The sequence below is a fragment of the Rhodamnia argentea genome, chromosome 9 (genome assembly GCF_020921035.1).
Source record: "Rhodamnia argentea isolate NSW1041297 chromosome 9, ASM2092103v1, whole genome shotgun sequence".
Lineage (NCBI taxonomy): Eukaryota > Viridiplantae > Streptophyta > Magnoliopsida > Myrtales > Myrtaceae > Rhodamnia > Rhodamnia argentea.
The window spans coordinates 6,478,214-6,549,646 of record NC_063158.1 but is presented as its reverse complement, the minus strand read 5'-3'; the positions used below and the strand labels follow the sequence as shown (position 1 = coordinate 6,549,646).

The 71,433-nt window shown below is 39.6% G+C and overlaps 5 protein-coding genes and 1 pseudogene across 8 annotated transcripts; 1 reads left to right on the top strand and 5 right to left on the bottom strand.

The window, feature by feature from the left end:
- Window positions 1-5,858: 5,858 nt before the first annotated feature.
- On the bottom strand, window positions 5,859-7,762 carry LOC115748597 (annotated as a pseudogene).
- Window positions 7,763-12,252: 4,490 nt separating this feature from the next.
- LOC115748543 (hydroquinone glucosyltransferase) lies at window positions 12,253-13,888 on the bottom strand. Its single transcript, XM_030685051.2, has one exon. It carries the CDS (start codon window positions 13,812-13,814, stop codon window positions 12,387-12,389), a length of 1,428 nt encoding a protein of 475 aa, XP_030540911.1. The 5' UTR covers window positions 13,815-13,888; the 3' UTR covers window positions 12,253-12,386.
- An 11,449-nt stretch (window positions 13,889-25,337) lies between these two features.
- LOC115748596 lies at window positions 25,338-26,348 on the bottom strand. Its single transcript, XM_030685122.2, has one exon. It carries the CDS (start codon window positions 26,193-26,195, stop codon window positions 25,776-25,778), a length of 420 nt encoding a protein of 139 aa, XP_030540982.2. The 5' UTR covers window positions 26,196-26,348; the 3' UTR covers window positions 25,338-25,775.
- A 495-nt stretch (window positions 26,349-26,843) lies between these two features.
- On the bottom strand, window positions 26,844-30,668 carry LOC115748542 (jasmonoyl--L-amino acid synthetase JAR4-like). Of its 3 annotated transcripts, none has more exons than XM_030685047.2 (5): window positions 30,505-30,668; window positions 29,143-29,451; window positions 28,950-29,051; window positions 27,866-28,653; window positions 26,844-27,519 (listed from the first exon to the last, which is right to left on the bottom strand). In XM_030685047.2, the coding sequence occupies exons 2-5, from the start codon at window positions 29,433-29,435 to the stop codon at window positions 26,981-26,983; spliced, it is 1,722 nt and encodes a 573-aa protein (XP_030540907.1). In that variant the 5' UTR covers window positions 29,436-29,451; window positions 30,505-30,668; the 3' UTR covers window positions 26,844-26,980. The 3 variants fall into 3 exon arrangements, with proteins under 3 accessions (XP_030540907.1, XP_030540908.1, XP_030540906.1); XM_030685048.2 differs by lacking the exon at window positions 30,505-30,668 and adding an exon at window positions 29,756-30,151; XM_030685046.2 differs by lacking the exon at window positions 30,505-30,668 and adding an exon at window positions 29,765-30,150.
- Window positions 30,669-52,334: 21,666 nt separating this feature from the next.
- LOC115748633 (mitochondrial adenine nucleotide transporter ADNT1-like) lies at window positions 52,335-57,280 on the top strand. 2 transcript variants are annotated; one of them, XM_030685185.2, is made up of 8 exons: window positions 52,335-52,682; window positions 53,828-53,876; window positions 53,963-54,126; window positions 54,395-54,432; window positions 55,375-55,484; window positions 55,683-55,796; window positions 56,301-56,642; window positions 56,815-57,280. In XM_030685185.2, the coding sequence occupies exons 1-8, from the start codon at window positions 52,525-52,527 to the stop codon at window positions 56,896-56,898; spliced, it is 1,059 nt and encodes a 352-aa protein (XP_030541045.1). In that variant the 5' UTR covers window positions 52,335-52,524; the 3' UTR covers window positions 56,899-57,280. The 2 variants fall into 2 exon arrangements, with proteins under 2 accessions (XP_030541045.1, XP_030541044.1); XM_030685184.2 differs by having other exon boundaries at window positions 55,372-55,484.
- A 135-nt stretch (window positions 57,281-57,415) lies between these two features.
- Window positions 57,416-60,641, bottom strand: LOC115748632 (mitogen-activated protein kinase kinase kinase 7-like). The gene is made up of 2 exons (XM_030685183.2): window positions 58,342-60,641; window positions 57,416-57,790 (listed from the first exon to the last, which is right to left on the bottom strand). The coding sequence occupies exons 1-2, from the start codon at window positions 60,236-60,238 to the stop codon at window positions 57,654-57,656; spliced, it is 2,034 nt and encodes a 677-aa protein (XP_030541043.1). The 5' UTR covers window positions 60,239-60,641; the 3' UTR covers window positions 57,416-57,653.
- Between the last annotated feature and the right edge of the window lie 10,792 nt (window positions 60,642-71,433).

The following is a 71,433-nucleotide window of genomic DNA, read 5'->3' as shown; positions in this document are numbered from 1 at the left end:
CGCGTGGCATGTGGATGGAGAGGAGCTCGTCAAGGGTCGTCAGCGGCTGCGAATGGAGGAGAGGGAGGAAGGCTTTGGATGGAGGAGAGCTAGCCGGTGGTCGTCGGCGTTTGTAAAAATGGAGGAGACGGAGGAAGAGAGAGTTTGTAATTCGTAACTTCTTCAAGCCTTTGCCGATGAGGAACGATCACGCAGAGACGTCCAAAAAGAGATCGGCACGACAAGTGGACTAATATGTCACGTCGGGAGACATGTACATGAGTCCCGACTCATGAGTGGATTTCATACTTGGTATAAGTTGAGCTCATTTCCTTGGACTATGTGATTGAGTACATCGAAGCCCGATAATATATATGCGCACTGTGACATACTTACCCTAAAATTTTGTTTGCTTCCCAACGTCCATGTAGGCAAATTTTTAAGGATATTTATTGACGGAACTTTGACGAAGGGTAAATGTGTCACTCAAATACAAGTTTGAAATTTTCGATGTCACAAAAAAAAGTTTAGGCTAAATATGTCACGGTGGACATAGTTTGGGGTTCTTTGTGACTTTTGCCCAAATATTTATATCATAAGATATCCTAAGATTTGACTCGATTAGTTCTCACGAGCGTACACTCATCGGGCTTGATTAGATAAGTTATCCATTTATTAGAATTTTAATTACGATCGTCATATGAGTTAAATGAATATCGAACATATACTAAAAATATATAATATGTCTTGAATTTGAGCCTGTGGATAAAACCCGGCCAGAATCGAGTGCGGGAAAGCCATATAAATAGAGTCCAAATTGGACTTTGACCGCCTTCTTCAAGTCTGAATCCTTTTCGCATGAGAGGTTCTACATAACTAATCTCGAACCGCAAAAATATTTTCTCAAAATTAATTCTCTGTATGTTTCACAAAAAATAAATGATTTGATAAATATTTTCTTGAAACTAACACTTATATCACTTAAAAAAATGAAAGAAAAATATTATTATAATCCACGAGAATATTTATACATAAATTGTTGTCGATAATGAAAATAAAAATTCTCTAGCTAATCATTTTAAAAGAAATAAGTGATTATTTTCAGAAATATATTTCCAAATCATTCATTTCCATGAAACAAACGGAATCTAAGAAAGCAAAGGGACAACATTCATATTACCGGGCCTTTAACCTTGTGCTTCCCACATGACAGTGGGCCAATGGCCCACCCCTAGGTCAATTTCATTTATGGCGTGTTTATTTGATAATATTTAAAAAAAAAACAATTACTTGAATTGCTTGATATAATTAGTCAATAAAAAAATCTATAAATAATAAAAATATTCTCATTTATTTATTTTTATGAGTGACACAAATAATCATTTTTCAAAAATTATTTTTTAAATCAATAATTTTTGCGAACAAACGGAGCATAAATTCTATTTATCTTCGGCTTTTGTTTTGTCCCAACTTCCATGTCCTTTTTCAATTGAATCACCCGTCCTTTCAACTCAGAATACCAAAAGGAAAAATTTCACAAGAAAATAAGTAATTTCATATTTAATTGTAGTGCACTGGGGGCAGGATATGTCATCTTTAAGTCATGGAAAATACGTGAGAATTCACATCACTTGAGTGAACGTTTTTAAAAATTATAATACTTAGGTAATCGTTTGAAAAATAATTACACCAAAGTGAGAGCGCCGTAAAAAGGTTATAATATATGTGGTGCCTTTTTCTCGATATTTGGGCATGAAAAATATCTATGAATTGACATCACTAAAGTGCATGTTCTTTACAAATATTTAGCATTCAAGTAATCGGTTGAAAACTTATGGCACCAAAGTCGGGGTCATGTGGAAATTATGACATTTGTAGTGTCTCTTTCTCAAAATTTGGGTTATACTATCGTTGAGGGTTTTTGCATTGCTTCATATTATTTCACCAGAATTTATCTCGTGACAAAATATGTTTCTTTGAAAATAGTTCTTCAATTTTAATTAAACGAGACAAGTTCTGTGGCAATTTTAGATAAGAAATATCATAAGCAAATAAGAATTAATGATAACTCCACTTCAAATAAAACTGTAGATACACATGCCGTATCGGAATTAAATTAAAGAAGAAAGCTTGACAAATACAACATCTTCCACGAAACCAAACGTTTGATCAACTATGTCGAAAATTAATTGACGACAAAGCTTGAAAACACAAAGATTTTACGTTGGAATTTAATCAACAACGTAACATCCAGAATATAGATCCACGTCGGATTTGATCAACGACACTAGTCTGAAAATTAAAAGTCCAATGCAGGAATGTAAAGATATCTGGAAGATAAGAGATTTATTTGTAAAGATATTGGGCCTTCGTGCCTTTTGTGTGCAGAAGGCATGAATTATACCTAATGCAGAATACCTTTGGGGATAGCATCTAGAAGTTTGAGTGTTGTCAGTCCCTAAGGATTGTTGTCTGAAGAATTTTGTGTACGTCTCTATAAGATTAAGTGATTATTTTATGAGAAATTAGGTGAGTTTAATCAAAATGAAATCATTAGACGTAATTGGGGATTAAGAAACATTAAGAAGCTAAAGAAAAAAGAAAAAAAATCATGAAAGTTAAAAAAATATTAAAATATTATTTAAAAAAATCCACTTCACCACCCGCCAGCCAAATGGACTGAAATGGCATGAATAAAACATATTTAAGACTAAATTGACACAATTACTATATGTTTAGTACTTTTTTGGTAATTCTCCCAGATTTTTTGTTACACAAAAATTAATTTTGAGTAAATATCACACAAGGTATACCAATTTGAGATTTTTAATGGTACAAACCCAACTTATCATCGATCCACGTAAAAGCAACACTATCTTTCCTAAACCTTGTCAAGCAGCGTCATTGGTAAGCTCATAGCATGCCACATGAGATTACACTTGTTCTATAGTAGTACGCCAAGGAAATAACGTGTTCAGAAAAAGAGGATGAAGTATTTAAGGCCTCTCCAAAAAAAGATCGAATATCTTCGGACTGGGGAGATCCAAGAGGGAGTTTAAGTCCGAGTCCGTCAACATATCCAATCGGACACACTTTTACTCAAAAGCTTAAGTCAATGAGTCATATGCCAACTATGATATATTAACCGCTCAACACCAAATCAATTTTTCGATGTGAGACTTCCCTAACACAACTCACATGTGCATATTAACAATCATCCCCTCACGTACGATCTCCAGTATTAGGTTTGCTCCCCCTTAATTCAAATATCTTGCGTCAATTTACCTCAACTTGAATCTCAAACCCATTGGGCTCGCGTTGCTACACCATAACGTCCGCCTGCCCGAAACACCTACGATACCATGTTGCAAAAGCAAATGATCGAACATAAAATAGATAAAATGAGAAAATAAATTGAACACTAGATTTTTGTGGTTTCGTTGTAGAGACCTCCATCCACAAAGAGAGTAGCAACGAATTCTATTATAGATCAAATGATATAACGAAGATCACAATCCTCATTCGAATCATTCGGACACTCTCAATATTTTCTAGCCCACGATCACATCAAATAACCTACAAGTGTTTTACGTCAATTTTTTATGAAATAATCTCACAAAGGAATTTACAAATCTTACTCACAAGATTTAATTGGCTTCGAATACTAGGATGCAATTCACTAGTAGAAGCTCCTCTTTGATACTTTTCACAAAGAACATCCACATCTTATATATAGGCAAGAAATGGATCTAAAGGAGGAAACCTTCTCCAAATAGAAAAACCATCAACTAAGAAACCTATTTAAATTAGGAAACCTAGTTGAATTAGGAAACTTAGTTGAATTAGGAAACTTCCCTTTTTCGACTCAAATTCGAGACATATTTTTCACAATCTCCACTTTGGCTCGACGTTTGAACCAAGTCACAATCGTTTCATTGATAATTTGAGCTTCACTACTACTTATCCACAGCCCACATGCTCAACCGCCGCAGACATCTTCCAAGTCTAAGCCGCACTTGAATTTCGCCATAATCATGGACCTCACATGAACATTAACTGCACATCTACATTTAACTGCTCCACAAAGACTTTCCGACACAACCTTCTCTATCTCGGATAAAGCAAAATCAGTATTACATCTATATCCGTTAGGAAACCGAATACGCACCTTATCAATATTAACAGTTATAGAAATTGTTGGCTCTATAGGCTCTACTTTGTTACAAGCACCATCTGTGTCGGTTACTCCGCTAATACTCGCTACCTCGGGAGTTTTCGGTTGCGACTCCACCTCAAGCCGAACACCGTCCGGATCCATATAAGCACCGCCAAGAACACTCCTACTCAAAAATACTAGAAACCCGTCAAATGCAACTTCTCTGCTGATAACATGTGAATTTAATTTGGGGCACCACAATCGATAACCCCGCTCACCTTGTGCATAGCCTAAAAACATGCACTTTCTTGCCCCTTCCATCGAGTTTTCCATCACTAACTCGAGGACAATATGGGCAATCAAATATTCTAATAACGGGATAGTCGGCAACGTTACCCGAGCACACTTCTTCGGAGAGTCCAACATCCAATCACAATTCATGGGGATATATATGTGTGTGTGTGTGTGTATAGAGAGAGAGAGGGAATTACACCACTCTTCTTATTGAGATTTTTTTTTTCCGATGGTGGACAAAATAAGATGAGTTAAATGATCAGTTTTGGATCTATTTTGATACATCTAAGTGCAAGATATATTTTACGGTCTCAATGACATATGAGTTTTGCTTTGTGAAAGCGATTGAAATAAGAATCTGTCCCTTCTTAGAGGCCCACCATTTGGAATTCAGTTTGCGATCACCCACTTTCTTCCGCAATCATTCACTCCTTTATCTAAATTATTCCCCATATTTTTATCAACATGATTGAACTCTCAGGCACATCCTTTGTGCCCCATTCTTCCTGCACTTTCCCAAAATGTTAGTTTAAAAGAAGATGATTGGGGCTGTCAATGCCACACTTACCTAATCCTTTTACGGTGAGCTGATCGAATAATCATTTCATAATGATGTGAATTGGCTCCCCAACCTCCACGGCTCATGTCATTGGCTACGACGAAGTTGACTCCCCACGCAAAATCCTTTTCTTCGACTGGAAAATGGACTGCTGAGCAAACACATAGGTGGGAAAATGGCTGCTCCACGAACCTAATCCTCCACATGCACGTAGAGAGGAGTTACTACAGGAAGGGGAATAGAAGAAACAAACAGAAATAGGGACAACTGTCAAAAAAGTCATGAACATTTTGTATTTTTTTCCAATGTAATCCTAAACTCTTTAAGTTTAGTGATTCGGTTATAAACATTTTTATCTTTTGCCAATTTAGTCCTATTGGCCAAAAATCGTTGACGTGGATAATTTTGAATATATTTTCATACCTTTTCAAAGATTCCATTATTTTTTTTCTCCTTTTTCTTTTCCTTTTTCCTTATCTTTTTTCCGCCGTAGGTTAGGTTGAGGCCGAGTGAGGCAAGGAAAAATGTGAAAAAGGAAAAGAGAAAAATGAAAAATATTAAAAAATATATTTAAAAAATATTAGTGAAAATTATCCATGTCGGCACCGGCGGTGTCAAGTAGGACGGCCGGTGTCTACATTGGCGATTTTTGGCCAATAGGACTGAATTGGCAAAAGATGAAAAAGTTTATGATTGAATTAGCAAATTTAAAAAATTTACGACTAAAATGACAAAAGTGTAAAAGGTTCAGATTTTTATGACAATTTTTCCAACAGGAACTGAAAAACCAACTCCACAAATGGCATTAAACAAGGCATCATATGATAAACAAGAAGTAAGAGATAAGATGTGATATGATGCGGTACAATTCTAATGAAGCTCATTTACAAGTTTCGCCTTCCATCTGAGAGCCAACTCGGCTAGCGTCCACGTGGAGGACCCGGCTTCGCCGAGCACTTTGGCCGCCGCGTCCTTGAGGTCCTTCATGCGGCTCCGAATCCTCTTCCCTTCCTTGCCCTCCATCAGGCCCTTCACCACCCTGGCGATCTCGTCCCTTCCCACAAGGCCGGTCGCCTCGTCAGCCCGTGGCCCCAGCGCCACCTTGATGTCCTGGGTCAGCATGAGCGCGTTCATCCTCTGCTCGGCATAGAGCGGCCAGACGACGAGCGGCACGCTGTTGACCACGCTCTCCAGGGTCGAGTTCCAGCCGCAGTGGGTGAGGAACCCGCCGGTCGAGTTGTGGGCCAAGACCTGGGCCTGCGGCGCCCACGATGGCTTGACCAAGCCCCTGCCTTCGGTCCCCTCTAGAAAGCATTTGGGCAAAAGCTCCAGCGGCTCGTTTAGGGTGCACTCGGTAAGTAGTAGGTGGCGTTGGCCGCTTTGCTCTTAGGTGTCCTCACCACCCACAAGAACCTATGCTGACTCATCTCCAATCCTAGAGCCAGCTCCTGATCTGGTCGTGCGACAGGGTCCCACCACTTCCGAACGACACATACGACACCGAACATTTGGGCTTTTCGTCCAACCACTTTAGACACTCCGAGCCGTGGGACTTGCTGCTCTGCTCCATGTTCACCAGCGATCCCACCGAGTAGACTGGCGGCTTCCCGGGCTCTTTCCCTTGTAGGTACTCGACCGTCCCTGGCTCGAGCTCCTCGAAGCCATTGAGAAGGATCCCCTCCGCCAGCCTGTACCGCCCTGCGTGGTGGAGGACCCACTTGTAGGCGTCGTTGCAGCGGGCCTCGACCGGGTCGAGCAGTTCACTCTCGTGGACGGGTGTGGAACCGGTTATCTTCAACCCCACAACCCGGATGATTCGGGTTGGTTCGAAGTTTCAAAAAAAAAAAAAAGAATAAATAGAAAGGGACGACCCAACCAGTTATTTTGGTTCGTTGCATATGCAATTCGAGTCGAATCGAGTAGCAAGGAAATCCGATTTGACCCAACCCATCAACACCCATGCTAACATAGGGAAAATTACCAACAAAGTCCTAAATCTATTACAATTGTGTCAATTCAGTTCTAAATTTTTTTTTTTGTGTCAATTTAGTTCCAAACCTTTATTTGTACCAATTCAGTACATTCGGCTAGTAGGCGCTGGCGTGGCAAAGTTTTTACGAATATTTTAATGTTTTTCCTTTTTGTCTTTTCTTTTGCCTTTTTGTTCCTTTTCTTTCTCTTGTGTTCCCTTCCTCATGTTGCTGGCAAGGGTCGCCAAAGCTTGCCCAGCATGGGTGAGGCCATCGAGTCCGCCTTCGTCGCGGCCAGGAATGCCCTAGTGAGGCCGCCTTGCCCGTATCCATGATGGCCTCGCCCAATGGCCGGCGAGCAGGGGACAAATGAGAAAGAAAAGAAAAAAAGAAGAAACAAGAAATAAAAAAATAAAAAAAATTATTAAAAAATTTCCACGTCAATGGTGGTCGGCCAAATTAACTGAATTGGCACACATTTAAAAGGTGTACTACTAAATCGACATAAAAAAAATATTTATGACTGTATTGGCACAATTGCAATAAATTTAGGATTTTTTTGGTAATTTTCTCTGTTAATATGTGATGGCTAGAAACACCTTATGGAAAAGACTAGACAGCTACGCGGGCTCTGCTGGCAAAAGCCCAACTCATAAGTGGAATTCATACTTCATAGATGTTGAGTTTACGGGCAAAATGATGTTGAATATTTTGAAGCCTGGGGCCGTGGATCACCCCGAATAAGGTTTTGAAGCTGGACTGATTGCCGTTTTCGACTTGATCAACTCCACGGTGGATGCTCATTGCGGTTGATTAGATACTTATCCATTTGCTCGGGTTGGACTCCCGATCGTCATTTGAGCTTGTCGGATATCAACCTCAATATTGAAAGTATATGTCCGGAGAAGTACATCTGAAATATTAAAAGTTGTGTACGGCGCTCACTTCATACCCAAAAGTTTCAAACGATTATGTAAGTGCCAATTTTTATGAAAAATAATCACTTAAGTACCAAGCTTCAATCAGCTTGGTCGAAAATTCGATGAGAGTTTTTTTATTAATATGTGAAGCCGATGTGGCTCGTTGGAAGTCTAATCATCAATACAAAAATATTTTTTTAAAAGATATGTTTGATAAAAATACAAATTCAATTAGATTCAAAAATTTAAAAATTTAAAAGTAAGCTAATTTATTTAAAAAAAAAAAAAACAGAGAGAGGGTTGCACTGACATCGAGAGCTTACATAGCCCTTGTCGCCGCCGCCCCACCATCTCCGAGCCCCGGCCAATGGCTAGCGACTCCGGCCGACTACACGAGGGCCTACGGGCCCTCCCCCGAATCAGGCGAGGGTCATCGGCGCTCGCCCAAGTCCGAACAAGGGCAACCACCGGCAAGGGTCGGTGCCCTCATTGAGATTGAATCACTATTTCACAAAATAATGTGAGTCCGAATATTATAAATTTTTTTAAATATGAGCCTAAAGTGTTCTCGTTTTCTCAAATAATGACATGAAGTAGACTTTATTTCAAAGAAGGGCTTGAAGTTGCCTTGTCATTTTCATCATTTATTGAGGACCCGATGATTGTCATCGGCAACTGGACGAGAGCCGGTGAGGATCGCTTTGCCAAGATCTGGTGAGGGTCGGCGAGGCCATCCCTCGCAATGATCAAGGGATGACTAGCTTGGGTGAGGCAACCCCCACCGGTGGCTGCCCATCGCTTGAGATCGGGTACCGGCCAAAAGGAAGGGAAAAAACAATGTAAAAAAATGAATTCTTTTTAAATATAAATGACGAAAATGCCCTTAGTCAAGCCTTTCTTTGAAATAATTAGGGTATTTAAAGCCTTTATTTGAAACAAGCTCCACTTCAAACCTTTATTTGAGAAAACGATGACATTTCAACCTCTTATTTAGAATTTTTCCTAATCATTGTGGATTTAATTGGGTATAAATGAGAACTGGGAAATATTGAAACTGTTTGAGTGATATAAATGTGGTTGTAAGATTTGTTGTATTGCTTGATCAATAGATGGAATAGTTCACATTAATCGAGCCACGTAAATTAGTTATCGAAATTTGTGTCTTATTTGGTTTCGTTATCTTGTTCGGTAATTGTGTCTGAACAAATTATAGAATACATCTAAATATATACATTAACTTACTTGAAAATTCTCATGTTCAAAAGCTCAACAAGCCATGCATTATCGGGTTTTGAGCACTCCATGAATAATTTGGTGCTTTTAAGTCTTAATTATTTGAACTAAATGACTAATAAAGACGGCTGCTCGAAGCCTCGGACCCTAAAAAGTAGATAAGATTTATGAAAGAAGACAAACGGGTCAAACCTACTTTCCTTCATGGGAACGTTCTACCAAAAAGGTGGAATCATACTGGTTGGTATCAGTCACATTTCACAAAGACTAGCACGACGACTCATTCCGGCCGAAAAGCTTGTGAAAGGGGTTCACGATGATTTATTGCATGAGGAACATGCATGACGCCCGGGCTTCTAGTATAATTCGTCAATTATACCAAGATTTGCATTAGGATAACATTTGTATATATCCCGAAATGATATACATAATTTAATTCATCGTATGATGGAGTGACTTTTTTCGAGTCAAGAAAACCCAGCGTTGCGTGAGCTCATCTCGTACTTCATACGACATCGAAAAGAAGAGGCTACCTTTCACAAATACACTTATCTTTTTAGGATAGGCCTCTCTACTTCAGGATCAATTAGATCAAATTCATGATTAAAATAGTAGCTAAGAAGCGATTTAGCATGTATCCATTCACTTGGCCAAAAGAAAGAGAGATTACCAAACTCCATTGATGTGGTCAAGGAGGAGCGGAAAAGGATCATATGAGATAGACTAAGATTCGTTTCTGTTCCTCACGAGAGGCATGCAACGTGGAACTCACGCACGCCATTACGCAGTCAAATCTTTCAATATCATTTAATGAGGGACGACTAATCAGTTTTGACATGTCTATGCAGTCGTATAAGTGCTGATGTAGTTCAGGGTAATTACCCATTTTCTTAATCTTCTGTGCAAACATCATTAAAGATCGACGTGACATGTATTCTAAGAAACTGTATGGTTTTGCGTCTTTGTAGGGTTGTGGCCGATTTAGGATTAGCATAGTTAGATAATGAAAGTTTGAAGCATCAAAATAGCTTCCACCATTAGGGTAAGCATCCATTCGGCCCGTCAATTAGCCTAACCGGGTCAGGTTCTATGCAACGGCTCTAGTTCGTTTTCCAGTTCAGGAACTCGAAAAGAGTTAGGACCGGCTGGTTTGGTTCTTCGACACAGCCAATGGTCTTAAGGGGAGATTGTCATGATACTAAAACATGCATGATATAGTCAGCTAGTTAATTATCTGTTTGAACGGTAAAATGACATGATTTTCTCTAGAAGTTTGCCTTATCGAGAGAGAAATTTCATGATTGCTATTCTAGTGGCATATGCGAATCTCATATTGATCGACAAAGTTATAGCCAATCTCACTTGCAATGGAGTGATGGGTTTCCTTTCAACTTGATAAAAAGGCAAAAATTAAGTCGTGTGATGTCGACTAAGTTTTGGTTAAAATTTCATCTATAAAAGAGTAAAACATCAGAATAATTTTATCATGTCCACATTGTGAAAAATAAAGACACGCGTATCTTTTAAATATGATATTGCGTCTGCTGTTCAGATCTTCATAAGAAAATCCTAATACTATATATGACGGCTAGATTATGAATCGCATGCTATGATGCTCTGGCTTGTAAGTTTGGTTCTAAACTAGGTAGACTAATAATAGTAAGGAAGAAAAAGAGAAAGAGTAGTTGATTACAGACTATTATGGTGTGTTTGTTTCACTGAAAAGTTCATGATAAATAAAAATACCTTTTTAAGAAAAAATGGTTAGTTTTCATTTGTTTGGCGACTTATGGAAAGTGATTTCTTCTTGCCAGAAGGGGAGTCATTTTCCCCAAATCTAAATTTGCTATTTTCGGCCCATGTGAAACATCTTCTTTCGATCAATTTGTTCTCCGCCGTCCACAATTTCCCGAAAATAGTTTTTCTTCAAACAAACGGACCCTAATTTTTTAGCCCAATTCCCCACCGAGTAAGGTTCTAGTACATCCATACCTTTCGCCAATAGTTACTAAGTAAGCCCAGTACCTGAATCTCTCTCAGGCAGAGCTAATCTTTTCCACACCTCGGTGTTGGCAAATTAATTTTGGGACATACCGGCAAAACCTTTTGCCATCAGATTTCCCTGGTGAGCATTAGCACAAGTGCTAGATATGTCGCACCGTCCAAACGACAAGTTTTTGTTTGTGAAAGCGATTCAAATAAGGATAAATAGGTTTTCTAGAGGCCCACCCCTTGGAAATCCCACCCGGATCACCCGCCACTTTCTCCCACAACCATTCACTCCCTTATCCCCCAATTGTCAATTCAATATAATTGAAAACTCTCCGGCGCATCCTTTATGCTTGGTGATCGGTTCCCGATTCGGTCCGATCCCACCTCAAAACTGGAAATCGGGCCGACCAGGACCTGTTCCTAATTTTCGAAACCGGGGACCAGATCGATGATCCTTGGAATCGGTCCAGTCCGATTCCCGGGAGGTCGATGAAACCGGTCGCATGTGCTTGAAACACATATTCACATTTAAAATTTGTAGAAACACTCCTAATAATTCAAGAGTTTAAATGAATTTTTTCAAATATTTTTAAAATTAAAATTAAAACTAAAACAAACTGTCAATCCAGTCCAGGTGGTCGAATCGGGAACCGGATCGACAATTACCAATTCCGTTTTTATGAAATCGGGAACCTGACCGGCACCCCCGAAAATCAAATCAAATCAAATCGGTCAAGACAATCAGTTCTTTTTGCTCATGCTTACTTTATGCCCCCATCGTTTCCCGCACTTTTCCCAATATTAGTTGAGAAAAAGGGAAAATTGGGAATCTCAATGCACAGCTACCTAATCCTCAGACGGTGAGGCTCATCAAGAAATCATTTCGTAGTGATGTGTGAATGGTTCCCCAACTTCCACGGCTCATGTCATTGGCTACAAGAAAAAAGGTTGGCTCCACACACGCCACTGTCTTTGACCGTTGTCCCCTTTCACCTGCCGCGGATTACATCGGAGTAAATTCGATTCACGACTGGCGAAACAAAAATGGAATTGCTGAGTACATATAAATAGGTGAGGAAAATGGCAGTGGGCGACCCCATGCACGTGGACCGGACTTGGGACGGAGGAGGAAGGAAACAAGCAAAAGACAGAGGAACCAGCTCCATTGATGACGACATTAGACAGGAGATACTAGGATCGAGTGGGTGAATATAGACAAGGAAAGGAAAGGAAAGGAAAAGTTATTGTATGGTGCGATGCGATTCGATACGTTTCGGGTGAGGTTAGTTTACAAGTTTGGCCTTCCATTTGAGGGCTAACTCCGAGAGCGCCCTCGATGAGGACCCGTCCTCGCCGAGCACCTTGGCCGCCGCGTCCTTGAGGTCCTTCATCCGGTTCCGAATCTTCTTCCCTTCCTCGCCCTCCATCAGGCCCTTCACCACCCCCGCGATCTCGTCCCACCCCACAAGGCCGGTCTCCTGGTCGGCCCGCGGCCTCAGCGCCACCTTGATGTCTTGGGTCAGCATGAGCGCGTTCATCCTCTGCTCGGCGTAGAGCGGCCAGACGACGAACGGCACGCCGTTGACCACGCCCTCGAGGACCGAGTTCCACCCGCAGTGGGTGAGGAACCCGCCGGTCGAGCTGTGGGCCAGGACCTGGGCCTGCGGGGCCCACGACGGCACCACCAAGCCCCTGCCTTTGGTCCTCTCGAGGAAGCCTTGGGGCAGAAACTGGAGCGGCTCGTTTTGGCTGTACACGCTGAAGTAGGTGGCATTGGCCGCTTTGTCGTTGGGGGTCCTCACCACCCACAAGAACCTATGCTCGCTCATCTCTAATCCCAGAGCCAGCTCCCGAATCTGGTCGTGCGACAGGGTCCCACCGCTCCCGAACGACACGTACAGGACCGAACCGTTGGGCTGTTCGTCCAACCACTTTAGACAGTCCGAGCCGTCGGACTTGCTGCTCTGCTCCATGTTCACCAGCGGCCCCACCGGGTAGACCGGCGGCTTCCCGGGCTGTTCCCGTTTCAGGTACTCGATCGCCCCTGGCTCGAGCTCCTCGAAGCTATTGAGAAGGATCCCCTCGGCCAGCCTGTACCGCCTCGCGTGGTGGAGAACCCACTTGTAGGCGTCGTTGCGGCGGTCCTGGACCGGGTCGAGCAGGTCCTTCCCGTGGACGGGTACGCAGCAACCGGGTATCGTCACCGGCTCGGGCAGGTCCCTGTACTCGCAAGAGACCTCTTCATCCAGAGTCGGCAAGTGAAAGAAGAGCGACAGGCACATGGACGTGGAGGGGAACAAAATGTAAGGGGCGACGTCGAACTCCTTGGCCACGTCGAAGGCGTCGGTGCCGAAAAGGTCGGCGACGAGGGCGACGAGCCTCGTGGACTCCGACAGCCTCCGAAGCTCGTCTCGGAGGGAGGGGAGGGAGCGGGCCAGGGTGAGGGAGATGATGGTCTCCATGCGGGTGGTGTCGGCGGGGAGGTCGTCGAAGCCGACGGGAGGCAGGAAGGCGTAGGTGATGGAGGGGGAGAGGGAGTCGAGGAGGGACCTCTGGGCCTTGGACGGGGAGCCGTCGTTGGGGACGAGGAAGGTGACGGCGAAGCTGTGGCGGCGGACGAGGCCCTTGGCGAACTCGGCGAGAGGGATGAGATGGCCCATGCCCGGCGTCGGCACGATGGCTATGTGGGGCGTGGCCGAGGGTGGTTCCATGGTTTGACGATTGATGAAGAGGAGAGGATTAGATAGAAAGCGAGGAGAGGGGCTTTGAATAGTTACTTTCTTGGTTGTCCAATTCGCTCGCGGCTTTGTCGTGGTGGTGGTGGTTGTGGTCTGTTTCCCTGGCTCTCTGTGCGTGAGTTTTATAGCAAAGCCGAGAGGAAAATTCAAACTCGGTTCTTATTAGGCTTTTTCTTTTGAATAACCGTGATAGATTTTCTTAGATATTTTTGTATATTACGGATATTATTCGATATTTCGTGATTTCCAAAGACGGGTAATTTCTTTGGTTTAGATTAGCTTATTTCCTTTCCTATGCATATTGTTTATGCAAAACACACGGCGTAAATAAGCGACAATCTTGTCAGACTCACATGAAAGCATTTTCCTTATTTTTTTTATAGCCCACGAATATCCTATAATCACCCCACGGACTAGTAACTTATAGACCATAAGTTTTTGAATGAGTGGACTCCACGACAAATTTTTAATTAATTTTTATTTTTCTTTTCATAGACCAAGAAGTAGACGGTTCATCCTACGGTCACCCCCATAGACCGATGCATAATCAATTTTCTTATAATAAACTGATGGAATCGATGAGTGAATCCCTTAATAAGTATTAATTAATTGTTATTTATTTCTTATAGTCCACAAAGCAGATGGTTAATCCTGCCGTCAACTCTAACATACTGTTATATAATCAATTCTCTTATAATGAACTGATGGAACAAACGGGTTTCACGATTCGGGATTAATCGGATGCTCGAAAAAGCTTTTCGCCACTTCGCTCCCGACAAAAAGGGAAAAAAAAAATCTGGACAGCAGTCTGAATAAATTTTAGAGAGAGAGAGAGAGACAGGCGATTGGAGAGGTGGTGTTCGTTTCCTAGTGCGGGAGCTTTAAATTGGAGTGACTGATGATGACGACGACGATGGTGATGGGCGGGATTTTGCAATTGCATGTGGGAGTTAGAATTATTGTACGCCCGAAGGCGGGACGTCTCTCGGGGAGGTGGGGGTCACCTAGTTCTAGACCTCTGGTCGCATTCGACGTCGATGCTGGCGCTGACGTCAGATCCCCCGTCATGCTTGCGTCACCATTGGAGCTTTGTCTCCATTATTTTTTTTTTTCTCTTTTCTGTTTTGGCCTTTTCTTTCTTTCTTGTTATTCTGTTGGGGCCCAGGTTCATTGGTTTCTGTCCTGACAGCTTTTGTCTGACCTAAAACAGTAAATAATGTGGATACGTTAGTGTTCTCACTGAGGAAGCACGCTTGGGAATCTAATCAATTGAGAATTGGGGAGTGTGGGGTTGATTCCTGCCGTACTGGAGAGGATTGTCAAATTGAATTATTCACCTTGATTTGGTGATTACGGAAAGAAATGGATAATAAAAGTTTTAAATTAACAACGAATGAAATCCCTCATCCGACGTTTCTGATGTACTGTTAATAAAAATCGTAGTTTGAAGCACTAAGGTTGGCGAACGATGCGGTACTTTGGCCTGTCGACTCTATGCAATTTATTAACTTACGAAATTTGGAATCAAAGACCATTAATCGAAAAAAGAAGAAGAAGAAGTTAATCTCGGATGGGAAACAACTACTCATCAGAACGACTAACAAAATCAAGATCCTAAACCCAATATCATGCTCTTATTTCCGTGGAGAAAAGGGCGAGATAGAAGTCCAATACCTTCACTTGGAAAAATTTCCAAAAAAAAGCCTAAGTCAACATATCTAATTGGATAGATTTTGGGAGTAAGCCACCAATCAATCAAGCAACTATGGGAGTGCGCAACAAAAATTCAATACTTTCACCTGGGGAGAAATCCAAGAGGGAGCTCAAGTCCGGCCCCGTCAACATATCTAATTGAACTCACATCACTCAAAAGTTTAAACCAATGAATTATGAGCCGATTATGATATATTAACTGCTTAACGTTACATCAATTCTTCAATGTGGATTTCTATAACATAATTCACACGCGTATCTCGACAGAAAATAGGTATTATGATATTCTATAATCCTGCTTGTTCTCTGATTATCCCACCAATTCTTGCTGGAGGTATTTGTGTTTCCTTCCTTCATGGAGCTATAAATGTTAATTCTGGCCTGTAATTGGTGAAATAAACACTGATCAAATGCTCTTATTTTCAATAATTATGTTGTTACATCCACTGCAAGCTAGTAAGATGGTGTCATCATTATTGCATGAGATAATTTCTAGCACAAAGGTAGGAAACTCATGTGATCTATTCTGTGACCAAGATGAGCATGTTGGCCATGGACCATGCCATGTCTTTGGCTCTATTCGTTTCGCGACAAACGAATCATTTAAAAAAAATAATTTTTAAATCGTTTATTTCTCACGAAATAGATGGAGTACAAATATCGTGTGACGCCTAAATTTTTGGGTTGTTCTAGGGCTTGAATACAAAAATCCCCTTCCTCCGTTTTTCCCGTTACTCACATTCTTGTTTTTTCCGTTTCCGACAAGTGATTCATCCTCACGAGAATCACGCTGTTTTCCCCCATTGATTATCCCTTGCCGTCTTAAGGTGGTACGCGTCCCTCGATACGTACCATGTTGTCTAGGAGCTAGCTACCGTTTTCTCTTCATGTAAAGCCTAAAGCAAACTAAGAAAAGATGACCACGTAAATGTAGAGGATACAGGTACGCAGTCTACTTTTAAAATTTGAACCATCCCTCGATTGAGTCTTTAATGTTTTAATTGTGGTCAATTATGTCGTCAGTAATAACCAGTTAATCAAGTCATTGACATATGAAAAAAATGTACGATTAAGTCTTGGCATTGCCTCAATAGGCGCTTGATATCGAAAATATTACGTGGTCTTTTCCTGGTGCAACTGTGCATCTAGTGGCAAATGGTACAACTCCCTCTACCCAAAAACAACTTCGTTCGAGATTGACTTCCCCTTCGAGACTTCCAAACCAATCCCAAAATCTCCAATTAAGCAAACCTTAACCATGCAATCGACATATAAAAACCAAAATTTCACTTCCGATCCTCTCAAATATGCCGTCTCATTGTCGAGAAAGTCTCGTTGCCGCATGTTCTTGAGGGAAATGGAGGAAGATCGAGGAGAATCACCTTTGACATTGCGCGAGAAAAAAAAAAACGAGGGTTTGCTTAGTAAATGATGGCATATTTTCCATACGTGAAGGATCTAATTAACTGAATAGAAATTCAACGAATGCGATTAATCGTTGACCAAAACATTTAAACACTTATTTAGTCGATCAAAAATGAAACGTTAAGGCTTGATCGACCGACTGGAATGATGAGGACTAATTCTGCAATTATCTTAGATAATTATGTAAAGTCATGTATAATGTAGCTTCCCTTCTATGCTTTATCCTATTAGAATTCAATGAACCTGGCCGCTTCAATGTGCGTTAAAACTCTTTAATCCACGGTGTGAATGAATTGGCACGAGCATATAACGATGTGCCTCTTCTTGACCATGACATAATTAGGTATCTTAATTGGCTAATCATGTTTTTTTTTTTTCGCGCCGGCTCTCACAAACTTCTCACTCTTTAATATTTCCTTGTTCGAATTGATGCTCAGTTGACTTAATAATTTCTCTATTAAAAAAATCAACTCATGACCGAAAAAAGGAAAAAAAAAAACACAATCATCCCGTACTTATCAATTATGTAAAGCGAACCGAGGTTTTCCTAATATTTTAGTCAACCGCTCGTCTAATTTCTTTTCTAAATGTTCTATTTATAGACCAAAAACAAATGAATTTGAATATTCTAATGGAAAATGAACCGATCTACTTCAATAACCACCTTCAAACTCCCAAAAGTTCAACGGAACGATGAAACGCTTGGTTTGAATGTAACGGGTTGTGTATTCAAATCGCAACGTCATCCACTCATATTAATCTTGGGAGCCACGTCCGCCACCCTATGACTGAAGCCTTGCTCGATATACGATGGATTAGGCGGTTTGCGTGTGTCCATGAGGATTAATCGAATCACGAAATTAATACTGTGGTCACGATTTTCAGTTCCCCCAAAAAAAAAAAAAACAAAAGATAAACGTTCCCACAGTCATCAACGTTGTCGCTCACCTTTCCGCGTCCGGCGTATGAAGGCCGTCGTATTTCCTCACCATGCTTTCTCGGCAATTGAAAATTAAGGTTTCCACAGATGTTGGACTTTCCCTGCTCTCTGTCCCATTCACGCAACAACACATGGAGTGACCGCATTCGATTTCCCTACCCTCATCGAAGCGCACCATCACGTTCTTCACAAGGCAAAATATTGGGGAAAAGGCAAAAAAAGTTTCAATTTATGGTACCAATCCAAACTTTCATATTTTGCTAGTTTGAGTTCATTTGACTAATTTTGGCCAGAAATTACTGATGTAATATTTTGTCAATTGAGTTCATTTGACAAATTTTGATCAAAAATTCTTGACGTGGACGCCTGCCATCCTACGTGGTATAGGCGACGTTGACGTGGAAATTTTTAATAGTTTCTTAATAATTTATGAATGATTAGTATTTTATCATTTATTTTTCTTTTATTATTATTATTTTTTCCATTTAATTTTGGCCAACTATGGTCTTTGCCGATGAGTGAGAAGGAAAAAAAAAAGGAAAGAAAAGGAAAATGATAAAAAAAGACAAAATATAATTGAAAGCTGAAATTATTTTTTAAAACTTACAAAAATTGCTAATGTGGACATTAGCCATCCTACGTGGCACATGTGACGTTGACGTGGATATTTTTAATAATTTATTAATAATTTATGAATGATTAGTATTTTATCATTTATTTTTATTTTATTATTTTTTCTTTTTTTTTTTCCATTTAATTTTGGCCAGCTAGGGTCTTTGCCGATGAGTGAGAAGGAAAAAAAAGGAAAGAAAAGGAAAATGATAAAAAAAAAAAGATAAAATATAATTGAAAGCTGAAATTTTTTTTAAAACTTATAAAAAGTAATCACGTTAACGTCTATGTTAGAGATTTCCGATCAAAATTAATCGAATAAATTTAATTAATAAAATAAAAAAAATATCGAGGATTAAATTGATTAATTAGAAGGTTCAAATCGAATGGTATAAATTTAATACCTTTTATGTACTTTTCAAAAGCAAAATACATTATCATGTCGTCGTTTTCATTCGAAAGAAAACCCGACACGACAGATGCCGTCGCGGCTTGGGGATTGTTCCTGGGATTAAAGAAAAGAGCGAGAAAAGTGCAGATGTCCGATACGGGTTCGTAGAAGTCTATGCAAAAAAATCTAGAACGCCCCCGTACGGTCGATGATGGCGATGATGATGAGACGATGATGAGAGGATGATGCACGACGGGAGGAGGAGGTTGGTCGGTCCTTTTCAGTTTATGGGCCCTTCGCCCTCCATGGGCGGAGTTGCAGATCATCATCACGACTTCAATGTCGCAAATGACTTTCCGGAAAACTTTAGTTTGCGACGCTTTATCCGATAATGTTCACGAAATGTGCAAATTGTCGCAATCATAAATTGCTTGGTCAAGTTATTCTAGAGATTTGTCGAAGAACTTGGCCTTGGGATGAGATCTTAACTTTGGTTTTTACGCGGGCACGTCTGTTCGAGTGAAGAATTCTCCGTGAGTTAATTTTCTAGACTTTTGCACGGTCGGTTCGCTGAAAATTATCGATCAATGAAAAATCATTTACGATCAAAGGAAATGAATGTCTAAAGTCAGGGAAATAAATTCTCTAACCCAAAAAGGGAAAAATGATTTTCCTAAATTTTTTCCGAAGCAAACACATTTCTTATCAATTTGGTTGCGCTCGCATTTTGAGTTTTAGTTAACGTAAAACACAGTAAATCATTTCATAATATATCCAATTATTTACATTTAAACTGATACTTGTTCCCAATTTTTATCCAATTATTAACATTTAAACTGATACTTGCTCAGAATTTTTTTGAAATTTGAAATATTTCCTTTTTTCTAAAATGTCGGATGAGGAGTCATGTGCCTAAGTTACGGCGCGCATGGCAACACTTATGCTTATGAATAGGAGAGAAGTAATTTTTTTACTTCTTCAAGTTGCTCCAAAAATACTTCTAAAATAAAAAAATATTCCATAAATAAAATAAAAAAATGGAGTTGCGTAACCAAACGAATTTTCACTCCGGAAGTTGTGTTATCAAATAGATTTCTGCTCTAAAAGTTGTCATGTGTGCTCAACTTCCGAGCCCCTGCTCATAGATTATAACTTTTCCCTCTTTATATTCCTTTTGCTCAACTCTATTTCATATGGCCGGCCTTAACGTATTCGTTCACATTTAGAAGCCGTTGCTTGTGTCAGGGCAATTAATGATTAAAATTTTGTGTTGACTACTCACTAAACTAGTTTCTAGTTGCAACCGTGCAACAACCTTAAATGATTTCTCAAAGGGCACGCCTCAATAAGGTAGTAATGAAATTACGTATTTTAATGGTTACTTAATTTTATTGTCTTTGTTTTTGGTCAAAACTTAATTTAAGGGAAAAAAAAAAGAGAGATTCATGCACGGAACATTTTTTTTTTCCCATTTTGTTGACTATACAATCTCACATCGCTCTACCAAAGGGTTACGGTAGGTCTTCTATGTGGGGCAAATTCCAAAAGCCCTCCCAAATTAGATGCCTCATTTTCGCAATACCTCCCCGTTTTCGACTCCAAATCGTTCCGCCGTGTTCTGATCGATCCCTGACCACATCGCCGGCGATAAAAAGCACATTTCCAGCTAAATCACAAGTGCAAAGCGTTACGAAAGGGAAGCATCCAAACCCGACTTTCTTTTTATTTGTGGGGGCTGTGTCTAATCGTTATGTTTGAGATAAACCATTCTTCTTTTTTATTGTTGCATGGCATTGTTGATTTGATTGATTGGTACCACGGCTAACACCCAACAGAAAAGTTTGATCATTTAAGGAGAGACTAGTACTTTGTCGAGGGAGGTCACTGGGCCCCGGAAATCTTGCACTAGATCTGTTCTTGTCGCCTTCTTGAGGGGACTACTCCCACTCGCGGATTGACCAACCATACTTACGCAATTCAAGAGGGATCCAATCTATTGAACCGATTTAAGAAGCTCCGCGTCGTTGCTTACCTCCGATGAGTAGCTTTCGTTACCTTCTGTTCATCGTTCATGTCGTTCGCTCACATGTTGCGTGTAAAGAACAAGCCAATCGCGGGCTCGAGCGAGAGCGATTGAATTACCGACAGTGCTGTATATGTGGCAATGCTTGAGCCGTGGGGAACGGGATCCCATGTTGAGGAGAAATTGAAATGGTTGAGGTTCGATTTGTTTCGCGAAAAATGAATGATATGAAAAATATATATTTTTTGAAAACGATAGCTTATATCACTTACATAAATAATGAACGAAAATTATTTTCGCCGTTCACCAAAATATTTAGACACAAATTATTATAAATAATGCAACTATATTTCATTGATTAATTATTTTAAGCAATACGAAATATCCTTTTCAGAAAAAAGAATTTCAACCGTTCATTTTTCGCATCGAGTGGAATATAAGCCTGGTTTCGCTGCATGCTAGGTTGGATTATCTTTTGGGTTGGCGTGCCCTTATGCATTTTTGTTTCGTTGTTGTTGATTTGTTTACATTTAACCCAATTACTGATGAAGGACAAAAAAACATGACATGCATTTCATTAGAGTTTTTAGGCTAAAAAAGTCTTTAAGAATTAGCAGAGAATCGATGGCTGATCATGAAGTAAATCATATGTTTTTATTTTTTGCTTGAAACCTCAAAACCTCACCATTTGAGTTTTTGGTCGGATAGAAATTATCCAATCAATCATAAACTTATGGAACTAATGTCAATTTAGTCAAAAACCTTTGTATATAAAATTCAATATAGTCATTCCAACCAATTTCGCCGAAATAGCACCGGCAAGGATTGGACCGCCTCGTCACCGACTTTTGAAGAAAATTGAACAGAAGGACTACATTGAAATTTCGAGCCAAGGGATAGACTAAATTGGTAAAATTTTAAAAAAAGGTTAAGACATAATTAGCATCTGTATAATAGGCTTAGGTCTGATAATAAATTTTTCAAAAATAATAGATTGTATCGCTTGAAATGATTAGTTAATAAAAAATATTTTTAATATCGACAACAATCTATGTACAAATATTTTGTGGATAAGGACCATTTTTCGTTTATTTATTTTTGTGAAAAATGCAAGTGATCAAGTTTAGGAAAATATTTTTTAAATCATTCATTTTTCACGAAACAAACGGAACGTAAAAATTGTGTTTATTTTATGTTTCAACAAGTCATTTTGGTCGGTGAAGTCAAAATGCTTCGACCTGTAAGAAAAAGGAGTTCCTCGAGGAAGTAGAATTTACTACCCAGATCACGTCCACCTTGAATTTTGATCTTCTTTCTCAAAGCAATCTTCCAATGAGTTGCCACCTCTCATTTGAGTTGGTTATCAAATTTATTGATTCTTTTAAGTTGCCATTTTTTTTTTTAAAATCGATTTGCTTACTCAAGGGAAAAAAATTGATGAGGCACTCGAGTATAGGTTGGTAATTTTATATACTAACTGGTAATTTACAGTGTTAGTAAGAAAATTAAGTAGAAGTTGGTAATTACAAATGGAAAGTAATTTTATGGATGAGAGAAATCTCAATAATTTAAAAAATATATATATATCAAATAAGTGTTGGTAACTTAATAAGTAAACAGCCGTGCAAAACTAGTCGGTAATTCAATCATAAAAAAAAAATTGATAAACAAGGCAAATAGAAATGAGAACTCTATTGATTATTTAAGGTACGTTAATTTCGCAAAAAAAAAATGGACATTTCTAGAAAATATATTTCAAATCATTTTTGTTTTTGTCTGAAATATGAAAATGAGATGGAAATTATTTTCCATCATTTGGAAAGGAAAACTTAATTTTATTTACCTAAAATGACGTACTATTTGAGTTATATAAGGAATACCTAGCCGTCGGGGTTTCTCGAGCCCAACTGCTGGGAACCCGATCGTGGGCACTAGAGACCCGGTCTTAGCCTTGATGAACATGAGCCCGGGCGACGATGGCTTAGGCACAAGAGCTAGGACCCGGGCACGGGGAGCCGCAAGCACCCGGCTGATAGTCGAGGAACTAGGCCCGGTCTCGATGGACCCAAGTTCGATATGATATTCGTGGATTAACTTACTTGAGTTATTATGCATTTTGACCTGTCTTATACCGAGTCTCACGATTTTTTCATTGGCATACAAGCATGTACTTTCTCAAGAGGTCATTTATTTTGGTAGTGCTCCCATCCGAGTACTCTTCCAAAGCTTAAGAATTGTCGTTACGTCAAAACGCTGATAACTTAGGCCAAGAGACCGGTATTTGGGCACGGCCGTCGAGGCCTTACACAGGCATCGAGGTCTTGGGCCCGCCCTCGAGAGACTTTGGCACAGCCATTATGGACTTGGGCTAAGCCTCAACGAACTCGGCTCCTGAGCACCAGTGACTTATGAACGGGGAGCCAGGTACTCAAGTATGGCCGTCGGGGACCCGAGCACGGCCACCGAGATCATGGGCATGGTCACCGAGGACTCAGGCACGGTAGTCGGGGACTTGGGCATGGCCACAGGGATCCCGGTCCAGCTTCTGTGGACCTAGGCCCTGGCATAGGAGCCGGGAGCTTGGGCCTGGATGCGGATGATTTTGGCATGGGAGCCGGGTAGTTGGGCATGGCCGCCAAGGACTAGGGCACGAGCATCTCTGGCCCATTCTCGAGGGACCTAGGCCCAGCTATTGGTGGATCAAACTCAAAGGCGCCAATGACTTCGGTGCGTGAGCTAGGTACCCGTGCCCAGGCGTCTGGGTTTCATGCCCGAGTGCCAAGGTTTCTGCACAAAGCATCAACAAAAAGGAGGAAAATGATTTCTGATTCTTCAAAAAGGAGATCATTTTTGTTTTTTCTGAATTTAAGCATAAGTTGTCGGTTGAATGATTTTCCAAAATGATCCAAACATCAGAAATTAAGGAAAGTGTTCTTCGACAGAATATTCTCCGCACAAAAATGAAACCTTAACGGTTGATTGACGGAAGGCATTGATAAGAAAAGTAAGTCGAAATTTATAGAAGATCAGAGAATTTTTTTCTTGTCTGAGCTAAGAGAACTTGATAATTTAACACATTCAAATAAACGCGAGCAACTAACTCAATTAAGAGTTAACAAAGTAAAACTAATTGGTATCTTAATGGAAGAAAAAATTGCCGTAACTGTGATTAAGATCGGTAATTTGTAATTGAAAAATGTAGTGGGTTGACATTCAATGAAAATAAAAGTTGGAAACTCAAGCGAGTGTTGGCAAACCAAATTAGTTGATTACCTAATGATAGAAAAGCTGGTGAACAACACAAATAAAGGTTAGTTAAATTATATAAGAGTTCATTAATTTAAGGCATTTTGGAAGAAAAACGAATAAAAGTCGGTGTGATAACAAAATTCGATATTTTTCGAAAAATTGAATAAATGTTCGTAAGTAACTCAAATGATAGTTGGAAACTTTGAACTTGTTGACAATTTAATTAAACAAAAAAGTCGGGAAGTCGCCAAGTAAATATTAGCAAAATCGTATAAGAGTGGGTAAGCTTGAGATGTTGGTAATTACCGGAGAGTAACTAGGATATCAAGTCATTGGTAACTTTTCTATTAATAGCTTTCGACATCTACTAATCATCACGGAAATTAACATGTTTGGAAGACCGGATATAACTACGAATTAGATGTAAAATTATCCGGATAAAAAGGAAAAATCCTCAGCAAAGAGATAATGGAGGAGGAAAAGCCATTTTTTTCTGAAACCGTAAGAGATCCATCCATGGAGGAGAAAAAGAGCAACAGTGCACCAAGCAATGATCCTGTCCATGGCGGTCTTATCGTACCGCCAAGCTCCACAGTCGAAGAACGGCCCGCAAGCTCCATCGCCGTTTGACGTCGGAGCGCCGCCTAGCCATCGTCCCCATCTGTCTCGCTCTCTCTCTATCTAGACCGGTTGGATTGACATGGTCTGACGGCTCTAGACCTCAATGTGAGACTTGCGACTAGGTCCAAGAAAGTGATAAAGAAGGAGCCAATTTTTTTTGGGAAGAAATGCGAAAAGGGAGAAGATCGTGTTTCATACTTAAAACAGAGGAATGAGGTTTCAAAAGATTGAGATTTCGATCGGTCGCGTTTATGTCTGTGTTTAATCCTGTACAGTCTCTACCAAATACTGTATATAAGATATTATATATCCCATCGTAATAATATTCGATCTATATCCTATCCGACTTTATCATATCTGACAAAAAAATTCAGTTGACCAAATGCGGAAAATTTTAAAAAAAGAAAAAGAAAATAGAAAACCGATGGTTTTGTTCAACGGAACAGGGGAATGGCTCTGGCATACATCACAGATAAACACAAAGTACCCTGCTTGAACAGTAGTGGCTAACGACAGGTAAATGATTCAGCATAGCCTTAGCATCAGCACACTCGGCATCCGTTGAAGGCTCGAAAGACATTGTTAAACAACTCCAGATCACATTATCCGTCGATGATATGATGCAAAAGGGTCGTTCTTCTTATCATACTCTATGCAAAACCTGAATGACCAAAGCCGGTATCTGTTCTGAATAGTTCAAGTGGATCGGAAGATTATGCAGAGAGTCGGCAATGGCGGTAATCTATGTCTATTGCGTACCTTCAGAAAATACACAGAAAGAGTCTTCCATTGTCAACAAGATGGATGGAATGAGCGCGACACACAAGAGAACATGTTGCAAGCTAGGAAGGAACAGAGATTTGAAAGAGAGAGGGAGACGCTGTCGACTTCTTTATGTGACAATCATGAAGATTGGCAAGAAGATAAACTGCTGAGGGAACAGAAGAGGAAAATTCGCAATCAACTATGCAAGTAACCTGTTTCGGTTCGCTTATGTCGAACGATCTTCGCCCACATTATCCTATAAGAGAAGCCATGATTAGGACCAACTTTCAGCTCCTTCGGGTCTTCCTTGCCATGACCGCTCGTTCTGAGCCTCTTCCACATCCTCTTCCTCACAATTTCTCGCCAGGACGGAACTTTACACAACTCGTTCGCATCCTCAGCACAAGACGCCGGCGCAACACGAGCAGGGTTGTCTTGCCAATTCGATTTCCGGCTGCAAGGGAAAGTCATGAGATGTCTCTCTATGACCTGAGTGAGTGACACCAATTCGAAGGCATCGTACAAGGGGCTCCCGCAGTCCCATACTTTCAATGCTTCCCCATCTTCGACTTCAGTTTCTTCTGCTCTTGCTCTTATCATCTCTTTGCCTTCCATGAAAAGTTCCCACAAGCTTTTGCATCGCAATGAAGGTGATTTCGTGCCATCACGACATGTACCGGAACAAGTTTCTCTGTCCTTCACGATGGGGCCAGGTAAGGTGTCTCAGAGTTGTTGAAGAAAACGACAGATCCGGTCGCTAAAAATATTAGCCCGCTGTCCTTGTCATTAGCTTCTAGACAGGCTTCCCAACATTAAACAATGGACAAAATGACAACACAGAGTCCATCGATTTACAACAGTTTAGAACATGGACTCCACCTTGCTCATGCGAAGAGTTGGACTAATGTATTGTATGTTGTTAAAGCTGATATGAGCTTCCAGAACTGGGAAGCTTGTACTCTATCTCGAAATTTTTCCCTAGGGAATTTGAATTGTATGAATAGAGAGATTGGCATCTGCAGATCAGGATTACCAATAATAGGATATATTAGACTTCGCCGTCGGATGACCTTGGACAGACATAGCAAGCTTCCGAAGCAAAGAGAAGAGTAAGAAAGTTAAAGCGGGATAAACGCAGAATCGTTAGTTTTCTTTTGTTTTCAGCACGAAGACGAGTAATGCAGTGATGGACAATGTCAGCTAGGTGCCTCTTCCATGCGGAACCATAACAAAAACCATCATAGTTAATGCAATGTACTGCACTTTGAAAAATTCAGATGCATTCATTATGATTAGGACTTGCATTTGGGAAGGAGAATCACATAACAACTGATGCCATATACAGATTCGGATAAATCCAGAACTAAAAAATGAGATCAAATCTTAAGGATTTCGCTTAATTAAAAAGCGGAACTAAAGTAGCTCTTGACAACATTTCCAGACAAGATCTGCAGGACAGCATCGTTCGAAGGCCCTACGCATCTTGGGGTTTTGAATTGGCTGACAGCAGCTCCTAGTTCTAAGAAATGGTCCAGGATTTTTTGGAAGGTCCCCCTCCTCAGGACTCTCAGCTCAAGCGGCGCTATCAACTCGACCTTGCGCGAACTAACATAGCCCGCATCAACAAATGACCGGTCCAAGCAATTGCAACATTCCTTTAACCTGTCGTCGCTTGCTTCTCCATTAATTTCCCAGAATATCACATAGTGGCCAGGTTCCTTCGATAGATCGACGTGGCTGGTGAAATCCACGAGTTCGCGTTTATCTTCCGCCAGCAGATTGGCCGCTGCTTCAACCGCAAGCTGCAAGTCCTTCTCTGTGTTCTTGTCGATATTGATGGTGAGCAAGAGATTTCCCCTGCATATGAATTGGAGTTCCGGGGTCGAGTTGTGAAAGCCCACCACCTTCACTACGTCTCCGAGCCTATATCTGTAAAATCCTGCATGCATCAAATTGAAAAAAAAAAAAAAACAGAAGATTTAACTTATTGAACTTCAGGACAGAAACAACACCAAGCATTGGCTTCAAGCGCATATGAATGAACTGAAAGGGCAGTTCATTGAAGCAGCTTCTTCACAACTTAAAATCACTTCGAGTGACAAGACAACACGACCGTTGCGGATGTGTATGACAGCATGAGAAGCACATCTTATCTACAACTTTTCATATTTAGCCACAAAGAGCCGGTTCATAACTAAAGGCATCAATTTATATCTACTGTTCATATAAGAAAACGCAGTAGCAGGGAAAACTAAAGTAGAAGGAAACAACGAATAACTAAGTACCTGCAGAGTTGGTAATGAGTATCTCATACTCTTGACCAACCTTCACTTCAGTTAGACCCACCGGCTTCGGCTCAAGCATATCAGTACACTCTTTTAAGGGGATAAATTCGAAATATCCAATATTAGGGAGAACGGCAAAAGTAGCCAATTCAGGAGGTAACTCTGGATTAACATTTGCCCCGATCCACCCTTCAGATGCACCATAGTCAGCACTTAACAGAGGTAGTCCCCCTGCATAGTGCCTCAACTTTTTCAAGTAAGGCTCCATTGATCCCGTCATGATCCCATAGATGTACTTAGCATTTGGGAAAAGCTCCGGTATCAATCCATACCAGTTAATCAATCCCGAGCACTTCTTGTGTATCAGATCAGCCAAGGCCGGGTCCGCCTTGAGCAACTTCGACATAGCTGCCTGGATGCACGGAGCGGTAATTCTGCTGGTGAGCTCCCCACAACGTATCACGTGGCATAGTTCCTCCCAAACTAGCTCAAATGTTCGAAATGCATGGACGATGCTGTGAGCAAACGTGGACGACACAAATTGTACCTCTTCACGATAAAGAAGCCCGCACAAGAGATGACAGTACAGGGATTCGTGGAAATTGGGACCAAATATCACTTCGTCAGGGCTGCAACTCTGTGATTGCATTGCCTTCATTGTACTTTTGTATTGCGAGCTACGGAACAGGTTGGTGGTAGCAGTGCCCGCAGCAAGACCACCTTTTGTTTTGAATTGCTTGCTGCTATATATGAACTGCAAGGCCTTCCCACCTTCGATTGGGTAGTCCCTGCAGCAAAGACATCATCTTTAAGGTAATGCAATCTAAACTGCGGCGAGACCATATCTGTTGTATCCATAACGGATTCGAGCAAGGTTCCAAAACAGGATGATCGAGAACAATAGCGGCGAATGAACAGTTGCAAGAATTAAACAAAAAACCGAATGGTTCACTTAAAGAACTAAACAAGAGTTCGGCTTTAGCATAATTTACTAAAAGAACACTGCATTTCTCCACGGTCAGCTCAGTAAGGATAACCAAGGACAAATGAAACATAACCCAAGAATCCCTTCCGAAAGTTATACCTGTTTCTAAAGGCAAAAGAAGTCTGAAAAATCTGCATGGTAGTATCGAGCAACTCGTCATTGAAGGGGACGTATTTCGGCTTTCCTTGTGTAGTACCAGAACTGTAAAAGCATTATGTTAACTTCATCAGACGGCTATGGATTAATTATTTAACTAGACTTCAGGTGAGCTTAAGCATACATGTTCTGCTACCTTAATGAAATAGTTGTAATGGGTCTTCCTGTGAGTATAGGGATAGAGTCGCCATCAGCAATTCTCTGTATGTAATACTCCAAGTCCTTGTGAGTAATAATGGGGCAACAAGCCCTGAAGCTCTCGAGGTCTGTTCTGCCATCAAGACCTAGATTCAGCAAATACTCACAGTTGCCGTTTTCGTCTAGGATCCTCTTCAAGGTCTCTTTCTGGACTCTCCCGGCGTCTCTGGTCATCGCCTCGAATTCTTCTATTACTCTGTTGAGGTCGATTCCTTCCATCTTCTCCAACATGTTCACCAACCTTGGACTGTAACATGAAGCAGAACATGAGAAACTGAACAAGAAAAACCAATCTCTAATCTGGTACAACAAAGAAATGTCAGCACAAGCAGTTGTTGCAGATTGATCATACAAAAGAAATTCAGGACTTCAAGCAGACAATAGCAGCCGGTGGCCCAGTGAAACAAAGCTTCACGGAAGAATGAAAACATGGGCATGGTTCTAGTGTGCTAAAAAGAGCTGTCGTACTCGGACTTCTTGCATATTTGCAGATCAGAAACAGACACAGAACAGGAAACAGATAACATGACAATCATTGAACATGCGTGTACCTGTACTACCTCAGCCTAGAGTTAGTGCAGCGAAACAATGAAAGTGTACGAATGTCTTTCTTTTCCAAAAGCAGATGGCGAAAGAGAGCTCAAGAGAACAGGGCGGGCGGCGGACTGCGAGTAGAGGAACAAAGTGAAGAAGAAAGATCGAGAGAAGTGCCGAGCAAGATGATTGAACCAGAGTGCTCTGAGCTATAAGTAATCAGTTTTCAGTAAGAAGTTCCGGGGAAGCAAGTCGAGTTCTAGCCTCGCTTTTGACGCTAGTCAACTAAGACGACTACAAGAAGTTTCCGAGAAACGAAAAGCGAGGATGACACGGTTCGAAGCAAACTTGAAGTTGAGAACCAATTAAGAATAAGCATCTATTAGTAGGAGGTTCCAGAAAAAACTGATTGCCCCATAAATCAACTCGAGATTAGACTTGGAGGCTCAAAAATCAACGATGATAATGACAAGAAAGCATAGTAAAAGAAAACCAACGAACTTTCAAGGAAAGGCTTGGAAAAAGTCTCCGGGCGGTGAACAGATCCTCAACACGGACCGACGCCAAGTTAAAAACAAAAAATGGAAAGAAGAAAAGAAGTAACAGGAAGCCATGAAAGAGAAAAGCGTATCTGCGACATGACAGCAGAAATCAGATCACGAATTGCAGAGTGGCGACGGGTAAAGTTGCAAACTTGAGACAAGCCCATCACCGGACTCGAACAAGACGGTGAGATTGAATTAGAGAGAGAGAGAGAAGCACGCACCTGCAAGTGCCACTCTGCAAGTGCGTTATCGCTTTGTACTGTGAGATTGTGTGAGGGGGGGGATGAAGATGTAAGAGGCAGAGAAGCTTTTTTTATAGAGAGAGAGAGAGAGGGAGAGAGAGGTGGGGGAGTTCCCGAGTGGCAAGAACTTCTGTGTTTGACCAGGAAAACGCGGGCCGCCGTTACAGTCTCATCGACTTCTCCGCTTTGCCTCTCTCTCTCCCTCTCTCTCTCTCTGGCCACGAGGAAACTGGAGCACACTTGACACAGCCCACTTCGTTTCATCTCAGAAACACAGAGAGAGACAGGAAGAAAGAGAGAGATTGTACGGAATTTTATGTCAGTGGGTCGGTTGGGATTGGACCGAAAATCAACCATTCTTAATTTTTGTTTTGCCAAAAAGAAAACTTTCATTTTTTTTGGTTAAAAAACTTTCATTTTACATGAAGAAGAATACATAAAAATAGGTAAAATCTGAAAAATAAACCAACTTGCTATAATCCGTGACTCGCTCATTTCATAAAATAAAAAAAAAAAAATGAGTCTATCATAATATCAAAGCACAAGCACAACCAGTGGCTCATCAACATTAATGAAAAACACATATCGAGGTTTCCCTCTTCAATAGCTATTATCTTATCCTATCGCAGTGTAAAGATAATAACAGCATGTTGGATGAATACAGAAAATGCATTGTAAATCACGGATACGTTTCTTGATCGAAACAAAAGAGTACTGCAAGATCGAGAGAGAGAACCCGCAAATGAAATCCTAGTTGATTACAAAATCACCTTGACATTATTAGCCGAACACGCTGAAGGCAGTAGAGCGCTCTGCTATATGGAGCAAGCACTGAAGCAAGCAAGCAGATCCAAAAAAAAAGACAGATAGAGAGATAGGGAGAGGGACAGAAAACTCCCAAAATTTATAGGGGAGTTTTCAAAATATCTTGTTATCTATTTTTGCGCATAAAGGAACCCAATAGTTATTTTTGGACATAAATCTTTTCTTAGTAACTTTCAAGGCCTATCGTGGTACGATGTCAGATGAGGGATAGAATCATAATAAAGGATATTGACCATACAAACCAATTAATTCCATCTCTAAAACCTCCCCAATTCAGATTTAGTTTTCCTTTTATTTCAAAGAATTGAAGTTCGATGTTCCTAAATAGACAGATATTTAAAACAAAAAATCTCATGATTCCTAAATAAACTAGTTTGCAAAATAACTTGGTTTTTCATAGGATTATCATTAAGACTCCAACGACATTGTTAATCTACCGAAGTTTATGATTGATAATGCTAGCCATGCTTTGCTTGAAGTCAGAAGACTATTTAGCTCACACTTTTGCGTTCAAAGTGCAACATAACTTTCGGGAAGGAAATCGTCCTACTAATCGGCTCGCTAATCTTGGAATCGATAAGCGCATGGATAATCATATTCTTTTTATTGCCTTCGAGAGAGTTACTCCATGTTTTATAAGTATGATAAAATAGGGATAGTAGATTTACGACGTTAAATTTTCGTATTCAGCTTTAGTCCTTTTCCATTATAAAAAAATTAGACCCCCTCTCTTTGTCAATTCATAAGATTAACAAACTCCTAGCTTTGTAATTATTTAGATAATTTTTATAATGAAACGTTATTTTATCTTGAGTGCATTGTTATAATAGATGATTGACTCAATTCATACGTCTTATGATCTCGAAACAACTTTTCAATGTGATGAAAGATACAGGTTGTGCTATCATTAATGGGACGATAATTTCCAACTTAATCTTCACCTTGGGCTCAATAGACAAAAGGGTGATTTGACCTTGGTTTTGCTGCTAAAGATTTGATGAAGCGACAGCTCTAATAATGCTTTTTCCAACGAATCAGCATTAGATTGCAAAAAAGCCGGAATCACTTTGGGACCCCCATTTATGAAAAGGAAATAGTTTTGGTCGGAAGTGAATCCCATACTCATTGTAATAATTTTATTGAAAAATACTCTAATTCAAAACCATTAATATCATTAAAAATCTCAAATTAACACCATCATAACGCATTTACTCCAAATCAATCTCCGTCTCACTTGAAATTTCAAGTTGGTTCCGCCATCACACATGCATCCCAAACTGATTTCCGTCTTACCAAAATTCCCAAACTTATACTTATGACTTAAACCTACACTCCACCTCTGATCCCAAATCGTAACGAAGGATGATACTTTGGGTCGGGCACCAATTTAGGATTTTTAATAAGACGGAAACTTGTTTGAGGTAAATGTGTCTTAAGGTACTAGTTTGATATTATAAATGAGGAGGGATAAGTTTAGGGTAAATGTGCTATAAAAGAACTAGCTTGAGACTTTAAACAATATTAACCCAATTTATTTATTTAACAAGTATCCCGAAACCACACTGGAGTTTTTGTTACGAAATTATTTTATGTTAATTATATTTACCACCTCGATTAATATTTCCATCTTCTTTTTCACCCTATTCACAACAAATAAAAAGAACTCAACTAACTTGTCAGTTGTACACACCGGCAGAATACCTTTGGTGTTATTTCCTTGATTTTTCTGAGTCTGACTTCGTCAATTTTTGCTTCTTTTGTTTTGTTTTTGTTTTACCAGGAAATAACTTTTCGTCGTCATATGATGTTGGGTCGTCAAGCATGTGTCTGAAACCCTAATATCTCATTCGATTTGTATTTTTCTCGAATGTACTGTAATGAATCCTCAAGTGGGTATCAGACTAAGCAGAGATCGGCTGCTATGCATCTCTGCTCGATTGTCAAATCCGACGTCTTGGAATGTATCCTCGTTTGTTTTTCTTCCATGAACAGTTGGTGCTCCTCGAGACCCTTTGTCGATTTGCGTCAATAACGACGATTGACCTGAAGATAATCTTGGTCGCCCGTCACATGGCTTCTCTGCTAAGACAGTTGTGTAGTGTTACCAAATACCAACACCTTTTTGAAAACATAAAAGATGAATATATCATGTAGTGGAGCCAAGCTTAGGGTTTTTTGGATCTCCACCCCAAAAATGCTTTGACTTGATGTTTGGACATCATATGACTGTGGTTTGTCAGAAAAAAGTTACCCAATCAAATCCTAAATCTATTGTACGAATATCAATTTAGTTCTAACTTTACAATTTTACCAATTTAATTCTAAACATTTATTCGAATTTCTAATATAGTTCTTCCGATCAATTTTCCTCGAAAATTGCCGATATGGTGGTCCAGTCATTCGGGCATTAAATTGACATATGTCCAATAGATTTATATTTAATTGGACAATTTCCAATGTTATGTTGGGTCAACTATTTATACATAGATGCATTATTATATATTAATAATGGCACATGAGCTGGTTTTGATAGATACCGCAGATAATATTCACAACTTGCCTGGTGGTGTACAACACTAATTACCTGTGGCATGTGACTCTTATGTCTATCCCACGTTCCCATCAAATAATTTTTCGGTAACCCCGCAATGGTAATTTTTATATGCACTATTATTTACTAACAGTGGCATGCGAGCTGATTTTGACAGATACAACAAATAATATTCGCAACTTGCATGGTAGCCATAAGGCATCACGCAACTCAAACTTTTACAGCACCAGTTACCTACATGTGATTTTATGTCTACCAACGTTCCCATCAAATAAATTGTTTGCAGCCCACGTTTGTAATTTTTATGTGTTGCGCTAGAACAATTGAAAAATAATGAGGATGCAACGTGCCACGTGGATTAAAACTGACATCACAGATAGGGGGGTTAACCTAGGAGGAATTGGATTGTTGTGTAGATACATTATCTTGGAAAGAAACCAATTCAACCATCCAAGTTCAAGATGATGCCAAAACACCCCACACACACACACACACACACACACACACACACACATACATTTTTATAGAAATATATATATATTTATATATTCCCGACCACTACCCTAATGCTTGACATGTAATGACGTTGTTCTTGATGTCTTTGGCTTAGAGGAGCCGCAAAGAGACAGAGACAATTGATGCGTTCCATCTGCTCGTCTACGTGTTCTGATCCTATTTTTGTCTCCTCTCCCTTTTCGCATATTCATGCGTCATGTCGGGTCGAGAAGAGGGAGGACAACACCTTTGGGTATTTGCCTTTTTCGAGTCCGATTGAGGTCACTGTACTTTTTCCATCCGAGCCAGATTCTTTTGCTCCTTCACTCTGATTGAAGTTGGTAAGAGTAAACATCACTAGCTTTCTTTGTTTACGGGTTTCGCATAGGTTGAAGAATAGTGATTAACCAGAAAAATTTGAGCATGCAGCATAAGCGTTTGGAAAAATTTAACACACGCTATTTCATCCGCCCTTTTGAATTACTTGTGATCAAAACATGATATTTATTCGAGAGTCTACTCTCTACTTGCTTTTCAAGTGACTGCGTTAGTGACGAACCTGTGATTTATCTTTGTTGTGAAGTCAAAATTGCAAATTTTTTTTTTTTTTTTGTAGTTTGTACAAGTCCTTACTTGTTTTTTCTCGTCTTTTCCTCATATGTTTTCTTCTTAGTCTTAGTCAATGTGCGAGAAACTGAGTATGCATTGTATTTTATGGAAGGACCACAAGGATGCAGGATGAAGGTTTGGTAGAATCCTCTTGTTCCGTGCTAAAGAAATGTTGATTTTTTAGGTATCGAATATATCGATCAATGTTTATAAGTGTCTGAATTTTATAATTTTCTGAAGCATATTCGTAAAAATATGACTGGTGAATTTTTTTTTAGATGACTGAGTTGCAGTTTAACGATATTTTTATAGGATTACCAATTTTGGTAGCTGGCAAATTAGCGATTTTTAAGTGACTTACGAAATTGTATTTGCATATCTTGCAAACGCTTTTAATTTACCAACTCTTACATGAACTTACTAACCTAAATAAGAGTGATTTACCCACTTTAGGCATATTAGATTACTGATTGCTTTTAGATTATCAATCTTCATTTGAGTTACTTACCAACATTTTGGTTTGTTTTTAAAATTAGCTAGCTTTTCTATTGAGTCCAATTTTTCATTTGCCTCGGTTAATAACCCCTAATATTTGCTAACTCTAATTTCAGAGATCACAGACCTAAATTAACGTGACTCCCCAACTTTCTCACTAAGTACCACCACATAGGGTTACCAACTTCCATTTGACTTACTTTTGGATATTTTATTACTTTTTTCTAATATGCCAACGTTTCTTATCGTCTCCAAAATTTTATTTGCATTGCCTAATAATGCCTCATAAATATAAACTTCTTTAAGAAATGACCCACCTTAATAAGAGTGACTACCAATTTCTCTCTGATTAAATTACCAATTAAGAGCCAACCAAAAGAAAAAGTTTCCAATTAGTATTGGGTTATCGACTCTTATTGAGTTACAGACAAGCTTATTTTTGTTCGATTACCAACATATCTTATATTTTACCAACTTTTATTTACCTTTCTTAATTATATCTCGAATTTTACCTCCTATAGTTCTCCGATTAAGTTATCGACCTAGTTATGGGTTGGTAACTCTTGTTTGAGATAGTTGCTGACGTTTATCTGGTATGTCTTATAGTCTAACAACTTTTCTATTAGGTTACACAATGGAGAACATAATTGGTAAGTCACCAAATAAAGACAGCATAAACTTAACCAAGATTGAGTTCTTTTCGAAATCTTGATTAAGCGAAGGTTTTCATGACACAGCGAAGCGTTTGGCTCATGAGTCAGACATGAGTCGAAAGATCCACACTCGTTACAGTCGTTGATGATCAAGATAGGATCGCTCACATTAATGTTGCTCCAAATGGCTTGATTACATCAGGAATGGTTGGACTCTAATGACATTAGGAAAGCTGAGGAGTGAGAGGAAAATATTGATTCTATTGTAAAAAGGTCGATATGATTGTGGCCATCATGCCGTGAGATTACACAACTAATAACGACGGCCCCGCCAGACATTTGATAAGAGTGGAAAGAATAAAGAAAAGAATCTATCCATACCAACGCTGAGTGGAGAGACAGCGTGACTTTCAGCGGAGATTAAAAAAAAATTGTTGAGCCATTTTTATGTCCCATCACTATTACTATGAAAAGTTCAAAAAAGAAAAAAGGAAAAAAAAAAAGATAAGTGCTTTAGAAGTCTTAAAATTTATCATAAAAGTGCAAATGAGTCCTAAAATTTCTAAAAAGTTCAATCAAGTCCTAAAACTTATCACGGATTTGCATTCGAGTCGTAAAACTTTCAAAAAGTGTAATGAAGTACTAAAAATTTTCAAGAAATTGTAATCGAGTCGTAAAACTTATCACGGATTTGCATTTAAGTCCTAAAACTTTCAAAAATTGCAATGAAGTCCTAAAAATTTTCACGAAAGTACAATCGAACCTAAAACTTTCAAAAGTGTAACTAATGGGAGAACTTGATTGGACCAATATGACAAGTTTTATGACTTAATTGCACTTTTTGAAAGTTTTAGAACTCAAATGCACTTTCTTAACAAAATTTAGAACTTAACTGCACTTTTTCAAAGTTTTAGGACTCACTTGAGTTTTTGTGACAAGTTTTAGGACTTCCAATGCACTTTTTCAAAAAAAAAAAAAAATTACATTGTTAAAAGATATCGTATGTCGCTCATTTATGAGATTTATATGGTCACCCTCCTCCCATCATTGGATTTAATAATCATTGGATTTTTTAACATGCTATTAAATCCAAGTTCCATCCCAATTTATTTTGCCAAATTTATTAACTTAAAATTTTGGGTTAGATATTCTAACTTACAAAACCTACAAAATAAGTAAAATATAAAAAAAGAAAATAATGAGAATTACATTCTCATGACAAGAATTATTGCCAGTGTGCATAGAAATATATATAAAAAAATGTCAAATTTGTTCTTTCTAGCCAAAAAAAAAAAATTTTGGACCCGAGTAAAGCCCTTAAACTGTTTTTTTTTTTTTTAACTCTATGATGTAAAATTCGGAGGTATTCTCCGGGATGTAGGGAATAAAAATATTTTCTCTCAACTTAAGGAAGTGATGGTGAGGAAGGTAGATTCCACATCATTTTCGGATGACTATTACTGGGTAGGGTCGTATTGAAGCGTTGCCCGAGTGAATCATTAAAGTTTCGGCTCCTGCGTTATCGACTCGTGTTTCGCACAGTGTCTTTGAACCGCTTTGTCGGTGATGTACCCCTGGTTCACAGACACTATGCGATAGTGTCATTAACACTTATAATTCCGTGAATGATAGAATCTCAAGAAACACATGGAAGTGGTCTGTCCACTAAAAGGAGAGAGTGGAGTATCGTTGAGTTCCCTTTTTCGTTCTTGTTTCGTCAATATCATTGCGACTTTTGTAAAAAGCAAATGTCTTGAACATTCACATCAAAAGAGTCATTTCCCAAAAACTATATTACGCAAATTTGAAGGGAAAAGAAGAATTAAAACGAATTTAAATACTAAAATAACATTCACTAATCTTATGTTAAACGACGATGAGCTCATGATTAAGCCGACCATACTAAATCAAATTTTAGAATGCGAATAGTTGAATAAAATGGCCGTGGAGAAGTTGAAATAATTGCCCTCCTTGGTAGTTTTAGTGATAAACAAAAAAAAAAAAATCATTTATCCGAGACTAAATGAAAATGAATTTATGGCACTTAGCCCCGCCTAGAATCAATGTCCACGTAGATGAAATCGATCACATGGTATGCATGGCGTAGAAACTTAGTCAACTATAATGGACGTGTGAAATCGATCATTTCAGAGTTTTCGGCTTTGAAGGTGCGTACGATGCGCCATACCAATCGTAACTTGGGGGTCCGCTTCAAATTTATCTTTTGTTAATTAAACTACTTGAGTAGTCTCCATCTTCTAGTCTATTCATATTGAGATGTTCTCGCAGCTAAACCAACCTTTTTTTCAACATGGTGACATGATCTCGCCAATATTGCCAATTGGGCTTATCTCAATCATTTAATTTAGTGGCAGGGAAAGATAGAGACCTCCATCTTATTTGCCATGTGATAAAACATGGTTATTAAGGGCGCATTTTTTTCATGAAAAATAACTATTTGTAAATATTTTCTCAGAAATAATAGCTTGTATTGCTTATAGAAAAGAATAAAAGAATATTTTTCATCGTCCACAAAAATAAGGGTGAGCATGATTTCAAGATAAAACGAGAAACTACTAAATCGGACCGATGGATAGGTTTCGAGTTCCAACAATTATGAAACCGATTCTGACGGACAAATTCCAAGTTCCAGAATCTAGAACAAGTTTTTGTGTTTTCTTGTTTATATTTTCGCGCGATCCTGCGATATTCCATGGCGTTCGATGATAAGTGTGTAATCTGGAATCACTAGTCTAAGTTTCGGTTTCCAACGATATCCATGATTAAGATTTTTGCTTTGCTAATGTTTTATATTCTTCATGTGTCTAAATATGAATTATGGTCAATGGATTCTAGCAGCAAATATTAGCCACTAGAGATGATGATTCATTGCAACCTTTCAATAAAAAATTTAGGTGGAACCCGAGTAGACATGATAGGTTCTAGATTTCAAGGTATGCATGGTAGATTTCATATTCTAAAAATTAAAGAATCGATTTTAACGGGTAGTTTTCAAGTTTTAAGTAGAACTTGAATTAACTGTGAAATCACTTATCCCTATAAAAAAATATTTAGACATAAAATTTCATATCATTATTTGTCGTAAAGCAAACGGAGCCTTAGAAGTTAGAATCTCTTTACGTGGCCGGCAGCCTGGCATTGTATTATCCACTGAATTGGGTCATTCAACCACGTGTCCGCGTGCTAGATTGAGATTCTTTTTTTCAGTCGAAAGATTGAGACGGTGAGCATGCGGACAAGCGCGGTATCTCTTGAAAGCTCCTATTCTCCTGCCACTTTTTTCGGATATGTGGGTAGATATTCTGACCTAATTTGCTCCTCGATGGACCAAAAAATAAAAAGAACATATTTCTAGCGAAGATATACTAATGTTTCGGCGACAACACAGTAACCTCGGACCACAGCTCTTGATATCGACCACACATTCCATTTCGACACACGAATTGCGAGTATCACACTAGTCGATTACGTATTGCGGCCTATCGGATTCATGGTCAGTTCAAATTAAAGCACCACTATAGTGTTAGAGGTGGTTGTATTTGGCATGCAATCGAAGAGACCTAAACGGTATTTGGTTTTCATCTATCTAGATTGTCCCACCCATCTTTTGGACTAAAATAGTGAATTGTGCATTTTAGTGTTGGAACAGCAACGGAATGTAGGAAAAATACGATTATAGAGAGGAGTACTTCGAGGAGGTTCTTTTTTATTTCTTTATTTTTTGAATTATAGAGACACGTTATTTATAGACAAGGAAAACAGCTGCAAGAAAACTGAAAGGACATGAACTCAAGAATTATATCGGTTCTGCTCATTCGGCCAATAACCCTTAATAACAATAACATTAAAGTCAGAAATTGCAGCGTAACGAAAAGTCACGTCGAGTCATTAATCCATTATTACAACAACTCATGTCTATTAAGGACAAAGAAACTGCTGAAACAATGATCCGAAGAGGCGTGTTGAATCCATAATTACAACAGTTAGAACCCTACCAAGCGGTTGCTTTTTTAATCCTTTCACGTGCGAATATGCGAACATGAAATATTAATGAATAAATGTACTTGTTCCCCACTAAGCCTGTTCGTGCAATAGAAAGACAACAATGTCATGTGACCATGTACGAGAGGTCGTTATCACGCAAAAAGAAGATAGCTAAGAAAGGAAATCAAGAATCTTGGAATTTCGAAATCACGGCATACTGGTCCGAATCCACACGCTATGGCTGCTTGATATCCATCTTGTTCCCATTCTTTTGCGAAACTATGCCGAGCATAACAACAAGTTCTTACATAGACCGAATCCACGCGGCATGCATCAAAGATCTCGAACAAGAATAAGGTATCGCAAGAGCTAAAAATATCGCTGTAATGATGATTGTTTAGATACATTCTTCTAAATCAACTCAATTGCAGATCATTAAAACTTCACGGGCTATCCAAAAATTCATAAACCTATTACACTATTGTCAATTGAGCCTTAGACCTTTTCGGGTTTTGTCAATTGAAATCTTCCGAACAATTTTAGCCGGAAATTGCTAACGTTGATAATTATTAATAATAGTTTAATATTCTCTGTTGAATTTTTTGAATTTATTTATTTTTTATTTTATTTTCTTTGTTTATTTTTTCTTAAAGTGGTTGATAAGGTCGTCGGGCCCTCCCTCGCTGGCCGCCGGCTAGGCCTTCAGCATCCAACTAAAGCGAGAGGATCCATATCCATAAGCTAATACGCTAAACAAAAACGTGGGAAATCATCCCTAATCGGTAAGCGTCACGAGACTGACATTTCCCACTATTTATAATACTTTCCTCGGTCCTTTCCCGTGCATGCGGTGCTGTTTCGATGGACGGCCCTACGACAAATGTTCACGAGGAAAACACAGTCGCACATCGCCTTCACTTTGCAAATTAAACTTTTGTTTTTGGTTTACATGGGCGTCGATGGAGTTGGCGCATTGGCTCTCTGAAAGGACTCGTTTCTTATTTAAGTCGAAAAGGACGAGCTTTCATGTCCTTGGCCACTCGTCGTGGAGTTGGGTTTCTCCTTTTCCAAAGTCGGGACGCGATGTCGTATTATCAGATCACTATTCTTTCTTCTCTCTCTCTTTGCCCACTTCGATGTCGATGACTCTTGTGGCAGGCACCTAGTTTGGTTCTTAGTAGTGCAATTCCCTTTATGGCCACTACCTTTGTGCGCACTTGGAAGAAAAGGAAGGCCATTCGTTTTTATCGAAAACTTTCATGGGGGATATAATGCTCAGTAGCTTCCAAAGAGAAAATGTTGACTGGTTTTATGATAACACATCATCAACTGACAAGTGAGATGAAGCCTAGATCCGAGAATGCAATATGGTGTGAATGGAAGAAAATATGGCTTGGGGCCACCACAAGGCTGACCAGAGGAGGTAGAGGAGCGATCGACATAGGAAGCCGACAATGAATGCAAACTAAACAGATCATAGGAAGATTGCCAACTTGGTTGATCATGTGAGAACTGTCCACTTTGTCCCCGACTAAATCTTTGGCCTCTGGAATTACGTCCACCCCAAGACCCTCGAAACAGTGAACCGGGTGAAGAGGCATGACTGATCGAAGCGTGATTAAATATCGGATGAAGATAATGCATTCGCTTTTTGAAGAAATATTTCTTCTTGAACGAGGAAGCGTCACCGCAAATCACCGAAGGAAAGAATTATGGGATCCTTTGCGGTGACAAAAGGATCGTACTCAGATGAGAGCCCATTGAGGGCTTGAATCAACAAGTCCTTGTCAAAGATGGAACAATTGATTGCGGTAAGATAGTCCGCAATTGACTTCAGATGCCAAAGATAACTGTACATTGACCATTCGGATTTCTTATCAGCATTATGAAAATCAAGTTTTAGTCCAATTTCCTTGGCTGCACAGCGATCAATAAAGCGTCATCCCAAAGCAAGCCAAATCTCCCGAAATGTCCGAAGGTCATGAACTTGATGGAAAATCTTGAATATGAGGGTTGAGTTAACCAAACTACGAATGCATTATTTATCTCGACCTAAGTGTAATAAGAGGTACTGACCGCCACAGTGCCATTCTGATCATTGATAAGCTTTAGTGGCCACTGAAAAGGCCCATTCACGTAACCTAGCATATCATTGTAGATTAGAATAGGTTCAAACTAAGATTGCTATGAAAGATGATTATATGCATCGAGTTTCATGGAGATGAGACTTGTGATGTTGAGAAAAACAAGAGACGGCGAGGTTGATTGCACGACCTTAATTTGAGTAGCAGAGAAGAGGAAAGAACAGGTGAAAGTGGCCACAATGTTGTTGAGAGGTGATGGGAAATGGGGATTAACAAAGAGAGGATAAACAAAAAGAAAAAAAATGACCGGGGCCCAGGCTCGTGTAATCTGGGCCTAACCAGTGCTTGGGCCCATTCCTATCGGGTCAGACCAATGCCCAGGTCGCCTGCACATAGGCTTGGATCCATCAAAGTTGGGCCCCATCGCCCATGCTTGAGTCCATCAAGGCTAGGTGAGGGTCCATGGCACCATAGCTCGAGTGCGCAGCACCAAGGTCTGGCACAAACATTTGGATCTCAAGCTTGGCCTCTGTAGACCCAGGCTCAAGCACTGTCGAGGTCCCAGGCACTACCTTGATGGCTTGGCCTTAGCGTTTTGAACACAGGCACTAGCATCAGGGTCCTCAACTCGGCCTCAATGGACCCGAGCACGGATGTCAAGGACCTTACCGTAGCCTCGATGGACCTAGGCATGATTGCTGAGGTCCCAATCATGGCCTCGATGGACCCAAGTTTGGGTGCTAGGGTACAGGGCTAGGCATCTATGGACCCAGACATAGGCGTCGAGGACCTAGGCTCGACCTCCATGTCACCAGGTCCGGCATCCGGGAACGATTATTGGGGTTCCTGTGCCCAAATTTTGATACCTAGTTATCTCTAGAAAATGATTATTTTTCTTGAATTTAAGCTTTGGTGAGAAAACCTTTTTCGTTGACTAGGAAAACATTTTCAGTAGACTTATTTTCCTAAGTGATCCAGATGGTGAAATTTTTTTTCCGAGAAAATAATTTCTGCGAAATAAATTGAGCCGTTTTTTTTGTTCAAGTTTCCAACATATTCCGAGAACAAATTAGCAAATAAAATGGCCCAAACTTAATGTGATTGGATCGGGTCTATTTAGCTAATCGCTTCGGCCCCGTTTCCCTTGCTAGACCAACCCGCTGGGCAAGCCATTCGGGCTAGACCCATTTGACTATTCGGGCTGGAAATGTTCAACGCATTTTGAATGACAAAATTGTTGCACGACAACCTCGTGCGCCATCACAAAAATTATCACGTGCATGCATAGGCGCACACTGGAACGATCTCGATTCAAGTACTCAGACTAGGGGGATTGCGATGTCATGCTGCTCATGGTCCTAGCGTTCCATCTATCAGATTTTGCCGTAGTTATAGCAATTTTTTTGGCCTTACAGAATTACGGATCGATAAAAAGAAAGATTGGGAGTAATTCCCTTGATTAAGAGCGGGAAGGAATTCACCGTTTGATAGGCTCGAGGATGGAGGTTGTGGCTACTTCTGCCGTTCTGCAGTGGAGACGGCCAAGCTGGATTCTCGGTGTCGACGGATGGCCAGGCGGACTGGTGGCTACGGAAGGAGGCATAGAGAAAAACCCAAATTTTAATTTCTTTTGTTCCAAATCAATAGCCATAGGCCAAGCGGTAAAATACGGTATAATTAGTGGTGGCAAAATGGGTATAGAACTCATATATAAATACATATTTTATAGTGGTGGATCATAAATAGGTTACCTTAAATTTTAAAAACAAGTTTAAGTAGATCATAAATAAGTTACGTAGAAACTTAATAGGTTTAAATGGGTCATAAATTGGTTAGCTAAGATAACTATATTATCTGAGTCATACATAGGTTTTTTTTTAAATATTTTTAAAAAATCGAATGTGTCAGTACTTTAATATTTTATTTTTTGATATTTCTCTTATTTTTTCCTTAGCTCGATAGCCTCGGGCGGGGCTCATGCTTGTTGGGATCCCGCGAACCTCGAGCTCGCCGGGAACAACCACGTCTCCGGTTTGGTTGTGGGACCGGTGGCCGTCACTAAGGCTCGGTGATCAGCAGAGGAAGGATGAAGAGAAAAGAAAAGACAAATAAAAAATAAAAATGAAAAAGAAAATAAAAAGAAAACTATAATTTAAAATTAAAAAAAAATTTAACCTCAATGAATCTAGGCACGTGCATTGAGGACTCGGGGCTTGGCATCGATGTTACCGGGCTTGGCATCCTAGGAATGGGCATTGGTGTCCCCGCCTCGGTATTACCGCAAAGCCCTCACCTCTCTTAGAAGAAAAAAAAAAATCATTGGGAATATAGTTTTTAAAAAACTAAGAAACAAAATTTTCTAGATTGGATAAAATATGAAGTATTTTTACAATATAAGTCGGGTTGGGTATGGGTTAGTTATGAGTTGCTAAATTTGTATTGTATGAAAAATTGGTCAAAAAGGATTAAATGAATCAATTTGGATCGAACTATTTTTAACCCGACCCATCATACCTGTTTGATAGCTTTAGACATGAGTAATTAAGCACTTGTCATATCACCATCTGACATAGTACTATAAACCGCGGAATATTTTTGCGCTTCGAAAAGGGCTACCTAAATGTCATCAAAACTATCCAAGCTGAGACGAATCCTCATTAATATGAGTTTGAGAAGTACAGACTGTTCATTCGAAATCTAGCAGAGTCGAGCTGAATAAGAACCTACAAAATGAATCGTGAAGATAGAAAAGGACAACGAATGTTGTGTCCCAAACTTGAAGTGATCGGGTCGGGTCTGTTTAGCCGATACCTTGGGCCCCATTTCCCTTGTAAAAAAGCAACCTGCTGGGCAAGCCATCCGGGCCAGACCCATTTGACTATTCGGATCAGAAATGTCCAATGTATTAAGCTTTCTTATCATTACATAGGAAGCACTCCGTGCTTCTCTCCGGACGTTCCGTGCCGATGTCAGATGCATATCAGAATTTCGACACGTGATCAACTATATTGGACACGTAGCAACACGCAAGTCAGGAATCTCCATTGATATTTCGACATATGTGGGATCAATTTTGAAAACTTTCAATATTTTAGAGGTAAAATTGAAAATCTATCAAAGCCTAAAAGCCCCCACCTAATCACCCTTTTCCACAAACCCCAATGGTGGAATCTGGATTGGTTGTTTTTTTTTTTCCTCCAAGCGAAACAATGGATGATACTAACAACTGATGGATTAATATTTTCAGTGTAAATTTATTGTAGGATTTTTATTTTTATTATTTATTTATTTGTGAATTTGAATCAAATTAACTTGATTGAAATAATCATAAAAATGATAGTTTATCATGTATATATATAAATATACATTTGATATATAACGTATCCCAATATGTCGCAATTCTCTATTTTTGAGAAATGACATGTCGTCGTGTTGTATCATGTCATGTCGTGTCGCGTTGCGTGTTGGTACTACTTAGACCATTAATACTAGGCTTAGCTCATAATTAATTTAGTCAAAAAGTGAATAGCAAACTATTACACAACAACCACGTGCGTCATCACACAATATCACGTGCTTGTTGGGGTGTGGCTCATACTCCCCATTGACAGGAAAATATGGAGGTCCCACTCCTCGGTGACCCAGCGGGGCTCTAGGGAGGCCACCCGGGCGTGGATCGCAGGGGCGGTGCCCCCGGGCCGCTAAAGGGTCTTTATAGTTTAAGTCCATATTTTTTCATTTGCTGAACATAACTCTAATTTAAGGGCTAACCACGATAAAAATCTTGTGTTTTGATTTTTCTTTCTCGCTTCTACGCTTTACTTCGTTGCGGTTATATGTTGAATCCTAACAGTGCGTATATAGGCACACACACATATACTTTTTATGTACGAGTATACAAATTGTTCATAATTCATGTGTCTGCTCATGGTCATTTTGCCATGGTTGTATTGAATTTTGTATTGTAGAATGGCAGATTGGTATAAAAAAAAAAGAAAATAGAAGTTCGATATTAATTCGATTGGTTAAAAGAGAGATATGTCGTTTAGATTTCTATTTGATTATCAAGATCTGAATACTTGTGAGTACTTCATAAAATAGTAACGTCCGAATAATCTTCACCACATATGTAAACAGATTGGAAAATTCCAAGAGAAATGAAGAGAAATGTAAAACCAGCAGAGTGAGTGAGAGAAGGGAGTGTTTCGTACGTTAATGTTATTGTCGATGTATAGTTTGACTTAGGGCCAAAGTGCAAAAATTATGCGCGTGAGCCCAACACTTTTTCTTGGTGTTACAAAATAGTAAAACAAACCCATTGTATAGTAAGCAGAAAAAGCAGGGGAAGTGTTTAAAAAATTCTAAGTATTTTGCATTGGCGTCAATTCAGTTATAAACTTTTCAATTATGTAAATTTTATCATAAATATTTTTTATTTATGTTAATTGAGCCAATCCAGCCAATTTTAGTCAGAAATCGCTGAACGTCGTCCGTTTTACGTGACAATTTTTTTTGAAACTTTTTTGCTGGCCACTAGGCGAGGGCCTAAATGTGCTCGCCGGCTGTTGACAAGCTCGCCAGATCCGGGCAAGGGACTCCTCGGCCGCAGCCAGCCCGGGCCTTCGTGGAGTTGCTTGCTCGGGACGAGGCGACCCTCGTCGGCAAAAAAAAAAAAAAAATTCAATTTTTTTTAGAAATTTTTTTAAAAATGTCAACTTTAGCGCCGCTTATGCCACATAAGACATATATCATCCACATTAGAAATTTCCGATCAAAATTAATAGAATAAACTCAATTTGAACAAATGCAAAATGTTTATGACTTTTTGGATATCTTTCTCCAAAAAAAGGCTTTGTCAAATAATTTGGATGAGAAAAGGTAAGGGAAGCAAGCTTTTTATAATATTTAACTGCAAAAGCTCCTTTTAGTTCTAAGGGAAATATTCACTGGAAGTGGTAACACTTATAACTAAAGTGCAATTGAACCCTAAATCTTCCAAAAAATACAATTAAATTCTAAAACTTGTCAAATTGGTACAATCGAGTCCTTTCGGTAACTCCGTCCAGTTTGGCTATCGAAAAATACTAAAACATGACTTTTTTTTTAATATTTTCTATTTTTTCCACGGCGATGATATGGCTAAAACGATATCGTTTTGGTTTAAATTTACTTTTTACTATACTTTTTATTTAAATTAATTGAAAATAAGTTAAAATTAAAAATAACAAAATGAAACCCGGAACAACGGCGAGGGCTGTGGGGAAGTGATTGCCGGTAGGGGTGATCGATTTTTGATCCGGTCTGGTTCCTCTCAAGAACCGATGGTCCCAGTGCCCAATTCCGGATTTAGGAACCAGACTAGACGGGATCGACCCGTTGGGTCCGGTTTTCGAGCGGTCCAATAGATTCGATAGCATGCCAAAAAAAGGAACTTACGCACAAAGAAAACTAGTTGATCTCAACTAGTCTCCGAATTATGGCCGATTTGTCACTCATAACATATAACAACTTCAAAAAAGAAGAAAAAAAAGTTACTTCTGATAAGGATAAACAGATTCAATGTCGATGAAAAGTACCTGGTGTGCCGAATGAGTGACGAAAAACGCTCGTCGTCCTTCATTTTATCACCAAATGCAGCAGCGATCGCCTGGAGATTGCAATGAGCAAAAATAGGAATCAAGAACGATTCAATACTTCGCAAGATTACAAGAACAAATAAAGATTAATGGAGCTGCGACAGAGAGGAAAGGCAATTATGGCAATGGGAAAAACGTCGCCTTTCGTGCCAAAGGCCATGAACAGAGCGATGGGGTTCGTCCCCCTCCTCTTCTTCTTCTTCTCGGATTTTACATGGAGGAGCGCAAGACAGAGGTTCGACCAGTGGAAGGCGAAAGACTTCGCTGCCCGATGCTTTTGCTTTCTGCTATGAGCTTGAATGACTTAATCAGTGGAGATTAAACTGCATGTCAAAGTTTTATGCCATAAAAATTGGACCGATCCGGTTTGGGAGGTCGTGTCCGATTTTATGCCCCCGGAACCAGGAACCGGACCACCGGTCCGGTCAGTCCGATTTGCTCACCTTTAGTTCCCGGGCCCTAGGTAGGGGCTAGTGACCCTCGCCGACCACAGGCTAGGACCGGCTAGCCCTCATCTAGATCCGGGCAAGGTTGAGTCGCGACCTCGCCGATAGGGCCCACACTCGCCATCGTTGTCTCTTTGTTCTCCACTTCGCTCTTCGTTCAACTCCCATCAGGTGCGCGTTTGCTTCGCTATCCAGGTTCTGCGATCGCGATGGAGTCACTCGTGATTTGCTCTCCATATGATTGATGAGGTCGAGTAGTTCCAATGAGGGTCGTCGGGCCCCGACCCGCCAAAAACTTCCCCACCATAGCCGGCCCTTCTTAGCGGTGGTGGAGCGGCGGCAGTGAGGGATGCAAAGCCCTCGTCGCTGTTCCGGGTTCTGGTTTTCTTTTACCTTATTTTTAAATTAATTTAAATGAAAGGTATATTAAAAATCATATTTGGACCAAAACGACGTCGTTTTGACCATGTTATTGCTATGTAGGAGAGATAAAATATTAAAAAATTTCACATCAGCGTTTTTCGTTAGTCAAATCGGATGGAGTTAATGAAATGACTCGATTGGATCAATTTGACAAGTTTTAAGCATCAATTGTACTTTTGTAATACGTTTTAGGACTTCTAATGAATATGCCTTAGTTCTAATAAAATAATTGAATGAAAAGGGAGGATCGAAAATGTCCAAAAAAAACACAAAGTAAATGGGGAAGTGAAGTGGCTATTACTGTGATTTCAATTAAATTTGAGTTGCCCCTTCCTATCTCAAGCAAAGTGATCAGGAAAGGCCGCTTTTTTTTTTTTTGGTTTCAAGGAAAGGCCAAATGAGAAAATAACTTAAACCAACCCACACCCAATTCATGCTCCCCCGACATTCCTAAAATACTTCCACATTTTAACCAAATTTAGGAAAATCCATACGCAAAATGAGTTGAGAGTGCAGAGCGAGTGAGCACGAGATTAAGTGAGGGCGGGAGAGAATGAAGGTGGGTTGGGCTATGGATCTAAATAAGATGTAAATTCATTTATAACCCACTTACGATCCAGTTATAACTCATTGATTAAATATAATAACTTAGCCCATCATATGTTGATTAAGAAATGAGTTTATGATCCAACTCCCGTTAATCGATTGAATCTGAAATTTCGTCCCCTTAACAACATTGAATCCGAGAACGAGGCAGAGAAAGGGATGGATTTAGAAAATATTTGTGCACCAATCGAACATAATCCACAAACACATCATTTTCCTCTATTCTAGAACCCAACAACACTAAAGACGCGCAACACATACTACGCGAACGCTTTGTGCAAAGGACGAAACGAAGGGACGACGCGCGCGATGCGTTGCCCCGTAGACATCCTCATCAGACCAAATCAAATTGTTTAAACTAATTTCTAACAATGTACTTTTGCCTTCGTGCAATCCAATGAGGTCTTACGCAACCCCAACTTGGGAGCTTGCGTTAGTAAAAGAAAGAAACAAAGAAGGGTTGGAAAGAGTTCGATCGTTTGTTTGTTCGTTCGTTTGCGATTTGGAGTGCATGTTCGTCGTCAGCAATGGCTCAGAGAATTCACGAGTTTGAAAATTGGGCCTTGGAGCTTTATCAGCAACAATGGAGGTAAGGTGGCGATGCATCTGTCATTGTCTTTGTTATGGCCCATGGGCCCATAAATAATTTGTTTGAAAGGTCGGTCCATTTCCCAATTTGCCCATCTAGGAATTTTTGGCATTTTGGTCTTGTGAGGAGACTGGCCCCCCTCTTCTTTTTTGAGTTATTATCCTTTACTGGCTGCAATAAGATCTCCATGCCTACATGGCCCCCCTGCAAAAAAAAAAAAAAAATTGCTACTATATGAACTTTTTTGTTAAATGGGTGTCCTTAATTAGTATATCTTGTGGTACGCCTAATGAACGAATTGGAAATTTTCTAATTAGGCATTCTTAAGGATGGTAGCCTGAAGTATGAATACGTACGTACACTTTTTGAATGGCCCATTTAATGAGAGGGTGTGCCCGCACGCATGTGTTGTCCATAGCATCTAACATCGGTGTGCTTATTATTTTTTTTTTTCCCTTTCCACTTTTGATATTCTGCAAACATAATAGTTAAGTTGACTCTTGTATAAGTAATGTGTTACCGGTACGCTAAGAGAGTTCTCCTTATCCGCTCCTACTGAAATGCATACATTTTACCGGCAGAAATATCTCTTAGCGTTGAAACTCTAGTTGTTGGTTATGATTTTGATGTAGTGTGGTATATGAAATCGGCGTTTTGGAAATCTTTCATATTAGACATTCTTAAAGAGTGATATTCAACATGAATATGTATGAACTATTAAATAGCCCATTTGATGAGACAGAGTGAAAGAGGAAGGGAGGGGGAGGGGGAGGGGGGAGGGGGGAGAGGGGGGGAGTAGTAGTTGACATTAAACGATTTATGGCTTTTGCGACAAATTAAAATGACGACAAAGCTTATTTTATAAATCTCTTTTTGGGATAACTGAACTTTTTTCGGTATCATTGAAAAGTAAAGGCGTGCGTAACAATATGAACAATGCAAGAATCGATGTAGATTGTCGAGTTTAGATTGTGAGAAGACATCCGATGAGCGTCTTGACTTAATACACGTGCTACCGAAAAAATTATCTATATTCGAGTCGATGCCGTGACAAAATTTAAACCGGCGTTGGAGATGAATCGAAAAAAAAATCGTAAGTGGGAGGGAACTCGAAAGAGTTTGAAGAGTAGAGCAAGAATTGACTAGAAAGAGCAAGTGGAGGCAATGGTAGTTGGTAGACGTAGTAGACCTACCCTCGCTCCAGACCCACGAATGCTGGGCCCCGCTGACCTGAATCCGACATGGACACCTGTGCGCTGTTAGATGGAGCTTCTTAGGTTTTCGTCTGTCCCTTCGATCCGGCGGCACGGGGACCACTCATGCGGGTCGCCGCCGTACCAACCGTCGCCATTTCAGGTTCCGGCAAACCGCAGCTTTCCTTTGCCGAAACACACCACCAAATTGTCGACCCCATAAGGGAAAGCAAGGGACCCTCGGGTAATTTCACGTGGCAACCCCAGCACAACCACTACAGAAAATTTTTCGAATCTCACTTTTGCTTAGAAAGGAAACAAAAAAGAAAAACAGTGGTAAAAATAGAAATGTTTCTTAATCGTAATTACTATGCAAGTACCCAAGATACAAGCACTAAACCGGACCGACACAAACGAAATTCTAGTTAATTATTCATCGGAGTGTCAAAAAAATTCGAATCGAATCGAATTGACTTTTTTTTTTTTACATGCATATTAATTGATATCTTTTTCCGTTACTCATTGTCGTGAATCCTAAATGGAGTCAAAAGCTTTCTATATTTGGTTTCGAAAACTTTCTTATGCTCCGGTTTTAAGTTAGTATGAACACCATGATTTTGAGATAATCAATTGATATGCGCATATTCAAGTCGATCCAAATTTTTTCCCCTCTTAGGTAATAATGGAAACAAACACCCGAAAGCACTTTGTATCAGTAAATAATTTGCTAAACAGTTATTTTATTTGAAAGCTAAAATACACAAAAAATAATTTTAAATAATGGCTTTTGTTTCCAAATATAAAAAAAAAACAAAATTTATGTGATGACGTGGCAGAGCTTTCTCTATATTTTCCTCTTCAATTTGGGATTCTTCCGTCAAAAAAGGTGACCGAGAGACTCAGAAATAGTCCCTCTAGTAAATTCTCCTTTTCCAGCTTCGTTATCCACGTGGCAGCCACAGTAGCGCGAGTACAGATTCCCTCCGTCCACGCGCGCGAGTAGAAAACGGGAAATGTCCTCTCCTCTCTCTCATATGTTTAATAAAAGCAAGCGGCATCACGCGCTCACAGTCGCGCACACACTGAGGCCGAAGTTGTTGTTGAGACCTCGCTTTCAGCTTCAGCTCGAGTGAGCCGCCGCCGCCGCCGCCGCTTCAGCTCGAGTGAGCCGGAGCCGCCGCCGCCTCCGCCGCCGCCTCCGCCGCCGCCGCCACCAGCACCAGCAGCGGATCCTCCGAGAAATGCAGACCCGCTACTCTCAGTGATCGCCGGAGATCCGATCCAGATCATACGTCCCGAACGCCTGGAACCGCGACCAAGACGCGTTCTTTTTCTGTTTGAAAGGGTTTTAGAGGCATTCTTTCCTGGTCCGTTCGTTCTTGAAATTTAATGGCTTCCGAGGACGTGAAGGCGAGCGAGAAGGCGGTGTCGACGATCGTGAATCTCGCGGAGGAGGCGAAGCTGGCCAGAGAAGGCGTGAAGGCCCCCAGCTACGCCGTTCTCAGTATCTGCAAGTCTCTGGTCGCTGGTGGTGTTGCCGGAGGAGTGTAAGCTCCATTTCTCTTCGGAAATTTGAGTCGCGAATAAGAGTTTTGGATTGCGGGATTTTCGTTTTTTGTTTAAGCTTCTGGAGTGACTGTCTTTTACAATAAGAATGCTTGCCAACAGAGAAGCTTTTCAACAGGGCTTTACGTCTCATGAGCTTAGTTACCAATGCGAGATTAGCTTTTGCAAATTAGAATGGCAAGTTTGTTAATTTGGGTGTCATGTGTTAGAAACTAGGTGATTTTTCCGTAATGCAATGTTTCCAGTCTTTCGTTCCTCTTTTGCTTGTCATGGTGGAAATGGGTAATTTGAAACTTGCCGGGCATGACTAATTTACTTTACTCTTCTCCTGCTGATTTCTAGTTTCATTTCTTTGATGATTTTAGTGTTGGAGGATATGAAAGGATTAGAATTGAAATTTCATGCCAATTCTTCATGGGGGAAGGTAGCCGAGAAAAGCTGTGCAGTACAACTATACGAGATACTAACTCATTAACTAGCCATGTTTAGTTTAGCTTTGAAGGGGGAAACCTGAGCATCATTTAGCTTTGGCAAATGGTGCTCTGTTCTTTCTACTGGGAATTGATTATTAGCGTCACCTATCACATTACTCTCTATTATGTCTGTTATCTGCAACTAATCATCATTTTGAGAAACTCTTTCCTCTACAACCTCTTAAAACTCTGAACTAAAACTCTTGATTGATCCCTGATTTCTTGTTCTGCAATTTGTCTCTACTGTCACTCACTAGGTCACTGTAGAAGTTTTAGCAAGTTTGTCTCGTACATCCTCCACTAACATTTCTTGGAGATAAACCTGTTGTTGTGTGACAGCATATGAAGGCTGAACTAGCTCTTTAAACTGTCTGTGCTGTGAAAATGGCTTTGCTTGACATAAACGAGTAGGAAAGAAGCAAATACAAATCTTATATATTCTGAGACATGTGAGTGGAATGTGGTCTATAATTGGTAGTAGTTTAGAATCTCTTGACACCAGCTTGCTGCCCTTCAGTCGTCGATTTGAATTGCCTTGTTCATTTTCCATTGACCACAAAGTAGTTTGCCGTAATCGTTGCTGACGTAGAGTCTATGCATGGTTGTGTTTGTTGTAATTGTGGCTGACCTAGAGTCTATGTGTGGTTGTGTAGGTCACGCACTGCCGTTGCTCCATTGGAACGGTTGAAGATATTGCTTCAGGTTAGTCATCCAGCTTTCCCCAACTGTCTTTCTTCATCGCATGGATCCTTGCAGCATTGATCATGAAGGGATCACATGACACGCAGGTTCAAAATCCCCATAGCATAAAGTACAATGGTACAGTCCAAGGATTAAAATATATATGGAGAACCGAGGGTTTCCGTGGACTGTTCAAAGGCAATGGTACCAATTGTGCTCGTATCGTTCCAAACTCGGCAGTCAAGTTCTTCAGCTATGAGCAAGCTTCCAAGTATGACTTTGGCAAAATCTAGCAACTCTAACATTGAATATGGTGTTTAGTTGTCATTATTGCTGGCTGTTCATGTTATAACAGGATGTGTCCCAATAGGCAAAAACATGTTTTCTCTAAATTCCTGCCCAATTGAACTCTATTGGCTTTTAGATGGCTTCTCTGGTCATTAGTTTCTTTTTTTTTTCCACCATTTCGGCACTCTTCATTTGCTTAGTTTGCTTTTTTATTTCTTCTGCTGAGTTTTCTACCTCTTTTTTATCATCAGGGGAATATTGTGGTTGTATCAACAGCAGACTGGTAATGGTATGTCCATCCTCATTGGCTTATTGTTGATTCTGGAAAATTGTATTGCTTGATTAAACACTAGTGATGCTTGCTTGCTTGCTAGCAATTTTATTCTTTCATATGTCCTTTGTTGTTTTGCTTGGTTATTGATTTGCTTTACTTTGAAACATGATTGCCGGTGGAATCAGATGACTAGGTGAAATATTACTATTGAATATAAACCGACGACTTCATAATTGCTAAAGCGCCTATGGTTGAGCGCTTCCCTCTTAAGCAATGGGGTGGTGAGGTATTCCACGGAGAGAGGTTTTTATTTTACTTGTGGTGCACTTAGGTGCGTTGGGCGCATATTGTTGATGGGCCTCCATGCCCACTCTGCTGCCCTAGTTGTTGCAATCAGAGCATAGGGTTTTGCCCTACATTTTTCTTCTCCTTCTCCTCTATCTCTTTCTCTCTCTAAAAGTTAACAGAAAGATGTTCTAATTGTCATCAAAAGAAAATGTTCTGCAGTGCTCTCCATGTTTGTGGCTTACAGTCCTAAGAATCTGTTGGTATTCTCGTATGACTTGATTGTTGCATATCCTTGGAAATATTTGAGAATGACCTACTGATCAAGAAATATGGACTGTAACAAGAAATTGCTTAAGTGAAACCACTTATTTGGCCGATTCTTCATTTTAGCATTATTTATTTTTTAAAATTGGGATTCTTTGAATAGCTAGTTCTCTACTTTTGTGTGGAAAGCTTTATTGGTTTGCAATATTCTCCAATTTACATTGACGTAACTTCATATTTTTCGTGCCTAATTATCCACTGAGATTTGGAGATTTTTATGGTAAAATATAAGAATGTGATTGATTCATGGTGTCACGAAATCTCTGGTGTAAAAGCTTGGTGGTGCACTGGAAATGTTGCCCATGACTATTCAGTCTCTATTTTACTGTTTGTTTCCCACAGAAGATGCTGAACTCACTCCTCTTCTACGTCTTGGAGCTGGGGCATGCGCTGGAATAATTGCAATGTCTGCCACCTACCCCATGGACATGGTACGAGGCAGGCTAACTGTACAGGTACATTTCTTAGTCTTTGCAGGCCGATTTCTGGCATTTTTCTGATCTCTTCCGAGAGCATGTTCAACATTTTTCTGCTGATAATAATATAAAGCAGAATAGCTACTATAAACAATCTTAAGGAGATTATCTGGTCTCTGCCATTTCAGCTATTTTTGTGCTTTTGGCATTTAGACATTTTCCCCCTCATACCTGCAGACAGAGAAGTCCCCTTATCAATATAGAGGAATAGTTCATGCACTGTCAACTGTGCTTCGTGAAGAAGGTCCACGGGCCTTATACAAGGGGTGGCTTCCTTCTGTCATTGGAGTGGTAAGTGACTCTCTTCTATTTGCTGTTTGTGATAGGTATTGCAGCTTCTCTACTAGTCAGAGCATGACGTGCGTACGCTTTCCACTTCTCCTGGCCCTCTATGTTGGAATTTTGCATTTATGCGTTAATCAGACAAAACCATCCTTGCCCCTGCTTCCTCCTGCCAATTGTGACATTCTTGCGTTCCACGAATACTGGTTGATGATGCCTTTTTTCCCGCGTGAGATCCTACATGCTTGAAGTCCTTTTGGAATGTATATGTACATAAAGGCATCCTCAGGTAGCTATAGCATCTCTGCTTCGCTATGTTCACTTACTTGTACAAGAGGAAGCAGCATCATGGATAGCCCAAGTGCTTGAGGGCATGCGAGAGTCATAATATTTTTTGCCAGGACTGTCCAAGAGCTTTTCTTTCCTTTTCCTGGGTGACAATATTGCTTGCATACATGTGTTGTTCCTTTTCTTGCTTTAAAAAACTGACGAGAATTCTCTTCTTTTCTGCAGATTCCTTATGTAGGTCTTAATTTTGCTGTATATGAGTCTTTGAAGGACTGGTTAATAAAGACCAGACCATTTGGACTCGTGGAGGACTCTGACTTGAGTGTCCCAACAAGGCTTGCCTGTGGAGCTGCTGCAGGAACTATTGGTCAAACTGTGGCTTACCCTCTAGATGTGATACGCAGAAGAATGCAAATGGTGGGGTGGAAGGATGCTGCTTCCATAGTCACAGGTGATGGAAGAGCTGCTGCTCTTGAATACAATGGCATGATTGACGCATTCAGGAAAACTGTGAAGTATGAGGGATTTGGAGCTTTGTACAAGGGTCTGGTTCCAAATTCTGTCAAGGTCAGTTTTATCTTTGTTAAAACTTGCGCTTTTAGAGGTTTTACTGGTGTAAGGCCTAAGGAGGGTTGTTAACTAGACACAATTTTGTCGATGCAATTTTGTCGATGCTCTTGCTAGTTTTTGAATATACACTTTGTTTTACATGTCTGAAAACTGCTGCTTTCTTCCTCAGGTAGTTCCATCCATAGCCCTTGCATTTGTGACATATGAGGTGGTGAAGGATATATTAGGAGTTGAAGTCAGGATATCAGATTGAACTTTGGAGCATCCTCTGGTGTCCGTCAACAGTGTGTATTTTTGTAGGCGAGGGTTAGGAAAAAAGATAAAGTGGAGCCTTTACTTCTCTCTAAGAGTAAGTCTAGCAACATGTAGTCCAGCTCTGATAATTGCTTCCCCTTTTTCTCGTATCGATATCTTGTTGTGAACGTGCTGTAGCTGTTGGTTTCTCATTCATGTGCTGTGTCAATAAGTATGTGCGAGGAATAAGGCAAGAAATACACTTCAATGGCTTTTGCTGCTATGATAAAGCATTTTTTTCTGAGATTATACTCGAGGGCTGGTCAACGCTCTGTCATGTTTTGATAATTCATTGGATGCAGTTTAATAAAAGAAGAAAGAGTCCAATCACAGTTGCAGTATATTTACTTGCTAATTTAGATCTTATATACAGATCATACTGGCTAGGTAATGGATAATTTCTGCACTGTGTTTTTAGACCACAAATCAGGATAGCCTTCAAGCAGTGTGGAATATCCTTGGACAATCGCAACAATGATTTTCACCTTAGGTGAATTTGATGGTGCTGAACGGTGGAGACAAGGCTCCCTCGTATGGGAATGTAATCACCACATCAAACATTCCATTGACTTCACGGTCAAAAGCTGCTTTAATTTACAATGCTGGGTTGAACACTTCGGATGGCTTCGTGTACTAATGAATTTGTGGTGCCCAGTCAGCAAACCGCTTGGAGCACGCGACTTGGGTTGAGAATAATGCCAATTGAGAAAGCTCTCAGTCTGATGCATTACCAGATGATGACCTCTTTATCTTTGGACTCATCAGCAGTAGCTGACTCTCTGAATTCATTCTAATGCTTCGCCCGGTTGGAGTTATCTGTGGAGGCCGTAGTGACCGCCCTCTTGGTGTCCCTGCAATGTCAATAGGGATTCCAAAGCAATTTATTCAGTAAGAGAGCTGAAAATTTTCCTTTGCTGCCATGAGATCTCATGAAAAGCACGAGGAACCCTGACGAGAGATTGTTAGCTAGCTTTATATTGCGATGGCAGTAGGCAAATGAGCATAGCTCAATGGAAATGATCGTTCTCCTACTAGAAGACGTCATTGACCTGCATGTAGGAAATGGTATATAACACTAATTCCGCTCGTCACTTTCTTCTTAGGAATGCAAAGAGTGAGACAGGAACATCGTTGCAGGGTAACAGTTAAGAGAGATTCTATGATCCTATGGTGGCACTGAAAAGTGAAAATACAGAAGGCATAGAATGTATGATGATCCCTGCCCTGATAAACTTGCTGATGCATTAAGATTTCGATACTGGCGGCAATCACACAAATAGTAGCTAACAACATATTATTGACTTAATTTTCGGGATTTGTAACTTAGAGCCACAGAAATTAGTATGAATCTTCAGATAAAGTAATACCAAGTTGATTTGCCGAAACGAGATAAAAATCTCACCAGGTTGTTTGTTTAGTTTGACATCTGTTATTCTTTTCAACGATGTCAAGTTCCTGCTCGGAGTTTCGGGAGAGGGTGATAATTTCCTTTCGGGTGCTGACGGGAGAGGATCGTCCAAACTGATCGTGCTTTCATCACCGCAGATGGAGGCTCCCTCGCTACCCGATTCAGAGTTCTCTTTAGAACAAGCACTTGATTTCTCCCTCTCTACTACTCGGTAAACGAACATCTGAAATGGCACATCTGATACGGGTAATGGGTTGGGGCTCTCCCAGGAAGGAAATTTCTTCAGCAGCCTCGATTCGATATCAAGGTAGTCCACAGATGGCATTGGCAAGTCTGGCTGGCCACCGCAATCAGGATTCATCGCGAGAAAGCGCTTCACGTAGCGAAGGATCCTACAAATGGAAGAGAAGCTCGGCCGTTGATTTGGATCGATATTCCAACATCTCTTCGTCAAGCTGGTCAAGTATTTCGGTGAATGGAATGGGAACAAGGGCCTCTCTCCTGCCCTGATGTTCCTGCTCATTTTGTCCCCTTGAAGATGCGCATCCTCAAAGGGTACTTTTCCAGTTAGAAGTTCAAAGCAAATCATCCCGAAACTGTAGACGTCGGACTTCTCGGTGCACTTCATGTCTCTGGTACTTCCCGTCTCTTCTTGCTCAGCTAGAACTTCGGGAGACTGCCAAATGATTCCATCTTGATTTAAAGATGTCTTTTGGGAAGAGTTTCTACAGGAAGACAGGCCGAATCCTGAGACTTTGGCTTGCAAGTATCCTTCTCCTGAACCACCTCTTGCCTTCACCAGAATGGTAGAAGGATTGAGATCGCCATGGTAGATTTTCTTAGAGTGGAGATACTCCATCCCTCTAGCAATCTGAAGCATCAAATCGATGGCAACAGGAAGAGAGAAAGGAATTCGTTTTCGTGGACCGCAGATTTCCTTGACGTAGCTTCCTAGGTCTCTATTCATCAGCTCTGCAACCACGAAACACTCTCTCTTTTCCTCGTCGATGAAGCTACAAAGAAATTGCAGTATATTGGGGTGGGAGAGAGAATGTATCAACGAAATCTCAGGAACTAGGGTCTCGGTATTCCCGAAAAGATGTCTCAGAGCAAAGGTTTCGCCCAACCAAAGTATCTCCTTGTATTGGCTGCCATTACCTAGCCTTCGCCTTACCTGGTAGTCCTTCGACCCGACTAGGATCGAACTTGGCAAGAGTTTCCAATTGGAAGGCTCCCACATATCCAAGTTCCTTAATAGCAGATCGTTAAGTCGCTGCTCATACTTTGATGCGGAGCCGGAAATACTCTTTTCCCGGATTTTATTCATCAGAAGCCATCTATCGTCTTTCCACACTTGGTCTAACCGGTCACAGAAATCTTGAGTTATGAGATATTGTTTGCCGAATTTCCATCGGAAGAGCTTCGGGTCACTCCATTCTTTTTGGTACTTTTTTGAGTACACCAATCTCCTCTTTTGCATCTCATCATGATCCCAACCAGTAATTTCTCCGGCGATCTCAATCGCTTCGATGACCACTGGCATGCAACTTAACAGGTTGTGGATGTGGAGGTCAATGCAATCTGTGTTCTGATATAGGATCATGGTTTTCGCCCACCAGTCCTTATTGTCCAAGCAGAGTCTGATATAGATCTCTCCTTCCTTGAACACCCTGAGGAGCTCTTTCAATGGTTGTTCCAGGATTCTCCATTTGGCATGTTTCTCTTCGAATCGCAGGTTCTCTCTCATCTCGTCAGCCACAACTTCGTACGCGTGGTTCAACATGTCCAGCAACAAACAACATTGACGCCCGTTGATCTGTCTATTGCCGCGGAACACCATTAACGCCTTTAGGCTTCCTAATACTTCTCCTATCTGCCGAAACTGTTCCATCCTCGGATTGCGCACCCAGTTACCCAATCCGACCCACGGTAGATCCGCCTGCTCAATCAGGCGCAGCGGTGCCGATCCTAGAAAAGCCGATAGACGTCTTCTCAGAGAAGATTGCAGGGAACTTTCAGCATGGACAGGCCGAGAACACCTTGTTCCAATGGGGTAGATCTCTAGATTTCATCCGTTTCCACCAGATTCTTTGAATGAATCTAATGGAAACGCAAAGAATCACCTAGAGTGTCCCTCAACCCCCAACCGTGAAACGCATAGAATTGGAAACAGACAACAGACATGCTAGCATGGAAGAAGATAGGATGAACAAAGATGGAAGCCCCTGAAATTTCTCCCACCTCACCGCTACGTACCTCAACATAGATTCTTTTTATGCAAAAAGAAAAGGAAAAAAAAAGCATCTATATAAAATCTATCTTGAAAAATATGATCTTTTGGGGGGGAAAAAACATGTTCATGAATTATTTTTGGTCCTGGCGAGGGTCAACTTCGTTATGGGTTGATGGCCTATTTTTTGTTTTCATTTTCGGTCATTGTGAGCTGTGAATTTAGGTGACTTAGCTTTGAACAAGGAAACAATTTCATTCCATATAGGGAAAGTCGCAGATTGGAACAGTGAGATCATGAGTGGGATGTTTGACCATTAGCTGATTCTGTTGATTTTACTTAAAATGTTTATTTTAGGTCAAATCCGATACAATGTGACTCGAATTCGTGATCTGACTCGTTAACAAGCTTGATCCGCGAATAAAGGTGAATACAAGTGTATGATATAGTTGATGGGATTGAAGGTTAAGGATATATTTCTTCCGTTCTTTTTGTAATATATCTTAATCTATGTTCATCTTATCAAAGTTTTCTAGGAAGAGAGTAGCTTGTGCATGCGGTGCATAGCTTTTGTGTGCAAATAAATTTTACAATACAACATGAAACCTTAGTTATTGCACTATTGGAGTAATGCTAGACTTACCGGAAATGGTTTTACAAAATTTATTTATTAAGTGATGTGTCAGACTACGAAAGAATTTAAATAAGTGCCCCATATTCAAGAACTAATAATAGCCCGCCATATCATACTTTTATAAACTAGTCTTAACAAATTTAGCATATTTTCCGGGTTTTTAATTAGGTCCACCGTTGTTTGCACATTCATCATTGGATGTCTGACGAATGAAAGGTTTCAATTATAAAATTAACGATGAATGGATGAGTCACTCATCCAACAATCGGTGCATTTTATTGAAAGTGACCCCTTTTTCTAAATTGCGTGTTGTTAGCGAGCGAACTTTCTCATGGTGTTCATTCATCTTTAAGAAAATTGTAATTCTTTTACGTGATAATCAAGTTCCAATAGGAGAGGTAACTTTCAATCTGTTGGCAACTAGTAATATTATGTTGCATTTCTTGATTATTGATGGTAGAAAGTTAGAAATATTTGAATTTAGAAGCGAATGTGGATAGATTCTCAATTTATAGATAAATGTTGTTGCATTTCTTGATTATTGATTACAGTTCACTATCATGCTTTTTTTTTTTTTGTTCTGTTCAGTTTTGTTTTTCTTTCTTTTTTCTTTTGCGAATACAATTTCCAACAGAATATGCGCAAACATTTAAAATTTCATACTAACTCCCCGTATGAAATTTTCTCAGTCGGCATGTGTTGTATAAATTAAGTACTACAAGCCGCCCATGTAACCTGATTCTCCGTTCTCTCCTCTTCTTTTGATCTTTTCTTGGTCAAAATTCTCTCTTCCTTTTTCACCTTTTAGAAGAACGGCCTTCAACCATCTCTTCGGCATCTCCTTCCTCATCGCGTCACTCACGTTCGGCATCCCTATTGCGGTTGTCAGGGCCATGCCGCCAGCAGCTTCTTCTGCCAATTGTGCCGAAGGTACGTGTCGGTGGCGAGGTAGAAGAAGCTGCTGCCAGCATGGCGCCGCCGATCGCTCAATGGCTCCTCCTCAATCGAGATTCGTTTTCATCCCTTTTCCCGTCTTGAACTTTTGTCTCTTTATTTTATTTTCACTTTTGGAGTTGTAGTTACATGGATTAGGCTTCGTCATATAGGTTTCTCAAGTTTAGTGGTCCTTTTTTTTTCCCCCTTTTTTTAGTATGAAGTAATCATGTCTTCGCAAACATTTATGATCTCTTATCGTTAATATTTCTTGAGTACGTGTTGAGATTGCCTCTTTTTTTTTATTGTTCGGAGTCTTGACCTGAAGTGCCATGCATGAGTAGTAGAAGATTATGGGGTTATCGCTTTCAAGTTCATCAGGTTCTTTTCCTTCTTCAGCGAAGATCTTCTTCTTCTTTAGCAACGTGGCGACGGTTTCTTCCCTTATGATTTATATGCTTTAACCTTTTGTTCTCCGTTTCCTTCTTGATATCATATCTAGATTGATGAAAGGCCTTGGTGATAGGGCTACTATGTGATGGTTCAGTTTCAATTTTTTCCAATTTGTTGCCGGTAATTTTTCCAATTTATGGCTCAGTAAAGTACTTGTTGTACTCTCACCCCTCCCTATTCTTTGTCATATTACCTCCTTGTTGTCTAATTGATTGTTGTGAACATCCACAATGTTATAATGATGACCTATATATCAGTCTTATGTAATTTTTGTTTATGAAGAAAGTGTAATTTGTGAGGCCCCCAACTGTGAGCAGTTCGCCGAACACTTTCTGAAAATTGGCATGAGCAAACAATCCTTTGTTCACGTCCCATAGATTATTTGTGTGTTGAATATCTGATCTTTTTTTTATTTATGAATCCTCAAATATCACATCTTTTTTTATCTTGGATCTAAAGTTGGCGGTCAGTTCCCCGTGAGTTTCTTTATCTTGGATATCATTAGATTTGGCTATTTAAATGTCAGGCACGTGCAAAAGGAATGATCTTCTATGGCAAATTTGTGTTCGGTTGCCCATCATACGAAAAAACCAAGAAAATCATACGTTTTGGAGAATCGACACCGAACGGACAAAAACGTACTCACATAAGTGAGAGATATTGGTCTTATTTTAGGTTCCAAATTGATGTTTAAATCTCTCTTATCTAAGCTGATTCAAACTTTCGAACATTCCAATAACAAAAATGCACCTAACTTTTCTGGGGAGTCTTGAAAAAAACGGATTTCTTTAAAATGAACACACGATATTTGAATTTATAGATACATACTAGACTGGATTAACAGGTAAAGCAAGCGCATTGTATCCCATCCAATCCAAGTCAACGTGAAACTTCTTTTACCGCTCTTATACGGAGTCCTACTCTTAGGCTGCGCTCCGACACGAAGATCAAACAACAAATTCAGTTAAAAGGTAAAACTTTAACGGTGCTCATCGACAAATCTTGACGGAAGATAAATATGTCACACTGAAATAATTTTAGGGTTTTGGCCATTCAAAACTAAGTCCGGGGCATTGGTCTCACACTGAACATAGTTTGAGATTTTTGGCGACTTTTACCATTTTTATAATTAGCTATGTGCATCTCGAGCTTCATCCAATAAGTGAGTGGCTTATAATTCCTGTCTTCATCCTCCGTTAATTTTAGCTTTTTTTTTCCACCTAACTTGTTGAGATGAATCTTCTCCTATACAAGAAATTACATGAATATCAAGCTGCTATTAGATCATGCCTCCCGTTAATTTTTTCTTGTTGCAAGATCAAACGATAAATTCAGGTAAAACTTTAAAAAAAATCAAGAATCACATTGCACTTGGTTATAGCTAAACGTTGTAACTTCACGATATACAAAAATTATTTTATGTCGTTATTACAATTTAGATTTGACAAGAAAAATGCCGCAAATAGAAAAAGTTATGTTTAGGGACTTATTGAACTTGAGTACGACTAGATGTAGTCAATGCTTGTCGATTGTTATGAAGTTAAAAATCCGTATCCTACAACTCTCTATACTTAGTTATAACGAAATGCTATATAGTTTTTTTTTTTTTCAAATATACGGTAAAGTTGAAAAAAAATTCACGTTTTTGACATCTTGCAGGTGATTGCTCTATAACGTGGCAAGATTTTAACATGGGCTAACACAATTGACCATTATAGATTTGATGATGAGTTATCCGACATTAAATGTGGTTAATATACTAAAACCCTTATAAAATAATGTAGTATAAATTGTTGGCTCACACATTAATTATTATGATTATGATGATTGTTGATTTTATTATTATTAAATATTATTATTTTTTCTTTGAGATACCCCAATTATTTTCCTTCTTCTAATGCAATATACATATAGTAAAATACATTCCCAAGGAAAAAGGGAATGAGAGAGATGACTCAATCAGTCCAGTAAAAGTGATAGTGACGGAGCCAACACTGACGAAGTGAAGGTGGCCGTTCCATCACTCTCACCGAACCTCCTAGACCACGAGTTTGGATAACTGTTTCATCCCCTTTAGACATTAAGAAATGCGAATCTAAATATGGAAAGAAATTTGACATTGCTGTTAAACTACAGATATCTTAGGTAGAAAAAACTAATATAATTACAAGCTATAATCAATTAGGTGAAGTTCTTGGCTGCTAGCACTAAGGATCCCAAGTTCACAAATTAAAAAAATTTGTTGTTGATGTTCATTGATCATCAAATTAGTGGAAGCAGCATCAAATTTATGTCCAACCAAAATGTGAAACTGCTTAATCTTAATTAACACAAATCCAAGGTCAAGCTGATTCCCAATTGTCAAATCTAAGGTCTCGCTAGAGCTTAGATAAAAAAAAGAGGCTCGAGTGCGCGGACTGAGCTTGAGCTCAAAGATGGTGAGGACAAGCCATGCCGAGGACATCGGAAGCGAGAGGTCACCGGCCAAGAGTTGAGGCACTAATGGTGGAGATATGGGGCTAGGAGTCGGAGAGAACAGAGATCTCAACGATGGTTGACCGCGGACGAATGGATGAATGGTTGTGGTGATGGAAGGTGGTGAGGCAGTGATGGACGGACGGCTTTGAAGGCGATGAGATCATGGTGGAAGGTGAGTCACCGGGTTGATTTGATTGCACGACTCACTTGACAATGGCCAGATTGTTGTCCACTGTAGGAAGAAGAAAGAAAAAAGGGGAAAAAAAAAGATAACACATATATAAATATGACTTGGGAAAAGATCGTGCCGTGAATGGGACACTCCAAACATTTATTAGTGTTAGTTGACGAAAAGTTTTAGGAGGTTAGATTTGGAAATAAAACGAAAATTGTTAATTTTTGGAAAATTTTTAAATAAGGGCTTAAAGTACTATTATTTCCTCAAATAAGTTTAAAATAGATTTTATTTCAAATAAGGGCATGTAATCTCAAATGAAGGCCTAAAGTGGATTTTATTACAAATAGGAGCTTCAAGTGGCCATATAAGTCTAAAAAAAATGACCCGACTCACGGGTTGGTTAGGGGTATTTTCGTCATTTAACTTTTTTTTTTCCTTTTTTGATTTTTAAAAAACTAAAAAAAAAGAAAAACAAAAGGGACGGTAGCCGGCCCTCTCTATGCACTTGTGGCCATAGGCGGGCCTCTCGCTTGTATATCTTTTTTTTTTAAATTATTTAACTCTTAGATTTTTTTAATTTTTGAACTAAAAATTAGATTAAAATTATGTTGGGTTTAGATCAATTAATTGATGTACGATTATGGCACAATGGGATAAAAACAAGTATATAGACTACTCTAGCCTTTTCACTTTCCTTTTTGGCGCTCTCTTCATCTTTGTCCTCTCGGAAAATTTCCTGTTTGTTTTCCCCTTCCAGAAATGTCATCGCTTTCTGTGTTTGGCTGGTGCCCTAACTCGTGACTAGCGGCACCGTGCCATGCCACCAATGCCCGCCATCCGGGGCAGCCACTTTTGTAACACTTGCGGGAATTCGGTGACGACAAAGGACGCTTGAGCAAGTCATTGCTCATTGCGTCCGATGCCGTGCCGAATGCCATGGCGAAGACTGATTTCTCCCCTCTGTTGGTATTGGTATAACACAAAAAAGAGAACACGGAGCAAAATATCGACATTTTACTCTCAACTCTCCAACGCTTGATCGAAACAAGAGACCTCTTGAGACTGCAAGGGCGGCACTTGATCTATGGCAATTACGGTACGTTTGAAGTGTGATGTATTCATTAATGATCGGTGATTCAAGTTTGATTCCTTTGGCATGTTTTTCACACGTTCTTCATTTAGAAGTAGGAATTCGTTTCCTTAGGGACAAATAGAGAACAAATGAGAGGAGGCAATGTGAGGTGCTTGAATGGTAGCAGGCAATGTAAGGTGCTTCAATGGTAGGGAGATTTATGTTATAGTTCTGCGGTTGCGAATTCTCTCCCTCAAATGAATGAGGGATATTTATAGTGAGAATGTATAACTTTAGCCTATAGGATTTTTCCATGTGGCTATCTATGTGCGTCCAATCAATGCATCGCATTTAGATACATGTCACGAGGTTATAGGTAACATGTACATTTTCAATTTTTTCCTCTTATTTGTTTTTGCTGAGGAGTTTCCAGAAGAAAGCATGAAACGCGGTGCATTTTGGATGCTCCATTCATGCGAAAGCTCCACATTTGATAGGTGAAGAAATAGAGTGTGTCTTTTCTATTGGAGACAGGTGGAGAGTTTCTCAAAAAGGGAAATTTTTGGAGTGTTGAACTGATTTTTTTTATGGTGCCCAATGGAATGAATTGGAATGTGTATATCATAGTAACGGTGGAAATGACTTCAATTGCTTGTACGAAAATGTCATATCAATTCGTTATGTATGATGAGATTATATGTTTATAAAGTCAATTTCAGTAGACCTAAAGAATATTAATGTTCTTCAGATAAAATTATTATATTATTAATTAAGCAAATATGAAGAATGATCAATTTTGGGGCATTCGGTATCTTGTTATTTATAATTTATCTATCGAGATTCATTTTAATATTTTCATTGGAGGGAAGGGAAAATAGAAAAGGGCCCATTTTGGTGCATGCTCACTACCCAGCATTTAATATGGCCAAAAAAATGGGAACACCGGAGGTGCATCCTTCCCTATCCTCTCATATTTGGGAAAGGTTGCGAACACTCATAACAAATAAAAGGAACAATAAAGGCAAAACACAATATAATTCAACAAAATCAACGGATGTAATCATATCAATTTCTAAGGGGAAATTGTCCAATTAGTCTTGAAATATGCCATTTTAGACCTAAACTTTTTAATTTTTCCAATTTATTCCTAAACTTTTGTGCGAAATTCCAGTTTAGTCATCTCCACCAACTTTCGTTGAAAATAGCTGAAATGGCGGTGTGCCACGTCAGATGGTGATGATGGCACACCATCATGCTAAAGATTTTCAAAGAAAATTGGTGAGAAGAACTACATTGAATTTTGCGTAAAGGTTTAGGACTAAATTGATAAATTTTAAAAGTTTAGTTCCGAATTGACATTTGTACAATAGATTTAGCATTGAGTGGGTAATTGGAATTTCCCCAAAGTTATAATCAATCATGCTCTTTGGCCTATTTTATTTGAGTATTTGTCGGTGAGATATATATATAGCCATCTTTTAGACCATATATCATCTAATTATTTCAAGAGAATGTTATCGCAGATAACAAGTGCAACGCCTCGTCTTCAATCAAAATAGCTCCATTTATTTCTGGACATTATCTAAATTGAGAGAGAGAGAGAGAGAGAGAGAGAGAGAGAGAGAGAGAGAGAGAGAGAGAGAGAGAGAGAGAGAGAGAGAGAGAGAGAGAGAGAGAGATAACAACTTGTGAAGTCTTTTTTCTTGTTTTGCGAAAAAACTAATCGCTATAGTTAGGATGATTCTAGCGCTATGTTTAAAAAAAAAAAAGGTTCCTTGTTTGGTAAACTTCTATAAAAGGTAGTACGTTTCAACTAATGTTGGCAAAGATAAAAAGTTGGTAAATTGTTTGGAGAAATGACATCGAACGGACAAAAACGTACTCACATAAGTGAAACATGTTGGTCTTATTTTAGGTTCCAAATCCATGTTTAAATCTCTCTTATCTAAGCTGATTCAAACTTTCGAACATTCCAATAACAAAAATGCACCTAACTTTTTTGGGGAATCTTGAAAAAACAGATTTCTTTAAGATGAACGCACGATATTTGAATTTATAGATAGCTATTGGACTGGATTAACACGTAAAGCAACCGCATTGTATCCCATTCCCATCCAATCCATCCTCTCCTCATATTTTTCTCTTTTCTTGGTCAAAATTCTCTTTTCCTTTTTCACCTTTTCGAAGAGTGGCCTTCGACCATCTCCTCGTCATCTCCTTTCTCATCGGTGACTGTAAGTCGATCACGGTTGACATCCCTATTTGCGGTAGTCGGGGCCATGCCGCGAGCAGCTTCTTCTGCAATTTGTGCCGGAGGTACATGTCGGTGGCGAGGTAGAAGAAGCTGCTGGCAGCATGGCGCCGCCGATCGCTCGATGGCTTCTCCTCAACTGAGATTCGTTTTCATCCCTTTTCCTTTTGTCTTTTTGTTTTATTTTCACTTCTGGATTTGTTGTTACGTAGATTAGGCTTCATCATATAGGTTTCTCAAGGTTATTGGTCCTTTTTTTTCCCCCTTTTTAGTAGGAAGTAATCATCGTCTTCGCAAGCATATATGATCTTTTACGTTTCTTTTAGCAAGTTTTATTTTTCTTGAGCGCGTGCTGAAATTGTTCCCTTTTTACTAGTAGAAGTCTTTCATCTTTCAATTCTCACTCTTATTTTGTGGGATTCCATTTTTTAAGATAAGTACCGAGAAGGGCTTCGAACCGATTACCTGGAGTGCCATGCATGAGTGGAAGAAGATTATGTGGTTATTGCTTTCAAGTTCATTAGGTTCTTCTCCTTCTTTGACCTAGTTATGAAAGTCGTTTCAGCGAATTTCTCTTCTACTTTAGCAACCTTTATGATTTATATGCTTTAATTTTCTTCTTCTTTATTTCCTTCTGGGTATCTCTGAAGGCGAAGGCCACCTCTGACATTAGGTTAAATTGTGTATGTTCTTTTGACCTAGCATATGCTTATGTACTTTCACCTATGATAGGTTCTTTTTCTTTTCTAGGATTTTTTTTTCCTCGTCATATTCTTATCGGTGAAAGGACTACTCCATGATGGCTCGGCTTTGATTTTTCCAACTTGTTGCCGGTATTTTTCTCATTTATGTCTCAGTAAATTAGTTCTCGTATCTCTCACCCCTATTCTTAATCATGTTACCTCCTCATTGTCTAATTGATTGTTATGAACATTCACAATGGTAAATTGATGGTTTAGGATAGTTCTCCTTGTTTCAGGAACAACATACCAGAGACCATTAATCTAAGTAATTTTTGCTAAGTTTGACAAAAAAAAAAAGTAATTGTTGTCAACGAAGAAAAAGTGTTGCTTGGTGCATATATAATTTTCTTGATTTGCATGAGTAAACAATCGGTTGACCCTCATTCTCAAGGAATTGTTCACGTCCGATAGACTACTTGTGTGTTGAATATCTGATCTTTCTTATTTATGAATCTTAAGATATCATATCTTCATTAATTTGGATCAATATCCACCCTCTAAATTTGGTACGATTAGTTTCCTGTGAGTTTTTTTTTTATTGAAATCATTAGATTTGTTTCTTTAAACCACACACTTGTGATACAAATGATCTTCCACATCAAATTTGTGTCCAGTTTTTTTTTTTTTTTTTTTATGATCCAGGGAACTCCCGCACGGCCGGCAGCCGGGGGGTAAATCCTGGGGGCAACACATGCTAGCCACCACACACGTGCCACCGGGTAAGTCATCCCGTGACGCCCCCGGGATTCGAACACTCGACCTTTTGCGAGAGGAAGAATGCGCGAACCAGCGGCACTACCCAGGTGGGTGGTTGTGTCCAGTTGTTCATCATATACAAAACCAAGAAGATCATCTGTTTTGGTGAATTGACGCGGTAACCGGCAAAATCGTTCTTCACCATTAGTATAATATATTGGTCTTATATCAGGTTTCAAATTCATATTTAAATCTACCTTATCTAATTCAATTCAAACTTCCCATCATTCCAAAAATAGATACATAAATTGCACCATTTTTTTTTGGGTCTTTGAAAAAGGGCATTCTTTAAGATAAACACGTGATATTTGAATTTATAGATAGGATTAGACTGGATTGACACGTGAAGCAACCACATCGTCTCCCATCCAATCCAAGTCAACGTGAAACTTCTCTTGCCGCTCTTACATGGAGTCCTTTATCGTCCGTATAAACAAAAGAAACCCTAAAAAGTTTTGGCTGTTTCGGCCGAAGCATCAATCCTTGGAGGTACGTGATATTTACACACGATTGAACAATTAATCGGCACTTGTTCAATTTGCCCCGTCCCTTTACTTGCTTACTCTGTTCCATCAAATTGATCCTTTTTGTGGTGCTTGATTCTATTTGCACACAAGAGAGACCTTATGTGTTTCTCAGTTTGATCTAATTTGCGAAACTTGAAGAATAGAGAATGGAATCTTAGGCATAATGGCAAAGTTGCTGTTTTCATCGACCTCTGGCGAAGCATCGAGTTCATCTGTGGCACTCTAATGAGTGTCGAGAAGACCATAGACACATTCGAGGAATATGCCAGAATATTTTCGATTATCGATAATATTTTCATACGCTTGTATTAGCTTGAATTGATTAGTCAATGAAAATTTTTTTTCTTTATCTATAATAACTTCTATCAAACATATTCATGAACGTTGAAAATATTTTTCATTCATTTATTTTTATATACAAGCGATCACATTAGGAAAATATTTTTCCATCTTGTTAAATGCAACTATCCAATATCTATCTTATTCCGGGTGTTTGTTTTTGTTTGGGGGGAAGGGGGGTTCGCGCGGTTGGGGGGGGAAGGTCTTGTCGAGTGTCAACTTTGATATGGGTGGATGGTGTATTTTATGAGCCGTGAAGTTAGGTGATTTAGCCGTGAACTGTTTATTTACAATGTTGTTAAAGATTTTAGGCTACATTCAGTCGTCGGGATTTCTAGTTAGGATAGGATTGGATTTGATAAGATATAAAATTCATAGATTTTGTTATATTCTATCCATTATTTGATAACCGGCAATAATAAAGCCGAATATTTTCACAATCTATTTTGTCTATTATTTGGTATGAATGACATATTAGTGTAAATGAACCTA

Coding starts and splice junctions, on each gene's coding strand:
- LOC115748596 (XM_030685122.2), bottom strand. CDS start 26,195: ATGGAAGGCAAAGAGATGATAAGAGCAAGAGCAGAAGAAACTGAAGTC.
- LOC115748633 (XM_030685184.2), top strand. CDS start 52,525: ATGGCTTCCGAGGACGTGAAGGCGAGCGAGAAGGCGGTGTCGACGATC. Junction 53,877..53,962: donor GGTTGAAGATATTGCTTCAG/GTTAGTCATCCA, acceptor CATGACACGCAG/GTTCAAAATCCCCATAGCAT. Junction 56,643..56,814: donor TGGTTCCAAATTCTGTCAAG/GTCAGTTTTATC, acceptor TTTCTTCCTCAG/GTAGTTCCATCCATAGCCCT.
- LOC115748542 (XM_030685047.2), bottom strand. CDS start 29,435: ATGTTGGAGAAGATGGAAGGAATCGACCTCAACAGAGTAATAGAAGAA. Junction 29,052..29,142: donor ATTACAACTATTTCATTAAG/GTAGCAGAACAT, acceptor ATGCTTTTACAG/TTCTGGTACTACACAAGGAA. Junction 28,654..28,949: donor TCTTTTGCCTTTAGAAACAG/GTATAACTTTCG, acceptor TCTTTGCTGCAG/GGACTACCCAATCGAAGGTG.
- LOC115748632 (XM_030685183.2), bottom strand. CDS start 60,238: ATGGAACAGTTTCGGCAGATAGGAGAAGTATTAGGAAGCCTAAAGGCG. Junction 57,791..58,341: donor CAAACTAAACAAACAACCTG/GTGAGATTTTTA, acceptor TTGACATTGCAG/GGACACCAAGAGGGCGGTCA.
- LOC115748543 (XM_030685051.2), bottom strand. CDS start 13,814: ATGGAACCACCCTCGGCCACGCCCCACATAGCCATCGTGCCGACGCCG.